Below are 62,709 nucleotides of genomic sequence, written 5' to 3'. Positions count from 1 at the left end.
GATCAAAAAGAGCAAAAACAGATAAAAATCTTAAAGCATTTTCTAGTCTGAAGTGAAAACCAATTTGTTTCTTCAAACATTTCCTCTTTCTATGTTCTTGGTTTGATTGTGGACAGATTTACTAAGAACTCATTTTAGAAAACTGCTTTCCAGATAAAGTCTACTAGTAGTTGAAAGCATCGATCAAACTAATGTTACCTTCTGATCTCCACAGACTTTACTGTTCAGTGAAGAGAATCAAAGTTTGTTCAGGATTTCTAAAGAACCCACAGGTGAAGGTCTGAGAAGAACTCAGATGGATGGACTAAATGTGAAATCAAGACTCATGGTCACAATTTTAAGGCTTCTGTTAACCACAAAGTTCAAACTAACAGTGAACTATTCAAGAACTTTTAGGTTTTCAGTCCTCAGACTGTTGAAAGGTTCAAACTAACAGGGATCTACTCAGGAACTTCTTAAATTTCAGCCTGAGACTGTCGAAAGGTTCAAACCAACAGAGATCTACTGTGGGACTTAGAAAATTTCAGCTCTCAGACTGTGTGAAAGCTCAGGTCCTGAGGACTCGGGAGGTCTGGAGGCTTTGGAAAGTCTTGGAACTGAGGTTTCAACCCTCCAGCACAAAGGCTGAAGTCCAACCTCCTGAGAAAAACGGTTGAGTCGAGACTCGAGTTAAAAAAAAAAAACCTCGAAAACGGCAAAAAATAGATGATAAATGCGCAAAAAAAAAGAAGAATTAGTATCTGGGTGAGTAGCTCAGGGGGTGAGAAGAGAGACTACCAAGTGGAAGGTAGTAGGATCAAGACCTACCACTGGCATTTTTCTTTGGTTATTTTCATCAGGATTTTCAAAAAATTTAAGAAGGGTCTGCTCTTGAACCAGCAACCTGCAGCGCCATAGGCATATCCTTAACTCCCTGAGCTACAGATCAGATGATAAAAATACAATTTCATCGTCCCTTTGACATCGTAGTTTCCAAGTGACCACATGGGTGGAGCCAAGGCAGAGTCAGGGTGGAGTCAGGGCGGAGAGTAGGAGTGGAGGTGGGTGGCGGCTTCCCCCCGCTACTCCCCCACCTCCCTCCACTGCCCCCCTCTACTCCCCCACCACCCACCGCACCTTTCCCCGCCCGACAAGTTTTTAAAATCCGAGTCTCGATGGGTTTTCCCGAGTTTCTCGAGTTTCCACCAGGTCGGAGGCAGAAGAACTTGTCATGAAGAGGTGTTGAAATCGGTGAGGATGGCGTGACTTTTTACAGCGACGAGAAGAGCAGGTCTTTAACCAGCATCCCTAAAATCCATGGAGTCGGCTCCAGAGAAATGAAGGGAGATCAACTTTTATCAACCTCCATCCAGATGTTCAACTTGATATCTTTAATATCTTTACTTTGAGATTTTTAGCACCATAAACCTTTAATATCACATTTTATCATTTATTAGGACTTTAATGGAATCCACCAGCAGATTCAGTTTTTGTTGACAAAATTTATTTTTGTCATCGTGGGACTGCAGGATTTAAAACTGTTCCTTCTATTTGACCTCATGTTTATTAGTTTTAGTGGAGAAAGTTATTTTGTGGATTAGTCTCTTAAAAACCAAATAATAAAATGGATTAGTCAAGAGGTTTAAATTTCTTGCTTTGTCATATTTTAAATGACAAAAAATATAAAAAATAAAGGTTCTTGAAACAATTTGACCTGTGATTGGCGTTTTATAAATAAAATTGAATTAAAATTGTATGTATCTCGTAATGTTGGAGTAATTCAGCCATATATGTTGGAAAACACATTTTCTTTGTCCATTAATCTGTTGTTTTCTCCAGTAATTCATTTCTTGTTTTGGTTTATAAAATGTCAAACCCAAATATATTCAGTTTACTGTCATAAAAACCAAAAAGATTTACCTTTATGATGCAGGAATCAGACAGTTTTTCACTTTTTTTCTCAGTTTAGTCAGAAAGAGACTTGATAATGTGTGAATTGTTGCAGCTTGTGAGCCGTAAAAGGTTATAATCTTTGGGGCCGAGTGTCAACAAACATTTAGAAACCAACATCAACAAAACACTCAAAGATTTAAACATCATTAAAAGGAAATCCAACTTTTACATGTCAATGTCTAATTAAAGGACATTTATTTCCAACATAAAAGTGTGATATTCATCCTCTGGAGCTTTCTCTTCGCATTGTCTTCCACCTGGACTGGTTTGGTCGGGAGCATGTGCAACAAACATCTGAAAAACTGCACTTTAACATCAATAAATGACACTGAAGTTTAATCTCTACATATATGAGACTGAGTCTGGATGTGCTGCTCTGGCATTAACTCCCAAGTTTAGGGAAAGTTCAAACTAAAGAGGACAGTTCAGATAAGACTCGAGAATGAACTTATTTTGAACAAACATCTCAGACTTTGAGCTTCAGCACCTCTAGCAAGATATTTTAAGAATAAGCAACTCCAGGGATCCAGAAGTTGGAGAGGGTTAGCTTTAGCTGAGCCAAAGAACATGTGGGACGCTAACCTAGCAAACATTTCAGACTTTTCTCTGTGAATTCCGAGAAATAATTTCCTATTTAATGGCAGAGTTACACATCTGAACTCAGTCTCATTAAAACGTGCTCTAATTCAGTGTCATCCATCCATATTAAAGTGCAGTTACCCAAAATGTTTGCTGCATGAGCTCCGACAAAACCTGCCCAGGTAGAAGGCCACTTTGACAAACAGGAAGTGGAAGATTCCAAGCAGATTTATACAAGGGGGAACCGGACTGTACTAAGTGTGGTCGACTATAGAGGGGTGTTTTGTGGGTTTTTAAGGCTGATAATGATTATTTGTGAGACATTTGGAGGAGATATTCATTTGCAGTAAATGAAAGTATTTAAAATCTTGGAGATAAACTGATAAGAACACAAACTCTAACAGAAAATTTTGTTGATATATTTTGTTTTGTTTACAGATGTTAAGTTAAAGGAGTTTTATTCGTAACGTATAACCAATCAAATCACTCCAGAAGACAGAGCAACCACAGGTAGATAAAGGTTCAGAGCCAAAGTAGCATCATTTTTGAATTGATTTATTCCCGTAAATCAGTAAAAACTAAAATACTGATAATCAGTAAATCAGTCAGCCCACAATTACTACAATACTACAATGTAAGATTTAACTGATTTTAACTTGAAGTAGAAAATCACAAACAAAGACGGAAAGAAAGTCACCTTTATTTGATGGATATAAACAAGCTGGCCAACACTCAATAGTAATATTCTGATACAGCACATACAATAGCAAACAGGGGCACTGAGGACAGCCTCCTATTGTTTAAAAAACAAAAAACATTACAGAGTATCCATGCTTCATTCAAAATGTACTCAACCTCACTGTTTTTTCTCTCGGGACTCTCTGATAAAGTTTTTTTAAATAGATTTTTCTCTTGTGCATTCATAACACACAGATACACACAAACATACGCACACTCGCACACACTCGTTAAACAATAAATGCAGTTATGCACACACACTCTCATATCTCTCTTTTCTGAATACATTTACACCAGCAACCCCAAAAACATGCTGCACTCTCACAAAACTGCACAGGCTGTCTACTAAGGGGACACAGTAAGTGAGACACACATCACTCTCAAACACAACATCACACCGTCACAATGCACGATGCAGATGCAATTAATGAATGAGGAATGGTGCTTCATGGGAGATTAGCTCACGTTCACACAAATAATCATTCAGCATGCTGGACACACATTTAATTTGATCCTAGTTCTTTACTGTACAGCTCAAAACATTTACTTATACAAATAGTACAGTCTCAAACTGGCATATTCCATAAGCTGAAACAATAGAAAAAATAAAGCTAACTTAAATACAAAAATGAATAATAAAAAAGTAAATGCAGTATTTGCTCTGTCAAACAAAAAGGTTTCTGGCATTGGTCACAGTGATTTGTTTGATCCAAAGTTTTCAGCGACATACAGTAAAAGAAAAACAACCTGGTTACAACAATAAAGTGAAAATGTATGTTAGGCGTCTCATACTTTTTTCTGAAGGCCTTTTGAAAATCACTGGTGAATCTACAGGCTTTTCAAGTCTTTCTACACAGCTGCTTCTAGGCACAGATGAAGCCTCGCCTTCTGGACTCACAGCTCACCGTGTGCGATGCCAGTTGTTCACAACCAGGATTAGTCTTTAGTCTAAGCCCAGGAAACCAGCCCCAGCCTCTAAGCCTTGATGTCTCCAAAACCTTATTTTGACACAACGGTAGAGAAATCGCTCTGCATAGAGAACAGGAGATTATCCTTACAATATCACTTTCAGTTGGCACATTATGTAAAAATCAGCATGCATGGGCACAATTAAAATGTTCCATGTTGTCTACCATGTAAATCATACGCGCTATTTCATGGTAGGAGACCCTACTTCAAGTATTCAGTAGATAAGGACCTGAAAATGGAGGATTCATACTCCATCCCCCCTGATGGTGAAGTGACAGGATTTTTGATCCTCTGTCTGTTTGCATTGTCTTCCCTTTTTGAAAAAAAAAAAAAAGAATCCAAATCAGGACCTCTATCTGAACAATTGTAAACACAAACAGCAAAGTTTCACACAATCTCTTAATTCTTGGTCAGTGACAGGAGCTGTGAAGGTTCACGTGGGAAGCAGACGCATAAAAGATGATGCACGGATCACCTCGGTTTGTGGAAGATGGGCGTATGGAAAGACGTTTATATACAACAACCAACACTTGGCCATACAAGGGAGAGACACACAGGCACCATGATGGGAGGGAGAGGAAGTGGGAATAGTAACAGTCTACTTCATTTTTCCACTATACTGTAACAATGTGTGTTGTTTTTTTCTACTTAGTTAGCTGTCACGGTCACATACATCACCACTTCTGTTCACGAGACGACGACGACGACAAACACACCAAAGAAATGCATCCAGACAGAGTCACTCAAACCTCCACTCGGATGTTAATCGTGATAGTCCTCACTCACAAGTGCAAGCTTCTGACTGCTGAGTGCAGCAGACATAATCTCATTGCTACCTGTGTGAGCTGCAAAATTTAAAAAAAAAAGTTATTTAAAGTTGTTACCACAGGCCAAGTGGTCTTCAACTGAGTTGTTTTCACATTAAGGAATGTAATAACGTCATCTGTTTCTAGACTTCTATATAGATTTGGATACACTTCACTTTATTTCCCATAAACTGCTCTAAAGCTCTTGTTTGTTTTTTGGGCTGTCCTGTAATTTCAGACAGGGAATGTTAATTCTGCTGCGGTTTATTTTTTTTCTCACCAAGTACAAATCAGAGGAAAACCACACCACTCAACGCTTTGAATAAGACATCTCTCTGACCTCCAGCCAGTTAGAAAAATAACCATGAAGAAAAAACATATAGCATCTTGTCAGTTTGAAACGATTTTCTGACCACGTATAGACACACTCTATAGATTTCTCTCTATATGTATAATATATGCATATCTATCATATGTGTACAGTTTTTACGAGGCACAGGCCACCTTGTTGAGAAGGAGAAAACAAGTCACTATGTTCGGGGAGGTCACACAGACTACTGCTGGAAGAGTACAAGGAAGAGGGGAGCAGGATCATACTGTAGGTCAGAGACTGGGGGTGTCAGTGGTACAAATAGACCTGCAAGGAGAACATCTATTGGACACTGTCTTCACTTTGTAGTCTATAACGATGCTCATAGAAGCAGTATTTCTGTGTGTGAGGGACTTGAAGTGACCGCCGCTCACAAAAAGCCCCCATGTTTTTAAATTGTATGTACAAAGGAGTCTTTCACTGTTGTTTATGAAGCCCATAGTGGGATCAAGTACCCTCTACTGTAAAAGGACTAAAAGATGCTCTTGACCAGGTCTTCTGACACCATTTAGTTTGAGCACCAGCAGAAGCACCATTAGTAAAAATTCCTGCAACACAGAGGAGGTGCATAGGTGCATAGTCTCGGAAAATGAAAATAATCTGATGAATATTCTCTGACCACTCTCTTGGCCGCTCTGATTGGATGGTTAATTACAGTTTGATTTGATTGAGGTGATGATGGGAAATAAACATGTACTCACTCTATGTTGACATCTGCATAGATTAATTCTTTTTTTTTGACTACTTCTGATTAAAATGAGGTAACATGAGGAGATGACAGCCACAGCCTGAAGGCTCACACAAGCCCAAGAACTGGAGGGCCCTGCTCATGCAGCCAAGGAAGCCCTTAATGCTGCAGGCAAGGCTCAAGGCGTACTATCAGTCAACTCAAAGCTCTTCCTTTTGCCGACAAGAAATGACAATAGGAAAACCTAAACTCGCTCGAATCTGGTGTGTGTGTGTGTGTGTGTGGAACATGCTAGTAAAGGTACGCAACATCACACTTAGAAATGCTGAACACTCTAGTGGGTGAGGCATGTACAAAGGTAAAAAAAGAGGTCACTGTGTGCCACAAAGAGTAAATCTAGCTCATCGACACAATCAGATGGTTCTAACAACAGAAGAGGCTCTTCACACTGAAGGATGGGGGGGGGGTCATGATAGCCAGGTAGAGGGGTCAGATGTCACCAGATGGGTCAGAAGGGCAGTGAGGATCGATCAATCATGAGCATGAGTCAGGCGGAGGAGCCAACCAGAGCCAGAGGAGTCAGTCAGGCAGGGGAAACAGTCAGCGAGACAACCATGATCTTGAAAAGGAAGAGGGATGAAGTACAAAATACTGGGCTGGCAGACGAGGATCTTCTGCTGGGAGGATCAAGAGGGCGTCGTTGGCCTGTATGGGCGGATCGCTCGGCAGGTGATGGACAGGTGAGTTGACCTCTGTGAGACCTCCAATGCGGATTGGCTGCCATGATGATTACACACCTGTCCAAGCCACAATTTGACACACAAAACATCTGTCTCTCCATCGACATCAATCCATCTCTTTCCTTCCACTTGGCTGTGTAGCTGTAATTGTGCGTGAAGGTAGTGGAGCGTTCACAGAAAGAAGAAGGTCCCACATCACCTGGAGCAGAACAGGAGACGGTCTAAGTTGCAGATTGGAAACGTAGTAACTTCTTATTTTCTCTTTGCGTGACATTACACACTGCAGCATGTGTCCAGGTAAATGCCTGAAAGTACCTGCACAACTTTCGGTCTCCATGCGTGACCTGCACACCTGAGTGCCCCCTTCTCTTCCCCGGAAGAAACAAACAAAAAAAAAAACAAAAAAAAACAAAGGTCCCATTGCTGAGTATTGACTGAGTAGAGATAATAAATGTTTTGTCGGGTAGTGTTGCAACATCATGGCATGGCTGTGCTCCTCCAGTAGTGACTGAATCATCTGAATGGCAGAAAGGACAAAATATGTTCAGTTTGTAGCAAAACACAAGACAGAAAATTAAGAATTAAGAAAACTAAAATGGGAAAGTTAAATGTACCTCACCCCTCAAATCAACATTAGAGCTTTGGTTGTCACAGCAAGGATTATGCCCAGATGCCCTCCTCATCATCCTGTTTAAGGAATAGTTGTGCATGCAGAGAAGAAAGCAGACAGAAACCAGAGTAAGTGCTATTCAGGCAGTCTGACAGAAATATAACCAATTTTAAAAGTTGTGAAAACTGTTTCACTCACATTTTATTTTCCAGCAATGTTTTTTTTATTATGTGACTTTTTATCAGAGCATTACTGCGCTCTGGAAAAACTGGAGAAATGAGGGTGTTGTGATATACCAGCAATCACAATAAAATTATATTTAAAAAATTTAATCTTGATATCATGTTAATAAATACACGATTATAAGAACTATCTGGTTATGGACTCTGTCCACGTCCCTGAACTCGTACTGTGAGTGCATTTCATTTGCCAAAAAAGACACAATAAACAAAATTAAAGATAAATTTGAATTCTAATTTTATAATTTTTTCAAATGTTCTGTGGATATTGTGATAACGTTATCGTGAATTTTTATGACCACAATATTTGTGTATATTGTGACAGCCCTCATTAGAAAGAGGCCTCAAATCTCAAAACAAATATGTGGCCGCATCTGACAATGATTCTGCCTTCAATTATTCTCCTCATTATTTTTTTTGATTGATCATTTTGTTTTCACATTGCCTGCTTCATTTGACCGTTCAGAACCACAATATTCTGTTTTTTAATCATAGAAAACAAGGAAAATCGCATTTGAGAAGCACAGTTAAAAAAAGACATACTTTTCAATCAACTGACATATTGATTATTCAACTAACACCTTCTGCTCGACTGGAAATACACCACTACGTGACTGTCTATTGGCTTGTTTGAAAGCCATTTGTTTACAACTTGTTAACTCCAGCTGACACACAGTATGACTGATATTATCTGCCAACTTTAGTTGTTTATAGAAGTCTGTATCTGCATCTATTTCAGCCTGTAAATAGCAAAAAAGTACAACTCACAAATGGCTGAGACAGAATGATTTGAATAGAGATTTTAAGTATCACTGTTATATCGTTCCAGTTAAAATTTCTCAGTACATTTCTTCATTGCAATGCTTTTACAACCTAATTTTATTCCATGTGTTATATCATTAAATAAATATTGGCAAATTTCATGGTCAGACTTTTTTTTTTTCAAACAATTACTTGATTAAGTAGTCAACGGGAAAAAAAATATTGGTCATCTGTTTTGATAATTGACTAATTTCTTTGTGATCTATTTGGCCGTTAGGGTCATTTACATTTTTTTGTCTCTTTGTCGTTGCATTCTGTCTTTTACTTGAGCTTTGTGACTTTTACCAAGAAATTATAAGCAACTTCAAACAGGAGTTTTTACATCAAAATTTGTTTTCACAATATATTGGCAACATCTGTTTAGTTGTGACCTTTGAGAGAAGATACTAAATGGTATTGAAAACATATGAAAAACACTGGCGATATCTAACCTGGTCTGGGGAGGGGCGGTGACCAGCATGTGGGGGTCCTCGGGCCGAGCCTCCGCGATGGTGGGGCGATGGGTGGCGTAGATGCTGGGCGTGGTGCGGGTGCTGAGGGTGCTGAGGGTGCTGCGGATGCGGATGTTGGGGGTGCTGCCCTTGCTGGGGGGGGCCGTGTGGGTGCTGAGGGTGGGGGTGAGGGTGCTGTGGCGGGGCGTGTCCGTGCGGAGGATGCTGGGGGTGCTGTTGGTGGGGGTGCTGGGGCTGTTGAGGGCGTGGGTGCTGTGGGTGCTGTTGGTGCTGTGGAGGCGGTTGGGGGTGCTGGGGGTGCTGAGGGTGGGGGTACTGGGGCTGAGGCTGCTGTGGATGTGGGTGCTGTTGAGGGGCCTGTGGATGCTGTGGGTGCTGGGGGTGTTGCATGTGCTGCGGGTGCTGGGGATGCTGCGGATGTTGCGGGTGTTGCGGGTGCGGGCCGTGTGGATACGGAGACTGCTGGCCGTGGGCAGGGTGGGGGTACTGGGGCTGGGGCTGGGGCTGAGCGTGAGGGGGCTGCGGCTGGGGGTGGTGAGGAGCATGTGGGTGATATTGCTCATCTTCATAGTTGTCAGCAATCAGCTTCATTCTGCTCTGTGTCTGTAAGAAGAAGAAGAAGCAGCCAGTTAGTGAGTGACGCTCTGCAGCTGGTAAAAAACAACATTGTTCTTTCACAGTGAGAGGAGGACACGCAACAGAGACCCAGCACAACAACATGAAACTAACACTGAGGCTCATAATGTTCAGTATTGAGGCTGTCTCCTCTGTGGCTTTTATCTCTGTGGTCATGTTTATGGACAGTGTGGTTGTGTTTCGCAGAGACAACATTAAAGGAAACAGCCTGGCTCTGTAACTTCATCCACCTCCAGCACCTTTAAAGTTAAATTAAAACCCAATACCCATAAATTAACAACTTGCAGTTTAAGGCAAGTTGCAGAATCGCTGGATGCTCTGCATTTATTGATTGATCAGCTACACCATGTTGGGAATGTACAGCCAAGTGGTACATTCATATCAGTATTCTCATGTAGCTCTTGGTTAAAAAAAAAAGTGAACGCCAATGTTGAACTGTTTCTGTAAGTCAGTCAGAAACTGTGGGTTCAATCATCACCACTGTTGATCTTCACTGATAGATGCTTTCCTGCATGTACATAATGTTTGACTTTGTACTTTTGTTATTGAGTAAGTACGGAGTTTCAGACATTGGATAAATGAAAACTGCTGCTTTATCAGCCCCTTAAACTGCATTCAGTCAGAAGTAAGTCACTTTTCATGCTCCTCAGAGGTTCATTACGACATAACATGTATAACAAATAAGTGTATAACACACAATATTGCAATAACTAACAAAATATTAAATCTTATTCAATTGTCCAAGTATGTAGCCTAGTTAGTCTCCAATTTCCAAAACACTGAAAAGTCTGTCCATATGTGATGATAATCTAAGTACGACTTCACAAACAGTAAAATAAAAATATCCCAACAGCTGTGATGGAGCTCAAGAGGAACTTAAAGATGACACTGTGTAACAAATGAATCAACTAATAAAGTGTGACAGCTCACCTGCCTGAGGTGAAGCAAAGTTCACAGTGTGACTTGCCATTAGATCCTAACTGATCTACCGGGACCAGTTTGGGATGAACTGAGATTTTAATTTCCCCAAAAGATGAGAAACCAGCTCTGACTCAAGCAGCAAATCAAGACGTAACATTTTGGAAAAGTGCCAAAACTGAAGTTGCAAAGTGGCCATGCATGTCCTTGACAACCCCACAGATGAAATGAAAAACTTGGTTTGCTGCCATGTGCAGCTATATTTCTCATTTTGATTAACATTGCCTGGCAACCAGCAGCAGTGCAGAGAGAAGTTTCCTTGATGCTGTGCAGCAGTACTAACGTGTTGTTTGAGCTGAAGCATCAGTTTGTCACGGTCCCTCTTGAGGCCTAGCACCTCCTCCTGGGTCTTCTTTTTATTGGAGGCAGACAGTTCCAGCAGTGCAATATTAGCATCTTTCTCACTGATGGCTGCCAGCAGAGCTTGTTGCCTGGAAAAGAACAACATTATAACATCAGCACGAAAAGAGAAAAAAAAATCCAACCAATTCATGAGGCTCTTTTAACTAAAGAACCGTTTGAATCCATCTGATCAACTCTATTTCTACTTCGTACCGTCTATGTGCAATTGAAACTACTCATGGCCAGAATCCAGTTAAAGGAGGCCAATGATGATCACTAAGAAATCAGACTGCTTTGTTCTTCTCTCAAAGGACATCATAAAAGCACACTCAAAGCTCGGACTACATATCTCAGTCTAAGAACATTTTAGGAAACCGAGTTATTTGCCTTGTTGCTGAGATGAGAAAACTGACACCACTCTCATATTTTTACACAGCAGCAGGTTAGTTCAGCATAAAGGCTCGAAACAACGGAACACAACCATTTGGTTTAATCCATTTAAACTGTAAAACCAGCATAATGGTTATGTTTATGTGCACATCTATTTCTTGGCAGGGTGCAGAGACTTTGTGGGGTTTTAGCTGGTTGCCTGGCAACCTCACCGTGAGGACAAGCCTTTAGGATGTCACAAAAAAAACGTATTTCTCAATAATGCTTCTCAGAAAGAAACTGTAAAAATATCCTCTGAGAATTTAAACTATGTATTTTGGTATAAAATGACTCACGAACTGCACATCCTAGTTCTCAGCTCAAACGTATTTAGTTATTTTTGTGGGTAGAACAAGGAGAAACTGGATTACACTTTCAGACTAGAAATGAATCTGTGGCGTAATTAGAGATGCATTAAAAGAAGTAAACTTGTAAGCATCAAATCACATAACAAGACCTACTTCATATCAAGGATCTCCTCCAGTTGTTTCCTGCGCTCTTGTCTCATGTTGGTGAGGTGTGTGTCCCTCTCCTGCAGAGACTGCTGTGTGGAGGACAGACGCTGCTTGGTGGCATCCAGCTCCTGCCTCGTCCTTTCCAGCGTGTTCATCAGCTCCTCCAACTGACAGACAGCCAGGATTATGTTGGCGCACACAAAGGAAACACACATTGCAGACACAGATTTCATTAGCCAACTACTAAACAACGTGCCATCAATAAATATTTCTCAGGAGGAAATCCTTACCTTCAAGTGGTGACCACCATCTATGGAACCGTCCTTACGAAGGTCCTGTCCTAAGCCTTTCTTGTCCCCTTGTGGTCCTAATTTGATGTTTGGACCCTTCTTAGTCTGATCTTTGCCTCCCTGTCTGTAAAATACACAAAAATTTAGGAACTCCCACGCCAGAAGACTGTGAAGTCTGTAATTATAGTGCAATTTGTACAATACAAATGCAATCAGGAGGATATAGAGTTATATGACAAGTAAGTAGACATGTGAGTTAGGTATGTTATAGACCCATAAACCACATCAAACACATGAAATACAAACAAGCAACAGCACCGTAATGGGTAATCATGTCAAGTGCATTTTGAATGAGTCTTGTTTCAAAATAGTACCAGTCATGAGATCACCAGGACAGCAACAAGTCATGAGCATCACAGATGAACTGATATCTTCATGTTAACATGAGATTCTGGAGAAAACTCACAGGTTTAAGCACCAGAGTAAGGACGGATACAGGTAGAGGTGGGGGTTGCCATGGGAGCAGGGTCATTACTTACCTGGGAGCTAGACTGCAGACGGGGAGAGGAAAAGGTAGAAGAGAAGGGGATGATGGGACAAGTGAAGAACACATTGGAAGCAGGAGACAAGAGCACACACAGGAAAAAGGAAATAAAAACAACGAGACATTAGAACCAGAACTTAAAGAAACAACAACAAGAAAACAATCCAGTGAACCCAGAGGAGATCACGCTGTGTTCATTGTCAAACAACATGGGAGATTACAGACACGGCTGTGACAGTCACTGCTCTGCAGCTTGACACAGCTAATGCAGGATGCACCTTCTCTGAAAACATGGAACCATGTGCATCTGCTGCCAAGCCTGGGAGAGGCAGACATGCAGTCAGACAGGCAAAAATTAGCCGGGCAAAAAAGAAGTGGGGAGGAGGAGAAGGTCTGAGTGCCGAGCAAAAAGGAGGGGAAGCCAACAGTGGTTTGATCAAGTGGGTAAGAAGGAGTGATTCTGTGAGAGAGACAGTTATGGATGCAGGGTTGTTTAGACAGAAGAGACCCGACTGAAGTGACACACTTCAGGACCGAGAGTTCAGTCCAGACCCTACCTACTACAGCACCTCACACTGAGCGCGTGTAGACCTGGAGCACAGCAGCTCTATTCATGCAGGCCACTAGGCTGTTCATTTCCCTTAGTGTCTGGTAGAGCAAGCTAGGCAGGGCAGGTTGGGAGGGAGAGCAGGAAGGTGGGCACTGGGGGAAGACCACTTGAGAAGAGGGGAGCTGTCAAATGATGTTACTGGGAAAAAAAGGAGGATCTGAAGGTGCAAAGGTGACTGAGAGTTAAAGAGGGTGAACAGGGTGAGGCGGGCAGATGGGTGGCTGGAATGAGAAGGGGAAGCGTGCTCATGGCAGGAGAAGGCCTCAGCTCCAAGGACAGACACCTCCTACAATAAGCTACGACAAACAGCCAAACACCACAAAAAGACACAAACATTGTGTGTGTGTGTGTGTGTGTGTGTGTGTGTGTGTGTGTGTGTGTGTGTGTGTGTGTGTGTGTGTGTGTGTGTGTGTGTGTGTGTATCAGTGTACAAGCTATTTCAACAAAGGACACACAAAGTTACAGCAAATACATTGACCTCAAATAAAACAGAAAAAAAAATAAAGAAGCGAGGGCAGTTGGGCAAATCACACCAAGCTCTACATAAAACAGTTGCTAATAATACAGGAAATAGTGTAGTATTATCTGTATTATTAGTATTTGTAAATATTTACAATATATACAGAAGTGAAATGTCTGATAAGGGCTTTGAATTATAGCTGCAGTAGAAGCTGTGAAATTTGGTTGCTGAATCCTTGGTGTGACTGAATCGTCTATGTGACTTCATGCATCATTACAGAAACAAACCACAACATGATCAAAAGCAACATATGCTGAGAGAATCAAATATATGTCTGCTTGGACATATATTTCAAACATTATGACCTGATGTGCATATGCATGTGTTGGAGTACAAATCTTGAATTCTAAGATCTGAACTTCATATTGAATTTGAAGATATATTTTGGTCATATCTGTACAATTAGTTACAGGCTACATGGTCATTTAATAGGCTGATTTGGAAAGTGATGTGACATGTGGGAAAATCTTTGTTAATATTTCCTCATTCTGTCATCAGTGCACAGATAAATGGCTGAACATAAGCATGCAGCGCACACTCACCCTCACACTCACACACACAGAATTCATGGACAGATGCAAACAGTTAACCACAAAGCAGACACATGCAAAAGACACGAAAGCAGACATGAATCCAGGGATCTTTGTATTATGTGCAAGAGTACAGTAAAGAGACCAAGGACTAAAAACAGAGTCTGACACAAAGATACAAAGATCTGTGAATCCTTCAGACAGCAGGTAGACCCAGGCACACAGGTGAAACCGGATGCAGTTGCAGCAGTCGCAGTCGGAGACTTAAACCACGCAGCCGAGCTGAAGTGCCAGGGCAGAGCACTCACTTTCCCAGGAAATCCCACACCATGCCCCCTATCTGCTGGGGAGCAGCGGACACAGAAGGGAGCGGGTCAGGGGGAGCTCTGCCACCGGGACGAGGGGTGGGGCGAGGGGCGGAGGGTGGGGGGCTGGTGGTGTCGGAGGGGGTCACAACAGAGAGAGAGTGGCAAGGGAGATGGGGAAGAAAAGTCAATCAGATTTGGAAAACATAAAAAGGAATAAAAGGGGGTTCAGGGCCCAGGTTGAAAGAGATCAATGGCAGAGGGTAAATCAAGGGACCGATGGGCAAGAAACAGAAGATAGAAAAGGGAAACAGGATGGAAAAAGTGGGTAAAGATGGCAAAAAAGGACAAGAACACTCAGTTAATCAAACACTACTAACAAATTAACATGACACTCACCAAATGGCCTCCTATCACTAGCAGGGAAGGGAATATGTCATTACTTTTAACACTACGCGGTGGGTAAGTGACAGGGAAAAGGGCTGTCATTGGCAGACGGTGCTCATATGCGGTTCTCATGCAGTCCAACTGGTCTTTATATCAGTTTGAATCCTGTCCAAGTAAATGATCTCCTCCATCAGCCGAACCAAAACGCAGAGCTGGTTCCAGGATGGAGACTCGTAACGCATTAAGCAGTGAGCCAAGAGCTGAAGAGGCCACGCGTTTTATTTATGTGGTCCATTAACTGAGATTAGTTTGACCTCATTCATAAGAGGGTGACTGAGTAGCTCTAATACTGCATCTAACACGCCATCACAAGTTGTACAAAGAGCCTTCCGGTGAATCTCAGCACGCAACTGCCACTACTAGCCATTCAAAAGATGTACGTCTGAATGTATTATCCAACCATGACTCGATCTGAAACAGGACAGTGTGCTGACACCCTCATGACATCAAACTTGTACAGAACATGAAAATGAGAGTACATGTAAACAAAGGCACAGAAAAGTTCACTTGAAATATGAAGATCGCAGCACGGGGGACTTTAAAGTTGACAAACACATCCATCAAGAATGAGAATAAACAGCTCGGAGCTGCTCAGCACAAACAGGAACATCCCGTACTGCTTAGGATAACGACATTAGAGGGTTAGTCCACCCAAATTACTAAATAATCTATTTTGTCTGAAGATGAATGGGGTTTTGTTTGTGATGCTCACAGAATTTAGAGGCAGAAGAGAGAGACTAGTGTTTCAAAACTTTAGCAGAAAAAACAAAACCGTCTGCGGCAACCTGCAGGTCTAAAAAATGAAACCAACGCTGAAATACTAAGAAACGTCCACTTGAGGCTGGCTCTAAAAGTGAATCAATCCCAGTAGGCTTCTATGTAAAATGCCCAACTTTATGGCAAAAAAAAGACATGTTTACAGTCTGGGCCAAAAACGCTTTGCTACCTAAAGCTAATTTCCACATTCAGGATAACTGCACAGAGAGTGAATTTTTATATAAACTACCTATTTAAATTGTTTTAACACTTGAAGTTACGCAAAATTGAGTGCATGAGCACACTATAGTATGACACATTTGCATGAGCCACCTCAGCTGTGGCATCTGTTCAACCATTTGTGACCAACCTCTCCCACCTCCTCCATGATGTTCTACGTCCATCCAATCACCTGATTTCCACCAACAAGCCCCATAGTGCAGAGTGGTTTGGCTTTCCAGTGTTCAGGTTTTCTCCTAATTTCATCTCGTTTCTTTTTAGCCTTGCCTGTACTTTGGATTGTGCTTCAGCCTGCTCCCTGTGCTTTATTTATCTGCCTGGTTATTGTAATTGTGAACCTGTGTAACTGTGCATTCGTTAAGCTTTTTGCTTTTACAATCTGACTCTTGTGTTGTGCTCTCGGGTGCTCTGAACAGAACCCTGTCTGGGCAAAAGTTCTATTTGGAAGCTGTTGTGACCTAACCCTTCGAAAACTAATGACATGTTTGATAATGTGTCGCTTAGTTAAAAGTTTTGCTTTCCTCGTTCTCATTTAGTTTTACATTTTAAGTGTGTTATTGAATCTTTTGGTCCACAGCTTAGAGGAGACGTTGTATATTTGCAGCATCAAACAACAGATGGAGAATGCAATTATTGTGAGCTGCTTCGGACAACTAAATATTACAATTTTGGTGATTCAGCCCCTGTAACAATAGTAGACAATGCACACTATACGACAAAGAGGAATAAAATCAGTGCAGGCTAAACTGTAGGTTAACCGGTCTGTAAATGTTTTAGCTAAATTCCCAAAACACTTGATTTATTACCTCTCCAATTCAGCGATCTTCTTGTCCTTGTCATTCTTTTCTGTTTCCACCTCTCTCAGGATGTCGAGGAGTCTCTCGACCTCCGTCTGAGCCTTGCTGGCTTCGTCCTTGTAGTAGTTCACTTCCTTTTCCAGCAGCTTCACTCGGTCCACGTACTCCGGGTTTCCTCTTGGGCCCGACTGATGCTCCACCTCGTGGGCCTTCTGCATCGACACCCCAAAGAATGACACACACCAACATGCACACACCCGACGACGCACTCAGTTAAGATCACAGTGTCGGCGCAAACATTTAGTGCAGCTCAGAGTGTTTTACTGGCAATGAAACAGAAATACATCCAGCACACTGCAGTCCATCAGTGTGCTATATTATAATACTTCCTCTGCTCTCTGTCTGTCTTAAGAGTAAAATGTGGTGGACGAAGGCATCATTACTGGTGCTTGTTCATTAGCTTTAACAGAACTATTATTTAGCTGTATTTAAATGGCCATCTGAGGCTCCCAGTCACTTGGTGAGTATGCAGAATACAGGACTGTGTATGGGTGTCTGGTGTTTCCACAGCACTTTAAAAGGGAAAATAGTAACAAATCGGGGCAGGTAAATGCTAGGTCATGCTTCTGTCTCACTGGCTGTCTGTCAAAAACTATCAAAAGCAGAGATCTCGTCATTATTGCAACAGGTTTTAACCCTCCACTGAAATACATGACAGCGGTACACATCAACCCCGAGACAAAACACAGCCACACATGTCAACACGTGTCGCAAAAGGTGTACAGAGCCATCCACCAAGACACTGCAGTGATCTCCAACCACGGCTGATACCTCAGCTAACCGCACCACATCGAGACAGAGGAGAAGCGTGGCAACACTGACACTGACAACATGCAACAAGGTCGACCAAGTCATGCAAACCCAACGAAACTGCACAGTCTTTGCAATTGTCAGTCAAAAGGATGGAGGAAGAGAAGCGAGAGCGACCAAGTAAATGTGTTTTTTTAGGTTTCATATTTTAAGCATGAGGAACGATGTTAGAATTTACTATGTTGGACACCGTTCTGTATGATTTGATGTTATAAGATGTATAAATTCATTTTAGACCCACTAATTGTTGTAGAAGTGTATTAAAAATGAGAGAACAAAATTGCCAACAACTTGTGTATCATCAGAAATATGCCAAACACTGTAAAAAAAGTAAACTGTTCTTAACCGTGACTTTTAAGAACAATTTAGTGTTACTTTACAGATTTTTTTCCTTTTTTGTTAAACTACAAATAATTCTACTTTGTTCCTTTACAACGTTTGACTGAAAATGGCATTGTTGTATTTTACAGATATTTACTGTCATTTGAAAGAAAAAATATGTATATTAAGGAATGAACAGTAGTAACTTATTATTTAAAGAGTTTTCCTGTTTTAAGTTAAAAAAAGTAGTAATTGACATGTTGAGACAAAAACTCCAAATAACTTCCATATAAAAAATCTGTGTTTTTACAAATAGTGATTGACAACAACGTGTAACCTTAAAATTACATTACTTTACCGTGCTTAAACAGCCCAAAAAACATCATTATTTTACAGACATTTGCTTGTATTTTCACAGTTTTTACATTTTTTAGGCATCACAGTATTCCAAAAATTTTTTAGCAGGAAAGTTGCAGATTTTCACTGTTTTTATACAGTATTTTTTCCTTTCAATGCAAAAAAGAGTGCTATGCTTTGTTGTAGTCTTTAGTCTGATTTGTTGATTTTATTTACTTGACTGTTTTCAGCATTTTTCTTTTACAGTGTCTCCATTATACTTGTTCAGCACTGTACCATGTTGACCTATTTTGTCCCTGTGATGTTACTTAACTCCACACAACTGCGTTTTAGAGACTCAAATGAGAAAATGTCAAAAGTTAGAACTAATATTAAAGTATTAGCTTCATTTGGATATTGGGTATTCTGTCCTAAGATGTACAAAATTCACCGCTTGTAAAAGAAGAAATCAAATTAATTTGTTGATCATCTTCAAAAATTCAACATCAGATATATATTTGGGAAAAGAACATTTTCACACTTTGAATGTGCATCTCCTGTTTTCCATTGTGAGGTTGTATGTGTCGCAAGATAAGAGGAAGTGTAGAGTTGACAGCAGGTGATATAAAATGAATTTCACTAAAAATATCTGAGCCTTCTTTGTCAATAGGTTGACCCCAGGAAGTAGAATCTTGAACTGCATTTCCCTGTGTACTGACTTTTTACTCTTATATATTGTATAAAGCTGTATCTTCATTCAACATCAGCAAGAAGAACTTTTTCTCGGCTGAAAAATAAGAAAAACACACAGTAGATATACTAATCACAGCTACAGACAACTATAGAGGCTCAAAAACTTCACAGATCCTTCTCGCTAAAGCTAATGCAGTCTAATACAACAGTCCTGCAATTAATTCTACCTCAGTTTTTACTGAAGCTGATATATAAAGATGTTACGATCATTTCAAGGGCTTCGGTTGTACTACTGCTTCCTGTAGTGGCAGCAGGCTGCCATTACTGAGCCTGGTTTCTGCTGGAGGTTTCATCCTGTTAAAGGGAGTTTTCCTCTCCAGTGTCACCAAATTGCTGCTTATAGAAAATCATTGGATTTGTTTGGGTTTCTGAGATTTTTTTAAGGTTTTAGAGTACATCATATTGTAAGTTTCGCCCTTAAGTATGCACAGTATGGGCTGCAGAAAAATCGTTGGAGCCCCCCTGCCTTCTATCCAGGAATCAGAGACCCCACACACTCTGGACGTAAACTGTTCTCCCTCCTCCCCTCCGACAGGCACTATAGACTCCTTTGCACAAAAACCACGAGACTCAAGAACAGCTTCTTCTTCAATGCCATAACCCTACTAAACAGCTGAGCCATTCTCAGCTAAAATATTGCTGACTTTTTATTAACTTTCTGTACAATTCTGCACCTGTACTACATTTTTGCACTTTGAACAGCATTCTTTGCTTTTTGCACTATTCTCGTCTTACACTACTGTGTATACATATTCTTTTCTAGATGTGTAAATATCCAACTAATAATATTGCTGGTTCCTAACCTTAATATTAATTTTCGTCAAGTTAGCATGCATTTTAGAATATTGTGGGGTCTTAACATTAATATGTAAACCTGTTAGATAAATTTGCAACGCCAGTTTTATTTCTCTACTGGAAAACATCTAAACAAAGGGCTGCTGTTTAAAATGTTACAGGACTATAATGGTTGTATTGCTTTACTAATTTTACTTGTAATGTTGTAATGTGGGCTGCACAGTAGTTCGATGATTAGCACTGTTGCCTTGCAGCTAGAAGATCCCCAGTTTGCATCCCAGCCTTCCAGGAATCTTTCTGCATGGAGTTTGCATGTTCTCCCTGTGCATGTGTGGGTTTTCTTCGGGTTCCCCTCTTCCTCCCACAGTCAAAACTAAACTATTGTAGCTAATTGTAATATTATTATCTTTACAGTGACTGGTGTTCCTGTTATATTGCTCCTCTAATATGAGCGTAGACTAATAGACACTTCTTTGCAAAATGGAATCTAATTTAATACCGCTATGTCTTTCAAAATGATCATAATATAATTGGATGAACACCTCTGACATCCTAATGTTCATGAAAATAGAATTTAATGCACGACTGTTGTATGAGATTCCTGCACTAGTTTAAGCGAGGTACCTAATAGCGTGGCAATAGAGCGTATGTTGATCAAATTCCAGCTGACAAAATACATCTTCAGTACTTCAGTATACTCTGTATATGCAGCACCAGTGTCACCACGTGTCACAAACAGTTACAGAATGAGTACAGTGCACAGGACTCTGAGTGCAGCATAAAGCTCACTATATCAGTACAGTGCAATGAGCAACATGCATCTGGGTGGGGGGGAAGCAGAGCCTGTGCTGGGACTCGGCACGATCACCATCTAAGCATATTTCAAAGCGGCTATCAGTGTCCTCATGCTTTCAATATGTGCCTCAGAGAGCTCAGGAGAGGGACTTACAGGATTGTTCATGTGACTGAATAGCTGCTCAGCTTGCTACATTGCAAAACGGAGGAGTTTGAGGAAGGGACACGGGAGGGGGGGAGGTTGGGGGAGGAAGGGGGAGGGGTTCGTTAGGATTCGTTTTGAACCAGGGGAGAAAACAGCAGGATCAGACATGTTACAGTACATGTTTGACAGGTAAGTCACAGAGTCTGAGTACAGCACGAGTTATTACAGGTTTAACAGCGACACGACAAGGACAAACGCTGGGGAACAGATACAGGGGTGGTCTGTGGGGAAGGCGGACCAGCTATTAGATGAACTTTCTTGCAGCACATTAACAAAGCATGGCGGCCTGTTACAGGAGAGAAAGCATGATGAGCTTTATGTAAGGTCAGTTCACGTTCCTCGATGCAGTCGAGATTTGAAGAACATCATTCAAATTAGCATGATGATGTATAAGGGGTTCTCACAGTTTAAACCTGGATTTCATATTTACGCTGTATCAATTGAACAGCAAAGAGTTCTCCACAGAATAAAGCCTGACTAAAAATAATATATAAGCAGAGGAAAAAAAACACAAAACTGGTATGTAACTAAACGCTTTTAGTGTAAGAATAAAAATTAATAGTTATGATTTTTCTGAAGTCTGTCGTTGCTTAATAGTCTGCATTTGAGTGGTCCCTGGACTCACACTGAGCTAATTCATTTCTTCACAGCGGACATGCTGCTGTGGCTTCTTATCTACAGTTCGGTGCAATTAATGAGGAACATCTCTACAGTCTCCATTCAGGGCAGAGGAGCTCTTAACAGTTCAACTAAAAGAGGCATTCACATTTTCATCGACTGACTAAATGGGACGTTTTTATGCGACCACTGTTGAATTTTTTTTTCTTTTCCATTCCTGTACGACACAACTGGAACACTGCTTCAAATTTGTAGGTGAAAGAATATTCTTTGCAGTGGAAACTAACACTGACAGCAACACAATGCTGCCACGAGGTTCATGCACTTGACGCCTTTGAGCTTTCCATCAGACGAAGTTGTTGCACTGAACCTTGTGCTTCTTTAGATGCAGACTTTATATGGAGAGCATGTAATGCAAGATTTGGGAGCAACATCTGCATTAAGCTTGCTTTCCTAATATTTATATGAACATTATTTTCTATAGTGCCAGAGGTGAAGGCACTGTGGGAATTTATTGGCTCAAATTAGGACTCAGCTTTTCCATCGTCTCTCGTCTTTACCTCTGTCTGCAGCAAAACGGGGATTTCAGACCAGTAGAGCAAAAAGAAGGCATGACTGTGACAGTAGTTTAAAATGCCTGACGGTTGTGAGTGCTTCAGCTGATTGTCAGATGTGCTCTAATCTGTTTATTATTTCTTCCAAAACAGCCAGCTAAAAAAATGCTGCAGCTGAAACTAAAACTGTCTGTCTCATTAGAAAATATACGATAGTTCTATGTTTAAAACTGGTAAGTACCTGTTCTACAAAATCTAAATCAAAACTGCACATTACACAGCGTTGATCCTACACTGAGAGACGCACACCTACCTTCTGCAACTGCGTCTCCAACTTACTACATTCCTCTTTTTTCTGCTCGATGGCAATCTCCAGTGACTTGAGCTTTGAATCCTTCTTGAGGCCAGAGGATGCCAAGGATGATGCATGTTCTTTCAGATCAATGAGACTGGACTGCAGGTGGAGAGCCAGCACAGACAGTTAGCACAAGTTTAAACCAGGCAAGCGAGCACAGTGTTAGCAGGTGTTACTAGGCCACAGCGCCAGAGGTGAAGGCTTAAATGTCACCTAAAGGCCTAGTGAGGGAGGGAGCTCCAATATGTGCTGTACAGTACATACAAAGAGGAGCGGTGCAAGCTTGACAGCGCAGCAGAGTAGACAAACATAAAGGCACGGCATGTGTACAGTCATATGGACACACCCCTACAACCCTTACAAAGACAATCTCTTCGCTCACTGACCTCTTTCTCTGTTAGTTCTATCTGCAGGCTGTTGACCTTCTCCTTCAGATCCTTGTTCTCCTTCTTATATGACTCCACTTCTTCCAGACGTTCTCTGTCTTCTCTCTCCCTTTGGTCCTTTAAACGCTCTATGATCCTCTCCTAAAACACACAGCGTTAAAAGTGAATAATTACAGTCCACATTGATCAAAACATTAAAACTCTGACACCAGAGAGAACACATAAACTTTAAAGGTTCCATATGGTGAAAATATGTTTACGGTGTTTTGTATGTTTTACAGTCTTGGAGGTGTAAAATAAACACAGTTTTTTTTTTAAAAAAAGAACATGCTTTTTACTGCTCTGTGGAGATTTAAAAAAGAAAGCAACAATCTGAACACTAATCTGAGGCTGATAAACAAGGACTGGTTGAGTCACTGTGTTTTATGGAACCTGAACTCATCACTTCAAATCTATTTTCATCTCTTCTGCTCTCTGTGCTCACATACACTACTTTTTTCAATTTCCAGTGATGCTTTAATGTCTCATTTACATATTTTTCCTCTTTCTTTTGTAGGACAATGAAAGGAGTGTGAAACAGTGACAGAAACGCTCCCATTTAAGACCACGTTAACCAACAGCTGCTTAATCAAGCTGCAACTCGGCACAGATGAAAAGATACAGATCTTCTCATCGCAACGTCATCTGACAAATTCATTATACTCATGAGTTAAAAACAACATACAGTATGTGATGTGAATTTAATATTTCTTTTGTCACACACAGAGAGAGTCTTCTTCCAGAAGGGGCAGCTGCATTTAAAGCTACAGACACCGAAGCAGCCTGGGTAAAACAGGACTACAACCAGGAGTTATAAAGTGATGGTGAACTGAACCATCTTTGCAATGTTTCGAGGAGAAAAACTGTGTGATACTTTCATTAATTTGCTGAAAAGGGGCTAAATATGCAAGTGAACACATGATTAATGACACATTCAGTCAAGGACTTGCACCTCTACACTCTTTTAAGCCTGAAAACCACAAGTTAATGCAATTTGTGAAGTTCTTAATATCTCCCGTAGCAATTAAAGTGAAATTAACATTGGACTAATATAATAAGATCCAGAATATAATCATAATGATATGAAACAGCGATTAGGAAATTAGATTAAGGTAAAATGCAAAATAAATTAAGATGCCAAGCCTCACAACAGGCTGTGCTATATTGGAATTTTACTCTAAAGACATGCTGTTAGTTTTTTGCAATTTTATTTTTATCAAACTGGGATGAAATCATCAAAAACTGGATGATTGGAAATACAAGAAAACTGCACTGGAGCAGGAAAATAAGAATCAGATCAAAAGCAACCACTAAATTAAATTTACCCTTTCCTGAATTATACATATTGCTTCAGTTAATGTATTATTCATCATGACCGATATTTTGAACAATCACTCCAGGTCTTTGGTAGGTGCGTGCTCACATCTGTTTCTGTACTGCAGTCTTCTGCAGGAGGATAGAATTTTCCTTAAATTTAAATGCCTTTTTAAGCCTAAAGCTTTGACAGAAGGCTTTGACTGTTGTTTTTGAGTAAAGTAGCAGTAAAGGTTCAAAAGTTCAACATTTTAGGAACTACGTTTTCACTAAGAGTTGAGAAAGTTAAAGTCACTCAGATGTCTGTACACTAAATTTGAACCCAACATCAGCAGCCAGCTAATTTTGCTTACTAAAGAGTACAAAATCCTCCTACTAGAAGCTCTGCAGCTGCTAGAAGTGTACAACATGCTACTTTATGAAGGATTTCACTTTCCTCTTTCAAAAACTGCACTTTTGATTTGATAAATGCACCTCACATCCCAACCTGATGTCACACTCCGGTACTCTACCTTCTCTGACAGCGCCTCCTCCAGGGTGGCCAGGGCAGTGTCTGTGTTACTGGAGTCGGTCTGCAGAGACTTGACTCTGTCCTTCAGGTTTCCCAGCTGCTTGTCTTTGTCCCGCAGCTGCTCCTGCAGGTTCTCAATCTGACTCAGAGAGGAGGTGAACCGAGAGGATGGAGGGAGGGGAGGATAAAAGCAGCAGAGAGGTAAGAAGCGTGATCTCAAAACCAAAGCAGTATTTAAAGTCGGTGTAATAGTTGGACTTGGTGATTACAGAAGTCTTTGAAGATTAACACCCTCTACAGACACCGCTGTGTTTGTAGCGTGAAATGTGCTGGGGCTTTACAACAAAGCATTTCCAGTTTAAGAAATACATCAGAAACTGTCAAGCTTTTAAAGAAGAGTTTTGAGAAGCAGAACCAAGTGTAGAACAGCATATGTATCAAGCTACTGTTTGTCAGTAAATGAGAACTGAGCCTTTAATACAGCACAGAAAGGTAAAGCGTGTGCACTGATCTAATCTGATGTTTATATTAATGACAGAACAGAGAAAGAAAACCACAACAGGAGAAACAGAGGTTCACAATTCCCAAGAGATGACGAACACAGATAAAAGTGGACGGACGAAAGGGAGAAGGTGTGACTGAATAGGAGTAAAGAAAAAAAACAAAGGGAATGGGTGAGCAGGTCAGGGTGAGAGAGGGAGTAACACTGTGAGTATTTATAGCACATACACACTCTAGAGCCAGTGAGGCAGAAATATCTTCTTGCTTGTCTTTCTATGGAGACTTTCCCCCTGAGAGCAAGAGACTCTCTCACTCTTAATGGACACAGTAAGCACTCTGCTTTGTGTTTTCACAGTGTGACTGGTTTAGTCCAGGACAATGTGACGACGCAATCACTGTTCATTTGATATCTAGAGTAAAATTACATAAGCTCTCACACTACAGTTCGGCGTAGTCAATAAATAATGTAAGGACAAGTGAGAGAGTAATTTGGAGTTTTGTAAATGGTGAGGTTTTCTTCACGTCTGATCCTCACCTTCTTCTGCAGGACGTTAATCTTCCGTTCTTTGACCTCCAACATGTCCTTCATGTCCCTGATTTCTCCGGCGAGAGTACCCTTCTCTTCCGTCAGGTCCTGCAGCTGCTTGGTTTTCTTGTTCAGGAAGGATTCCTTTTCCTCCAGACGCAGACGTAAAGCATCCACCTGAAGCACGACAAAACCAACGAAACACCACAAAATAAGTCTGCTTAAAATAAAACTAGTTTGTATAATTTGGGCTTGTTCAGTTCCTCCAAATGGGGGATTCTTATCTGCTAAATCTGCAGGGAAAACATCACTATTCAGAGTGCTTTTAAGTTATCTGAACTTAATCCCCATGTAAGTGCAGAAAAAACACGCGTGCCTGGCAGTTTACTGAGGTGGTCATCTTCACTGTCACAGCTGTTTACTAATTGGTGCAGCTTTTTGATGTTTTTGAGCTCCACTAAACGCCCTGTGACAGTACACTGTCAACTGTATCTCGGGTCACCACCAAAGTCCCAAACGCAAAAACAAAGTGCTGATATGATCTGCAGTAATAAGCCTCGGTCTCGGGGCAGGCGAATTATTTGCTCAGTTTGGCGAAGGAGGATGAAAATGCTTGTGAGGCAGCGTTTTGTTAGCTTTGATATACTGTATGCGTGCAAACAAGTTAAAGGTTTTTCATTACCTCTGTTTGCAGGATGGCAGCACGTTGCTCCTTGGCAGTGAGCGACTCTTTGAGCACCTCGATATGCTGTTTGCAGTCTGAGTTCTGGTTGTTGAGAGTTTCTAGCTTTGTCTGCAGAGCCAGCAGCTCTGACTCTTTCTTCGACAACTCCTGCTTCAGCTGGTCAATCTGCACAACACAAGAAACAGATCACTTGACCAGCAGTGTTACATTAGTGATGTTTCTACCATCATGACATGCTTGTATCTGTGCGAGAATCCTCCTTTTGTCGGTGCAGCTTTTGCACTATTTTCATCAACACGTTTTTCTCTCATTAAAAATGCGTTTGGGACTGACTCCCCTGCATTCATCATATATTATACATCATCTCTATTCATGATTGATGAAAGAAGTCTAAAAATAGAATAACAAAACCGTGGCTGGTCTGCGTCTGATTCACTAATAGAGAGCGGTATTTAAAAACAGAGTCAAAGCTCTGAAGAGACACATAAGCCCCAGAGAGTCACAGACACAAGCGCCTCGATGCAGTTACAGATGTTAGGATGTTGCTGTGCCGGAGGCTTGACTATAGAACTCTAACTCTGACATGCAAAGACAAGTTGTCATCAGTGACTGGTCTGAAAACTAAAGCAGGTGAGGTCAGTTCACTGAAAACGACGCTGTCATTGACTCTGGACACTGAGATTGCCGTTTAAGCTAAATGTTAAAGCAGCTAACTTAAGGTTTACCTGCACCCAGAACAACATGTTTGTTATAGTTTTACAGTATCAGTGTTTCTACATGCACTGTACAAGCGGTCTCTACCTTAGTCTTCATAAACTTAGAGTGGTTCTTGTAGACCTCCATCTGTTTGATCTCCTCCTCTCTGTCCTCTGTGTTCAGTAAGCCGTTTGCTTTCAGCATTTGGATCTCATCCTCCAGATCTCGAATGTTGCGCTCCAGAGAGGCAATTTTGGTGTCCTGCACACAAACATGCGGAGGAGACACACCTCAAAACCCAGACTGGCATGTCCACAAGTTGCATGATGCAAAAAAAACTAACAAGAGTCCAGGAGATACAGGAAGACTAACAGGGAACAAATGAGATTTAGAGAGACATATCAGCAGAGAGAGAAAGGGAGTGAGAATAAAAGAACAGGAGAGATACAGGGAGATAGAGAGAGAATGGAAGAAGCTCTTTGGTCGAGCTCAGAGCAACTGCAGTATCTGTCGGTGAAATCAGAAGCTTTCTACCCAGCTCTTTGCAGCGGCTCAGAGGATTAATCACCATTGGGAAATATTGAGCACACATCCAGCTCGCAGAGACCAGCCAGGACCGGAGAGAAATGGGCAGAGAGAAAAGAAGAGAAAGTAACAAGCCGTAGCTTTTGCCGTAGTTGCTTGCAGATCAATGCAGAATCCAGTCTCTGGACTGCGACTGTGAGTGCAGCTTTAGCTTCACGGCTTTTTAAATAAATAATACAACGTCTTTAAGATTAGCCATGGTCCATCTCCCTCTCCAGCAGAGCATAGAGCAACCTTGTTCCTTCCTGTCTTTCTCTCTTTTTGTGTCTCTCCTTCTTCCCTCCGAGTGGCTCTGAACTTATGAACTTGTGGCCATTAGCAGGGTCAGTTGTAGCCCAATGCAGAGGAACATGGGTAATGTATCGTAATGAGGAATGATGGATCTGAGGGGTTAACTGCACTGTACATGTACATGCACTTCGCCCTTCTGCTGCATCTCACCTCGGTCTCAGTGTTACGAGACGAACATCAATGAACTAACATCGCTACAATCGACACAAGACACCGTACCTTCAAAGAGGAGTGATTTTATTCCATCCACATGTAATCACTGGTACATCGACCTGGTCTGTAAATCTTGCTCTTTATCTCTCTTTCCCTGCCTCTGCATGTCTCTCTTTCCCTCTATCTCCCTGCATACTGGCCTCTCACTGTCATAAACAACCACACCTGTTTCCATGGTAGCAGCAGCAGGCAGGCTATATGCTGTGCACTGTCTCTGGTGAGTGAGGAGGAGAGGAGGAGGGATGAAGGGGAGAGAGAGAGAGAGAGAGAGAGAGAGAGAGGAAGGATTATTCGTGCTTCCATCAGCATCAACACAGCAGAGGGAGGGAGGAGAGGGGAGGAGGGGGAGAGATGCAGGGTCTTCCTGCACAGCACAGGAGGAGGAGGAGGCGGGACTTCCCTCGCTCTGTATGAAAATCAACAGGATCCCTGAGCCCAGATGTCACATGATCGAGCAGAGAGAGGCTGGGGCCTGCACAGTGCCGATCCAGCCGAGAGAGAGGGGCTGTGTCAGCTCAGCGATGATGTCATGATTTATTTTGAGGAAGTGATGTCAGGCCTCTGCAGTGAGGCTGGTGGTGTCTACAGCGGTTCAGTAGCTGGATGGCCCTGATATCTCTGGAGCCACATCCAGCTGTCGCACAACAAGTGCTGGGACATTTTTAACCGTGAAATACGAGATAAGCATTTTAAAAATCTGTTCTGAGGAATGTGACACGGATGCATGTAAAATAAAATGTGTTTGAGACGGGTGCAGCCCCTCAAAATTGCAGTCTAAGCCTATCTTCAAGATTGTCTCATGTAATATGTATGATCGCGTCAGTATCTCAATACATTTTAATTTTCTCTACAGCTTCACAGCCACATAAAACATTACATCTTCTTCCTTTGCTTGTTGCTTGTTCCATTTCCTCACCGAGGTATTTTACGCAAATGTTTTGCGCAAATTCTTCAAATCAAAGATGCCGTTTTATGGCCAACATCAAAGAGAAAACACAGATATCACCTGATACATTTAGTTTGGAACATTTAGTAAAATTCTAAACAAAGCTCTGCAGTTCTATACAAAACTTTTGTGTGAAAAATGAAGCTGAAACAACAGCGTCTGTGTGCAGACAGTCTGCAACATTAAAGAGATAATTATTGAGAAAAATGAGACATGAAACCAGTATGTTCCAGTTTGGCACAGCAGGCTGCCTCTTCAGTGAGCCACAGTGTTGAACCGTAATATTGATTCTTGTTTATGTTTACACAACTGCTTTGTGAGGTGATACAGTGTGTCTGTATGTGAGAGGCAGATAGAGAGATGTGACAGAGAGTTGATGACTGACTCAGCTGCCAATGACAACAATAGATTCAGTAGAACACAAAAGCCTCAGTGGTTAACGGAATACAAGGCCTGAGGATATCAGTCACTTGAGTGTGTGCAAACAACACATCTGGTTTTAGACAGAGACAACGAAAAATAACTATTTAGACATGTCCTATTTGACAGGGCTGCTGTATGTGGTTGTGATCAGGCTGCATGTGAGTCGAGTTCTTACTTTCATCTCTATAATGGTCTGCAGAGCCTTGGTTTTGCTTGGATCCTGATGCAGCTGATTTCTTCTGTGCAGTTCCTTAAAAACAAGATACAGTGTTATGTTGCACTGGAGCAGCTGAATTGATTGTAATTTCCGATGAAAGCGGGATTATTTGGCTAAAATTAGACTTTAAAAAATGCACCACAGAATGGATAGAAAATGTATCTCTATGCACTGAAAATGCCTCATGCAACTGATGTGCTCTGCAGTTTTCAGTTTACACGTTGCATAATCAATATGATACAATTTAAGCAGCAGAGAGGAGCATATTGATTTTGTGATATTCAGCACTGCCATCTAGTGACAACAAACCAAAAAAACACTCAGTTTTAACTCTTACACAGTGAATGCCACATATTAATGTAACCCTGGTTATAACATACCTCTCGTAAATGGATGTTCTCCTTCTCCTTTTGGTCCAGAATGACCTCCAGGTGTCCCAGCTGGGCCTCTGCCTCAGCAATGCGTCTGGCTCTCTCCTGCTCCTCCTCCTCAGACGCCCTGCCCGGCCCCGGGGGCAGCCCTTTGCTCTGCAGCATCTCAAGCAGCTTCTTAATTGACTCGTCTCTGGCTCCCAGCGTTTGCTTCTGGGTCTCGATCCTCAGCTCCATCTCCTCCAGGGTCTTCCTCAGCAAGAAGAGCTCTTTGGCCTGTCTGTCATGTTCTGCCTGCAGCCGCCGGAAGTTCTCCTCTGTCAGCTCGATGGTGGTGAAATGCTCGGAGGCAGAGCGGTTGCCGCTCTCCTGCTGCAGCAGATGGTTGAGGTCTCGCTGTGTGCGCAGTTCATCTTGGAGAGCCTGGATGGTCATCTGGAGATGCTGATGAGCCCAAATACAAACACATAACACGTGTACACACACAGAGAGACTCAAAAATGATTGAAATACTTTTTAGGAACAACACACAATGCAACACATTTTATTTTTATGATAACACTAAACAGGGGGGTAAACACACACTACAACACACTTCTGAAATAGTCTCGTACACAGTTGTGTGGATCAACGCTATAGCGGGTCAAACATTAGGAACACGTGACTTACCTTGGGCCAAAAAAATCAACTGTTAATAACTGATGTCAAAAGATTGGCTTATTTGCAGAAACTATACAAGAAACCATAAGTCCATTGTATTTCAAACCTCAGAGGAGCCACACAGTTTTTAGAAAAAACGTGTCTTTATGATTAGTGAGTATAATGTAAGAAAAGACTAGACCTTTGATTATGTACGAGTTATCACGGGTGGACAGCTCAGAATAGCAAAAGAATACATAGAAGTTACATTTTTAATCTACCATAGGGACAAAACAGACATATTGTTGAATAACAGTGTGCATGTCTGTGTCCACAATGAAATAAAATTAAACCACACACTATTAAGTCTAGCATATTTTATAGTTTATAGGAAGGTTAGTTCTGGATTTAGAGGAACATGGTTAGGGCACAGTTTCATTCATATATGGACTCAGTCTTGGTTTGTCTGTTGAACTTTTCCTCCAGCAGAGAGAGACAAAAACACAGATCAATCTATACCCAGAAAATGGCCCCATCAGGAATTGAAGGAGTGGAAACTGCTTCTTTCATTGAAATCAAACCGACTTTACAGGCATTCTGGGGTTGTAGGGGTTTACTACAGAGGGATGGAGCACCAGACATGTTCAGACTAATGTAATTAAACAAACAAATCACTTTCTAGCTTTACAGTGTCTATGGGGAGACATATCATGGGACAAAGGGGGTAGGACTGAACTGCTGAGAATCTTCCACTTCCTTTTACAGGATTCGTAGGAGGAGACGTTGTATGGTACATAAGGATTGCCAGGTGTCTGAAAATACACGCCACACTGAAGGTGACTCTATGTTGTGCACGCAACTCGTGGTGCAAACATAGGGACAAACCTTGGTTCTCCTGGCATCCAGCAGCTGCAGATCATGGGCAGAATGAACAGAAAAACAAATGTGTGGTGAAAACAGAGCGTCAGAGCTTGATGCAACAGAGACGGATGATCAACACAAAACCAGCCAGAGTTTTCAAAGAGAGCTGCCAGTTTATCAGTCTTCAGCCATCAGTCAGCACAGCATATTCACAGGAGACCTTTTTCACAACAGGCGCTTTGGCTTGTCATAGCAGGAAAAGCACACGGGAAATTAATTATTTTAATACTGAGCTCAGTTCATTAAGACGGTCAGTTCCACAGTCCTGGTATTGTTCATGCTGACTCTGTGAGCAGGATTTACTTGGACACTCAATGGAACTGAGCCATTGTTAATAAAATTAGCTTCCTCTGTGTTTTTTCTTCTACAACAAGTCAAAATGCCTGCTATGAAAAAAGTCTATAAACCTACAGACACAATATGACTTTATCAAAATGACCTTTCTGGAAAGAGATGAAGAAAAGATTTGAAATGGCTTTAAAAATATCCTAGATGAACCCCTATGATTTTACATTAACTGATCTCAGATTAGTTCGAGCAGGAATAGTTTCAGAGTTCAAATGAAGAAGTACCATGAAAAAAATCAGTAATAGTTATTAGGATCATTACACAATGAGATGTTGATGTATAGCAGATGCTGCTGTAAGTCAGTCAATTAACTGGTTACTTAATCAGAAAATTTAACTGCATCTATGATTATCATTTAAGTAATTTTTCAAGCAAACATGTACAACATTATTTAATTCTATCATATGAAAAGTAAATCACTTTGCAGTAATCTAATAACAGCATGATCCTCACAAAATACATTTAAATGCAAAAAAAAAAGAAGCTCTTTCAGGGTAAAACTAACATGACACTGTGTGAACCATGTGCTCTTCCAACCACCAGGGGGCAGTGTTTGTGTTAGCAGTGGAAGCTGATGAATTTTCTGCCACAACGAACTACAGTTTTGGTCACACTACTTTATGTGAATCATTGCTATTTGGTTCAGCAACAAAAAACAGAAATGTCCAATTCTATTTTGCCCTCTTATTATTTTTCTTTTTTCAAAGTTCTCCAAGTCTATTGATTTGTATATTCATGCCGTCACATGCTGGAACTTCCTCTGTAATGGAAATGTTGATGTTTCAATGGAGCCCTTCATATACACCTCAAACAAATTAGATCTTCCCTCTATGCATAAAAACACTTTTAAATGCACCTTCTTCACCTTAATTTGAAACAAGCAACACTGTTCTAATCAGACTTAATGAGAAATGACTGTTTTCCTTCATGAATTGTGAAGGTGTCGAGAAAAATTCCCTGCAAATCCTGCTACCCTACTTGAACTCAACTTTTTCTCCCTCTTTATATCTTTTCTCTCTTATCCTCATTTCAGCTCTTTCCCTCTTCCCAGATCAATAACCTGCTGTCTTGGAACTAAACTGCAAGAGGCAGTCCAATGATTCCATTTGCATAATTGCACTGTGGGTTAAAAAGCCTGTACAGCCGTTCCTCCCGTATCTCCCCCGTCACCCCCAGCAGATCTGTAGCAGCTCCTGTGAGTCAGTCATGACTCAGCGGTTATAGGTGTTGTGGTCACCCTGTCTCACGAGAAGTTTCCCCTTTCACTGCAAATCCTGAAAACGAACTTCCAGAGGTTTCACCAGAGACAAGGAGAGAAATTGAGCCCCAGTGTTTCCCTCCCTGACTGACATCTGGTGCAGCCAGTTGTAACTGGCTGTCACAAATCTGGTAGTGCAGAAACACAAAATCCTTTTGAGAGCTACAATAGTCAAGGAGCCGGATTCTGTCATTTTTATGAATATCTATCTATAAATTTCTGTCTAGGAGGTTGCTGCATTTCAGTGTTAGGTGAGGATTTTACTTTGCTGGTGGAGTTAGAGAAACAATCCCTGAAATCAAAGATTTCATCCTCTGACTAGGATTGTCTGGACAATAACTCATCCAGCAGCTGGTGAGATGTGTATGTGTTGACACAGTTGGTGGAATAAACAAACAATGATATCTGTAGTTGTGTTGGTGTTACATTTTAAGGCTGAATACTAAGGGAGATGAAGTCTATTTCCCCATACCTTAACCTAAACTTAGTCTTATACCTAATCCTGCCTGGTCTCAACTAGGGCTGGCCAATGCACTGTTTCAGCATCAATATGGTGATGAGCAAATGTGTAATAGTCACTGCATGAAGCGCGATGTGAAGTAAGGTAAACTAACCTTTACATATCAAGCTACAGGCTGCACAGTGGTTAGATCCGTCACCTTGCAGGTAGAAGATCCCTGGTACTTCGACTTCTCTCCACAGTCCAAAAACAAACTGCTGTTAATTGGTGATTCAAAATTGTCCATAGGTGTGAATGTGAGTGTGATTGTTTGTCTGTATATGTAGCCCTGCGATAGACTGGTGACCTGTCCAGGGTGTCCCCTGCCTTCACCCTAAGTCAGCTGGGATAGACTCCAACCCCACCGTGACTCTAGTGAGGATGAAGCGGTGTTTAGACGATGGATGGACATCAAGCTATAACATTTGTTCCTGCTTGATACAAAAAGAAAACTTACACTGTGACTCATTTTCCACAAAAAATCTACAAGAGACGTCTGTGTGATAGAAAATAATTTACTGAGATTTAAATGTTCTTGGAAAGACTGCGTTTGTTTTTCTTTCCTTTTATTCAGAGAGAGTTTGTTGACATGTAGTCTCCACATGTACACAGAAAAATGAGTGAGGAAGAGGAGAGAAACACTGAAAAGGAAGATTTGGTTGCAAAAAGGAAATACTAAATGAGCTTCACGAAAATATATCAGCATCAGAAAAGGATGAAGTTGATCAAAAACAGACAATGTCAGCAGTGTCTTACAATTGTTGCCACTACACAACGCAACACAATTAATTTGTTTGACAATTTAAATCAGCGCTACTGAGCTCAGTGTGACGAGTGCAAAGCTAGATCTGAATGCCATCCAAAGCAAAAGCTATCTTGGATGGCTCTGCTAGTGTTACACAATATGAAAAACGTTTTAAATGGTTGTTTGTCTGAAAATACCTTTTATTTTTGAGGGAGATGCACTCCACTACAAAATTGTCCTAATTGCCTTAGAAATTATCATTCTTTCCAAATAGATTGAAATTTCCTCTATTTTGTCATATCAAAACATATGAAGAGTTCATTTGCAAAAGCAGGTAACTCTGTTCTCATTTTTTACTTGAGATAATAATAACACTGATAATTTATTTTTTCTCTATTTTGTCATGTATTTTTCTACAGAGTCAAATCCACTCAACTTCAGTTTGATTGATATTATCTCAAGTAAACAATCAAAAAAGTTTTCTAAACATTTATAAAAACGGAGTTATCCGTTTTTGCAAAGGAACTCTTCATATGACAGAAAAACTAACTAAATACTGCAGCATGATTTATTTTCCAGTGGATTGCAGTCCAAACCATTTACCGACTACACTTGCTATCTGACCCACCAGCATGATGGCGAAAAATGTGTTCTGCAATGAGCTATGAAAACTGTTAAAGCTACTCCATCCACAGACGGATACTTAAAGCTGGTGATATTCAGCCCTCTTGCCAGGTGGCACATGAGCAGGCTGCTGTATGTTTGGTGTGCTGCTATATGTGTGTGTGCATAAGAGGAGGCGGGTGTTTATATCTGACAGATGGACAGCTCCAAAGCGCTGAGTCGCAGCAGCCTACTGCTCACTACATTCCTAATCTCTGTGTTGTATGTCGTGATGGCTGACAATACACAATTACACCCACACCACGCCAGCAAACGCTGCATTTATTCATCGCCACTCAGCTACAAGAAAGTCTGAGAGTGGCATGAATGCAGAAATCTGATTCAGGACAGCACACAGGAGTGAAGTCATACAATACTGAATGCAAAAAGAAGTTTTCTTTGCTGAATTTTAAGTGTTCACTCTGTGTGGTAAAAGTTTTTTATTATCTTTTATTTAAAATTATGGTTTATCATCTGAAAAGCAAAGGACTCACGTTGGGGCAGTTTTTAGAAGCTCTCTTTGAAGCTGAGAACAACCAACTATAATCTTTATCAGCTTGATTAAACCAAAGACCAGCAGTAAGTCCTTGTTCTTTACGCTTCCTTTGATTTACTGAGTGTCAAAGTGTCACTGGGAAGGGTCAGAGGAAGTTCACACACTCAGATTTTTCATTTTTGCATTTACAGCACAAAGCCTCAAAGAGATGGCACTCTGGGCCAGGTCTGCTCACTCAGAGCATGGACGAATTATGAGACACGCCCCCAGGCACAGATTTGTAAAAGGTCCTCCACCTGTCCTTCATAGATGCACGTCACCCAGACCAAAAGAGAAAGTTGATGTGTATGGAGGTCTGTTTGCTATAGTTTTGGTGTTAATTTTGCATTCCTTTTAGTCAGTTTTCATCTCTTTCTGGTAACTGAGTCTTTCCAAATCTTTTGTGTTCATTTGCATCTCTGGTGTTTGTGATTCTTTGGGTAAGTTGGATCTCTTTTTTGGCTGTTTTGTGTCTTTTCTTTGGCTGTTTTGACTCATTTTGTGCCTTTTCAGTGATATTTTGTTTTGTTATTGTTGTAATTTGACTGATCAATGAAAAATGTTAACCATCACTTCAAAAAGAGGCTCAAGACCGAGGCCCACTGACTCTTAGGGCCCTTGCATCCATGCCTTATAAGCATTTTTAGTAATCCATGCACAATTCAAAATGAATATTGGTTTACCGCTGTATCAATTTTGCAGTCTCATCTGTGTGAATCCTGTGAGAATAAAGAAGATGATATTGATAATATTGATCAAACTACTGTAATAAGAAGACTGGTGGCATGTAAGCAGTTCTGTGAACACAGTGGTTCTCTGAGCTAACTGCTAATGTCAGAAAATTAAAATGCTCACTGTGACAATTTTAACATGTTTAGCAGATGTAACATTTACCATATTCCCCATCTCAGTTTAGGTAATTAAAACCCTAACATTCACTAATTAGTGCTTAACAAAATTACAGTCGTGCTGATGGGAATGTGACATCTGGTCAAAGTAGAAATCATCCTGAGAGGATTTTGTTGCCAGTCAATCGACAGTTGCAAAGAGATTTCGCTAAAACCCAAAACTGTCAGCCTGTTAGCTGGTTAGCTGGTGGCACCACCTGAGAAGTCAGGTGATCAGTCAAGGCATTAGAGTTTTTCCTTTATCAGTCTGCTCAAAACGTCAAGACAATCCATACTGTAGATGTTGAGTTATTTGAAATGGGACTGTGGTGAACTGACTAACCAACACTGACACTGTTTACTACAGGCCTATGTTTTATTCATTTATGCCATAAATAGTATAGCATAAAGAGGCAGGCAGCAAAGAGAGGGGAGCTGCATGGAGCAAAGGTGCCCAAATAGATGTGATCCTGTGACTCTGCAGTTCATTTGTGCCCTATTGGTCGCTTTGTTGCCTACATTTCTCTCTCAATACTTTCACTTGTTTGTAGGATATTGGCAGGATAATACTGACTGCATAAGCACTAGTACATCTATGATGCTCTGACATACAGCATGTTCGAGTGACAGCTAGTTGATTCAATACTATATGTCAAAGTCTGAATAGAAAAGCTCTATATAAATCTAATCCATTATTATTATTATTATTACTATTGATGCAAAATAATGATAGGCAGCCTCATCCGTAATTATGAAGTGAAATGTATGATTTCCCAGTGATTATTATGAAAGCCAGGAAGTCTACCAATGCAGGCAAGACATTCAAATAAATATGAAGGCTGGGATTCATTTACAGCAATGACACCAAATCACAGTTAGGATACATATATGTGATCACTCTTTGATTAGCATTACAGAATATAAGCATTACTGTATGCTGAAAAGCAGCACATTTCTGCACTGTTGTCTCTGCTCTGATCCAATGTAAACTTGTGTTATGTTGGACGAAACAGCACCAGCAGACTGTAACAAGTCTTATCCCCTTTGCTTCATTTTTCTATTCTCAACTCCCATCTTAATCGTACCAGCCTTGCGCTCTGTAAACATTTCCTTGCTTCCCCGCATTTTAATCTCATCTTGTCTAGATTAAATGAGGAGGGTGTCTCCTCATTTCAACACCTTCCTGTCGTCTGGATGAAGCAGAAGCCATCTTATGCGCTCCGATGGGGGTGTTTGCCACAGGAAGGATCCCCGGGTACTTCAAGCAAAGTGGCTACTCACATGATACTTCCTGTGTCCACATGAGCTCAACATGTCATAACATCGGTAAAAACATCAATACTTTTGCTCATCATGTATGTACAGCTGCTGCAAGCTTGTTTGCCACTGAATGAAGGAGCTAAATATCAAAGCAGCACATGGCATTAATGCACACTATATTCACCTGATCCACTAATCATGTGTGCAAACGAATAATCGTGACTACACACAATGTAGACTGTTGGTAATGATTAAAGCTCTGCACAACTACAAAGAGAAATAACCTCTAATCTAAAATCCAAACACCTCCATCTGCACGCTCTCAGTGACTGCATTAGACACAAATGCATACAAATGCTTATTCACAGTTTGCTCAGAATAGACCCGACCCCCAGCACTTTCACGACACACCACTGTGCTTCTCGCCCTCACGTGTTCACACTCTGAATGCTAAGCAGCATGTAACAATGGCAGCTTACAGTAAAGAACTGCATCCATGCGCAGACAGAGCGAAGTAACACAGGAAGCTCAGCCTCCATTTTTGTGGGATGCGTTGATGAGTGCTGACTGGGTGGCTGAGCAGCAGTGGTCATGACTCAGTCAGATATGGTACGCTCGAGCTCACACACTCGCCTCCAGCAGCTCTTGTCCAGCTTCAGCATGACAAAAAATTCGGCTGAATTCAACTCAAACAGATCGGCGTTACAACAGCCTGAGCCAGTTGCACGGTAGATTAAAAATGTGCCACGCAAAACAGTTCCGGGCTAATCGTGACCGCCAGTCATGACCATCGACTGTCTTGATTAAAGCTCTTTAGGCTACGGTTGGTATTTCACTCACCGTGAAGTCTGTGCTTTACAAAACAGATGAAAGACAAACTTTATAATGTCTAGATTGTTCCCCTCTCATCTGAAGGTGCTGTAAAAAGAAGCACATATTCCCAGATCTTAATTTTCACAAGATAAATAATGCATGGCATTTGCTCAAGCTAATAGAAGCCCGAGGCACCTGATGCAATTGTAAAGGGTGCTACAAGACAGATGTAATGATTGGCCTGAAATTACTCCATTATTAATGAGGCAATTTGCTCCTCAGTCAGCCTCTCAACAAGCCCAGTGGGTGTGACCAAACCACCGCACCGTAACTATACACTTATGTAAGGACGCCTCGCAGCCCAGAAATCAAGTCAGAAAAAGACCAATTACAGTAACAAGGCACATCTGCCTTTTATTAGCTGACATACTTCATTAATGAACCCTACCAGGAGGGATATAAATATCATTCAGCGCAGAGGCAGAGTGAACACTGGACAAGGCTGGGGATAATAAAAAAAAAATCTTCTCTTTGTATCAGGTACAAAGGCATAAAAGCCCACACTGTGGAGCTTTCAATTCCGCTGGACACATTCAGCTACAATGGATGAAGCCAAGCTAAAAATATATAAAAGGATTCACGCTGAGTGTTTAATGGCACCGAACGTAAAGAATAAATGCGATGATGAATCACTTTGACCCTGTCAGTGGCTCCGACAGCCACATCCTCCTCCCAAACGCTGTCCCTACGCTATTTTATGAATCATAAGGATATAAAAGAAGCTACATTTGGTCACCAGCAGATAAAGTCGTCCTTTAGAAGCACGACAAAGCTGCAGTGATGAGCTAGAAATGTGTAGCTACTGTGAAATCAGGTAAGCCAAAAAAACCATCAGGAGTGTTCTCATCCACAAATCCAAGCAGGCGCACAGACAGAGAGGTCTCATGTGACGGTCCCACTAATGGTATCCTGCGATGACCTTGAGGAGTGGAGCGACAGCGTCTGCCACTCTGAGTAATGACCGGCCTACTGGCTGCTCAGTGTCTGAAAACATCACGCGACCAGACAGACAAACTGGTGCAAAGACCACAACCAGCTGGCAAAATTCAGCCTTTACATTGCTGGAGGCGTTGTTCAATTTGCTGCATCATGCCACAGCCCGCCTTAAAAAGGAACACCAAACCAAACACTGTAGAGTTCAGTCTAGCCAGTCAAGCAATACACTGACCTATTCCACAGTCTACCTTAGTGTGTCATGCATTTTTTTTTCTTGCAGCTGACATATCCAGCGAAACCAAAGCCTTTATATCCAAATGCTCCGTCTGCACCAACCATTTGCAATCCTGCTACTGAGGTTTGACATGAAAATCGTTAAAATCACACTGACACAGAGTGCATTTTTCATACTGAATACAAGCGAGGCGAGCGATGTTCAGCTGTTTTTTATACCCACATTATTTCCAGTTGAATTTTGTACACGGGAGAAGTGGGTTAATTAAAAAGAAGACTACAGCTGCCAATTGGCATTTTTCTTCAGAAATACAAACAGAGGACTACTGCATGTAGTGAAGGCGGGATGAACAGAAGTAAACAGTGAGAGATGATCAAAGCCAGAGCATATAAAGGAAAGACAGTGGGAAAGGAGAGAGACGGCGAGAGAGTAAGACATACAGAGAGTGTTTAAGTGTCCTTGACATTTGTCTGTGGGCCTTGCGTCTACTCTTGTCAGTAACTGATTTAACTGGGACATGACTACACCCCCACACTGAGGCAAGCAAAAAAAAAAACCTTTTGACGTCTCCCCCTCCAGGGCCAATCTGCTGAACCTTTAAAAATAAGCTAGAATTAAGCAATGCTGCAGCCATCCTGTGCACAGCAAAGTTCATTTCACCTCTTGGCAGTGTCATCATGCTTTCCACTTAATCACAAACAAGTGGAAGCTCAGATTTCAACCATATTGTAGAAAACTAAACTGAAGGGGTTTTGTGTTTCCTGTGGCTGAAATGACATTGATTCTGCACCAGAGTACTAGGCGAGGAGATTGTGTTTTAAATATTTATGTACACAAAGAACTCTTTCCAAAAAGGTTTCCACAAGTATTGAAAAACATGACTGACTGCAATAATTCTGTGTTCTTGGACTGAGGATGATTGTGGTCTTTTGCCAAAAAGAGCATGGTATGAGCAGAGATCAGAGAGGACAGTACTTGAAAAAACAGAAAGACAACAGACAAGCAGCAACTGAAGTTCTCTGCAGTAATGAGTGGATGACGGCATGTTAGAGTATTGGTCTCACCTGGTTCTCCTCATGAGTGACTCTCATCTGTTCTTTCAGGATTGATGTGCGAGCCGCCTCCTCTTTCCTCATTATTCTCTCCTTCTTCAGCTCAGGACTCCAGAAACTCTTGATGCTGTTGGTGGAAGATCCCAACTTACTGTCTTTCAGGTCAAGCTCTCGTCGCAGCATCTCATTCTCCCTCTGCATCTCCCTGAACTGGGCCTGCATCTCCAGCAGCTCCCCACCACTGCCCCGCACAGCCTGCCTGAGCAGAGCGGAGGGCACCCCCTGGTGGTGGTGGGGGTGCAGCATGGAGAGGGAGCCCAGGTCACTGTAAGACAGAAGGTCAGCATGAGGCAGCCCCACTGAAGCGATATTGGGACTGCTGCCCATGGCTGTGACGCGGCCCCCATACATGGCCCGGCTGGTGGCGCGACCCAGAGTCATGGTGCCTTTTGGGTATGTGGCAGTGGAGCCCACGCCCTCGTGGTCGCTCAGGTACATGGGCCCCGAAGTAGCATAGGCAGCGTTGAGGGATTGGATGTTCTCCATGGAGAGCGTCTTGCCCCCCGCACCACCCCCGCTCCCGCTGTTCGCCCTTCTATGGCCCAATCTGGGGGACCTCGGCAGGCGCGGGGACCGTACGGGGCTGCTCTCTACATGGCCTACAGCTCTGGCACTGCCGTACATGACCTGTGATTCGGCGGTGTGGCCACCAGAGGGTCCTTAACGGGGGCGTGCTGCAATGAGACTGCTCTGACTCTTAGAACCGCACATGGGTGACTTATATCATGTCTGAATAGGTGGAGCACATCAATGTCAGATCTGAGGAAACAGGAGAGAAGCATCCGTTAGGCGAATACCAACTATTTGTACTTGTCAGATGAAAGAAACAGGAAGGCAATGCATACACCTTGAAATAAATAAACCGTGTATTCCACGCACGAATTAAGCCAAACAGATCTGGCATGGAAAACACCACAATGCAGGAAGAAAAAGACATTATTCTGTTCACTTTAAGACTGTATTAGTCAACGTCAGCAGCAGACTGCCCCAATTTATGTGACTCCAATCTCAAATGGCCCACAGGAATTTCCCAGCATCATCCTGGATTTCCCACTGGCCAACACTTACTACTGGAAGCAGAGACAGCTTTATAGCTTCACAATATATCAGCTAACTAACAGACTAATTAAAACACAGGAGTGATCGCATCGTACATCACATTTGTCTGTTCTAACCACAGATGGCTGGTTGGTTTCTACCAGAATGAATGATATCCATGGATAATGTATTAGATTGTAAATTTTTCCTCTGAAAAAAACATACATGCTGAGATTTAATCATTCAGATGCCGATGTTCTTTAATTTGTTTTTTTCTAAGCACTGATTCTGTACATCGAGCAGTGATGTGCAGTACAGAGTCAATTAACAGTTTATGCGAGTGTGATCCCAGCTGATGAGCTCTTCTGCGGGGGAGAAACAAAAAGCGTTGTTTGGAAAGCGGGTTTACTAATTAATTAGCCCATAGCATATCTTGTGTACACACAGACACAGGGTGATGTTAAAAGGAGCACGAGAGTACATCGATACAGAGCATCATGTTGCAGCAAGCAATACAATCAGCATCTGCAACTCACAGAAATAAAAATCAATCATGAAAGACAGATCGTATATTGAGAAATAAAGTGAATCTCTGCATCACTGGATTGTCTCAAACACACAATTTAACAACTGCCACTGTGGAATTGACATGAGGTCTGGACTGACTGTTCTGATAATACTGGTTATATTTTTTTGAGCACTTAAAAGAACAAAGTAAATTTCCTAAAGTTTTAAAATACATATATATATATATATATATATATATATATATATATATATATATATATATATATATATATATATATATATATATTGATTGCTTAAAAGTGATAATCCCACCAGACGTGTCATACTGTAAGATATAATAAAAACCCATCAGTTCTGGCTGCAATTTTAATTAAAATGGCAAGAAGTCCTAGATTTTTAAATAAAGCAAATCACATTGGCTAACGAGGAGAAAAGGATACAGGAGACTAAATTTTTAATGATCTAATAATGGTCATGCCATTTCATCTGTAGCTTAAATATATCACAAGACCGTATATCACGGTGTATGATTATTTAAAACTTGTGGTGGATCTCTTCAGGCCAAATTCCGAAAGCTGTTTAACAACAAAAGTTGAAGACAATGACGCTAACTGAAGGCGTTAATGTCACCGGCTGTGTGGTGATGAATAATACTGCTCCGTCTACGAGTGAACAAAGAAAAAAAAAATTACACTCTTCCATCAAAGTGAACTGAGGTACTTTCTCTCCTCTGGTGTCACTTGCTCCTCAGACACTGTTGCCATGGTGACTGCGCTGGGGCCAACACACAAAAAGCACCTCAGTCGCCTGATATGACAGTGGCATAAGTTTCCAAAAGGTGTGTCAAAGAGCTGTGGCCAAATGCAGACGGTGTGTGCTGCAGCAGTGCAGAGGGGAATTCAGCGACCTCATCTCCTCACTTACTACAAATCTTCAGCTTCACGCAGATTGTTTTCTTTTACTTTGACACACAGATAAAATGAAAATTCATGGCACAGGGAAATGTACATCAACAGGTCTACACGGTGTGTGAAATCCAGAGAGATTTTGGATGACAGGCTCCCTCAGCTGCACCCACTGAAGCATCATCTGTGAGGAAACACTTGGCCGAGGGCAAACACTGCAGCCCAGCAGAGGAGGTCAGACAGGACAGTGACATTTCTCCGACTTATATTAAGGAACAGGTGTCTAGAAATGCTATGGGAGTGTGAAAATAACATAAAATGACAGAACAAATCAAACAGAATGTGTCTAAAAGCTGGGATAGAGAAAGGACATTTCATTTGTTGCTGTTTTTTTGTATTTCTTCTAAAAGATGATGGCAAATGAAATTTAAATTCTAAATATGCAGACATAAGCAACAACAAATCCTGCTGCTGTTATCGTCAGTGGTCAGCTTGCTACAGCATGTCTGTGAAGAATCACTGGCAAATGTTTTAGAAGGAAAAAAAAACAGCATTCAGCAATGGGCTGTGAAGACAGCTGAGACATCTTTTAGTAAATTAAAATTGTCCTGCTAGACACAGACTGATGAGGCTCATAATGTTTGGTTTTTGGTGACGTTAGCATTGATAAATCAAGTCAGTGGTCGGGACGGAGGCTGTTCTGTGCTTTGCAGTGTCAAGCAAAATATCAGTGTTTTTTAGGATCTACTAATAATGATGGTTTCTTTATTCTCAGGTTTTTTGTAACTTGACATATGTTGTCATAATTTTTTAGACTTTTTCTGTACTGATGCAGCAGTGATTCAGGCAGTGACTCTTATCCATATTTGTGTCCTATAAAGTTGCCTTTTTCTTACCTTGAAAATGTAGGTATGAAAATGTGTCTGCCTGCCCTCTTTCCCTGCTGACACATCCTGTGCTATTCAACGTCAGCTATGATTCAGCTATGCAACCTGTGTAATTACAGGAAAGCTGTGCAGTGTCACCTCAGAAAAAGTTAGAAAAATTACGCCTGCTGTGCTACAGTGCAAAACCCCCACTTTTATTTCAAGCTACGCATTTTAGGCTTAGTCCACATGTACATGGATATTTTTGGGGTTACCTGGGGTTCTCAGAAATAAATCTTGTACACACAAGCTCTGGTTTAAAAAATATTAGAAGAAATCTTCCATGTGAAAATGCAAATACAGTTCAAAATGCTGCCAAGAGCACAACAACCTAACTAACCCTAAAGGATGTTGGCAAATTAAAAAAACAGTTCTAGTAACCTACCAACAATGGCACATTAATGAATCATAAGAGTGGTCTGATTGCAAAGTGGAGTTAATCTTTCAGACAATTTATGTGTAAACAGCCGTGTTAACAAGGTTAGTAGCAGCACTATTTTGGCCATGACCAATCAAGATAATGGCAAAAACTCTGACATCACCAACAAAAAGCTCAGTTTCTCTTGTCTACACATGAACATTGACAACACAGTGTCTGAATATCTTCACTCTGGAATGAGTTTTCCAAAAGACCAGTTTTACAGGACTTAGGACTGGGTTTGCTTGTGGACAAAAGGCCACAACACAAAGAAAACATATGTATGGGCAAGGTCTTCATCGCTTTCCTTTGCTCAACTTCTCATTTTTTTTCTACCAACTAATGCTGTGAGCAAAGTAACAAAAGGTACATATTGTCCAAATATTTGATGCAAACACTGTGTGACGACCTTTCTTTGAGTCTGTCTTTGTATGACACCCATGGGTGGAGCTCGGAAGAATCCTCCATCTGTAGATTGTTATCTGGGGTTGATTTTCCTCGAGGATAAAAGCAGCAAACCTGGTCAGTCTCTCTTCCTTTTTATTTCCTCTACATGACTGGTACCTAAACCGCTTGAAGACACTCATGCACCCAAGCAGACACCAGAATACTGACTTGCAAATTTCTTTGGTGTCGATTAAACCAGCTGAACCATGCTAAATTTGTGTGGAATCCCTCCTACTTTATTAAAGCCTGAACCAGTTGCAACTAGCGGGCCCTCCAGATTCAGGGATCTGAGCTCAAATCTTTTTGGATTAGCTGAAGGTGATGTCGGCCATCTGAACACATTTTCTCATTGTTTCAGCATGAATGACCCATATTCGATTACTGTTCTCCACTTTGGCCTTAAAAATTCTCCTTTGAATATTTTACTGCCACCATAGTCTGCGCTCAAAGGCGGCTCCACCCTCAGCTCGTGCCCCAGGCGCAGTTGCAGGGCCTCACGCTCCAACACCATTCATTTTTCAGGGCTAGTTGATTGCGAGAGGGTCCATGTTCTAAAGCCAGATAAGCCCCTGTTTGTCACAAGTGGCTCATACTTGTAACAAAAAGAGGGAATCCACACAAATCAGTTTATTTTGTATAAAAAATGTGCAAATCAGTCGGTCAGCAGCAGTGTGGTTTGAGCTTGGGTGACTGAGGTATAATCTCACTTTATAGTCTGTACTGATCACAACCGGATCACAATCAATTGATCGTGTTAATTTTACCATCTTTTCATTAGCGTAGCATTTTCTTTTTATTTGACAACTTTGTAAGGATTATTAAGGATGTTTTTACCTTTACATGTTTCAACTGTGTCTGCATTCTTCCTCAGAAGCGTCATCCAACGTTTTAATGACACGTCTTTTAAACATCATTAATAATCCTTACAAAATTGTTGGATAAAAAGAAAACGCTAACCTAAGATCACAATCAGCCGAAGGAGGACCATGCCCAGTTCCACCCATGGGTGTCCCACAAAGATAAACTCAGAGGAAGAACATTACAACAGTTTGAAGGAAACACTCAATGCTTCAACCTGAACCTGTGTCTTACTGTCTTGATGAGAATCTGGTGTCGGCGTTTCTGTTTTTCCTCTCAGAGTCACGTATGAAGCAGTCACATTTTACAGTCAGATTGGAGCATTATGATGTAAATACTGAATTCCAAGCTTCCATTACCTGGGGATCAATATTCAGTTATTTAATTAGGCATTCAATCCATGAAATGCAGGAAGATGGTGAAAAGTGTCTGTTAGATCACTTGTCCGTAGCTGTTCGACATACAGTTTTCAGGTACATTGATAAGCATTTAAAACAGCCAATACCATCATCTTCAAACAATCAAACAAGATTCTGTGATTTTCTTTTTTGATAAATGACTGCACTACTGTCAGACTGTCTAATCCTCTCAGCCCTGGCAAAGTTGACATCTCTAACAAATGCTCAATATACCGTCATGTTCTACACTAGATATGGTCTCATAGTAAGAGGGTTTTATTTTGCCACTAACCCTGTTCCAAAGCGAAACTTCATATCTACATTAAAGGATTTTATTCCTGCATCAGCTGCATCCAAAGCACACTGCTGCGAGTGCCAGGCTCAGGGAAATGACCAAAGTGCAATAAGAGGGTATCATATTATTGCAGAAACAGTGGCAATACTGGAGTAGCATAACAGATGCCAGCTACAAATAAATAGCCTTCCATATTACCCCGACTTTATGGTCAACTTTGGAAAAGATTCTTTAACAAGCAGATGGAAAATCACTGCTAATTTGAATGACACTGAACAGGTTTGTACTAAATTTACAACAATGCCCACAGGGGTTGCTGCAGCTTTAAATTAGGCATTTTTGCAGCTATTTGTAACACATCTTATACTGCTCAGGTGACATCAAGCAATTACAGCTACCAGGACCAGAAAACCACGAAAGGCCAGTGAAGAAATTATCTCTGGCGATTCACAGAGCAGTGGTGCGGAAACAGTGGAGAGGATACAGATGTTCTGAAACAAAGATTCACCACAGGCGATGCTCAGGCTGTCTGTGGACTGAGGGAGCCTGTTTTCTATAAGGCAAGCGTGGCATTTGGAAAGGCAGCATGCGGGTCTGATGCTCTCCACTAAAGCCCAGTTAAAACTAAGCAGATCTTTGAGTGTGCTTATGCGCTTTTGAGGTCAGAGCGCGTGTCAGTGGCACACAAAAGACATTTTCTATAAATAGCTCGTTATATGGGCTGGTAATAGTTGATAAATGGTGTGAAAGGAGCCTACCAACCGGTTCAGGTCGGTGCAGAGCCACTTGAGCAACACATGCAGCCTCCTCATCAGGTATTCTACTACAGAGCCTTGACGCCCCCATGCCTCCCACTGATGGCTCCATGATTGAATGAGAAAATGTGAATGTGCTACTCCAAATGGCCCGTCCACCACATTCCAGCTTTAAATGATGCCTATGTGCCCACTGAATGGAAGACATCTCAGAAAACGTGAGAACCAACGCAGGATTCATGGCTACTGGCATCTAGGATGTCAGTGTCCAGCTCACATATCTGCCTCCATGTCTCCTGACTCATGTGTAGGATGAATTAGCCTACATCTGATGCAGCACAGGAAGGCACGACCGAGCAACTGACAGCTCTCTGGGCCTACATTTTCGACGGCTCCGGCGTGTGTGCGTCGAGCACCTGAACGCACCAGTGAAATACAAGTGTAAAGGAGCCGAGGGAAGCCTTTATTTTTTGAAATATCGCCTCAACGCGGCTTTAAAATGTAAATTCTCGGGTGTCAAGTGAGCGCTGACTGGCCGTGTCTATGCAATCAACGACCACGGAATCAGGAGGATTTTTTTTAAACGCGCATAGCCTACGCTTTCTCCGGCAAGCCGCTCGCAAAAAAAGAGGAAAAAACCTCTCCGGAAGGACACTTTTACGCATTTGGAGTGGCATCACCTTCACAATGTACAGCAGGACAGAGTGTACGCTAAAAAGGAAACAAGCAAATATACCTTTATCGATGTTAATTCCTCTCCTTCGCCGCTCTAGACGGCATCTTGTCGCCTCCATTCACCCCAGCAGCCTCTCTCAGCATCCTGCGCTGTCATTGGGCAGCGGACGCGCTCTCTCTCCTCCTCTACACACCAGGGAGCAGCATCACCACTACTGCAAGTGGCAGCTGGCAGGAGGGGATGGGCGGATGAGATGCGGAGAGCGGCCTGCGCTGGATTTCACATCGTCTTGGTGCTGAATGGGAATCATTGACCGCGTCCACTCACATTAGACCAGTTATTTTTGTTGTCCCTCCGACTGATCACAGCGACTTTCACAGGTGCCTCCATGATGCGCAGACGGTCATCCAATCCTCTGCTTTCAGGAAAAGTAGAGGATTGGATGAGTAGTCAAATCTGTGTGTAAAATCATCAGCACTTTATGCTCAGGTCATTTTTTCCCCTCCCATAAAATGTGATTTTCAAGCAATCCTTCCTCCCACGCTGTGTAGAACATATAATTCTCTTCCTGACCACCACACTGTAAAAAATTAAGATTGTTAAAAACTGTTTTAAATGTATTTCTTCAGCCAATTTACTTTGTGAAACTACAAATTAAAACGAGTAAAATCGCAGAAAAAAGTTTACATAATCAAAACTGTAAATAATAGCCACAACCCAAATATGTCTTTTTACAAACAGTAAATTGTTCTTTTACAGTGTTTCACCATAAAGTTATGCAATTTATTTTAATTTTTTTTGCACTAAATCTGTAAAAAAGTACATTATTTTTCTGCATTGTGAGTTTTTTTTACGTTATCGTAAAAAAGGTAAACAATCTTTTCAACTGTTTCAATTTGCAGTCCCTGTATTTTCACAAATGTTTTTTTGCAACATCTGACCATAAATTTATAGAATTTTTCCGGTATTTGAATCTTCTAAAAACATCACATTGTTATTATTATCATCATCATTAATATTAGTATTAATATTAGTAGTATTTGCAGTTTTTAAACATCATTCATTACAACACACTCATTTCTGAACCTTTTTTTAAAAATCTGGCTGTCAGATTTTCAGTTTCTTTGATAGAAGATTTTTAACAAGATTTTTAAGAAAGTTAATTTGGGGTTCAGGTATTTTTTTTCAATATAGTGACATTGCTAATCTTTAAACTATTCTAATCAATCAATCAATCAATCAATCATGAATCATATCAAATCAGAAAGTCAATTAATTCATTTTAGGAGGAAATCAAAAGAAATGGCTTTGAGGTATGTTGCCGTAACATTTAGACGGTACAAAAAAAATGCCTTTTTTCAGTCAGGGTAGGGAAAAGCAAACTCGTTTACTATTTATATGAGAGTCATCTTGAGGCCAGTCTACTAGCTTGAGCATTTTTATTTTATTTATTTTGTAATTTGTGAAAGTGTAAGAGCAGGGGTTAAAATAAGACGATGAAGTATTTCACCTTACCTGAGAATCACCACTCTGCTCTGCATAGCCTGTCATCCTGCTGGACACATCCAGGTTACATAACTTCACCCTTTTTCTGCAAAGGCCTTTCCCTATAAAACTATTGCACCCACAACAAAGAAAGAACCACTGTGAGTTAAAGGGGAACTTCGTTTTTTTTCAACCTGGGGTCTGTTTTCATATGTCATTTCATACATGTGAGTGATGGAGAAATTAATTTTCGACATAGCTCCAGTATTTAGCCAGGCAGGCAGCTTAGCAGCTCAGCTAGCTGCTCAGCTAGCGAAAAGTATGGGGCAAGTGGCCCCCCGCGTCAAAGTCCACCCTAACGTGCTTTTTTTCTCCATACTGACCGGCTCGGATAGTCTCAACGAGTGTCCCACAACATACTAGAGATGAGAAGTGAACGAAAACCTCCACATTACCTGGGGATCGCTCTTTGTTGTGGTCTGTATCCAAAGCTCAGGACGCTAGAAAGCAAATCTCGTTCCGGCGATAGCTCGTGCCAAAACACTGGTTTTGGCGTGAGCTATCGCGCAATTTCGGAACGAGATTTGCTTTCTATCACTGAATTCACGGAATATCACTGAATATCACTGAATTATAGTCAGTGATGCACCAATGTGTCCTTCATTTTAATAGCATAGTTTGTAAAGTTGTGGCTAATTCTAAATACTCTGCATGATAAGATGCTATTGGATAAAAGTAGTGGAGTGATATAGACTGTAGAAATTCTTCTGTAAGAAATAAAGTACCTCAGGGTACACATATGTGCAGTGCTTGGGTAAATGTACTACTTTCTCTCGTGCCAATCCTACTGAATGAGGAAGGAGGCTGACAGGCTCAGCTCTGGATAATAAACTCTCAAAATCTGCCGTCTGTCCTGTAATTCCTTGCTTCACTACTTGCACATCTGATCCAGTTAATTCTCACTGGTTGAGCAGAAGATACAGAATCATCTGGGTCTGCTTCCATGAAAGTGGAACAAGTGTGCAGACGTAGAGGAAATAAAGGCTTGTACTGCATGGAGAGACAAAGACGGGATATTACACATTTGGTCTGTTGTCGTGAGAGAAGGCTGTGTACTTTTCAGGTTTGGCTAATGTGAACTATGGATTGTTATTAGAAAATCCATGATTAAAAGACCAAAATATAGGACTAGCTGGATGGTCTGTTTAATACACATATATGCTGTCTTGCTTAGAGTTAGGTGAAATTAGATTTCCATTAGAGGAGGTTAAATTGTACTTTACATTCATTTCATGAAGTACTGAGACAAGGTAATGCAATGGAGCATCTATATAGACTTTCAAAACAGAGCAAAAATGCACCTTTACAAACAATAAAATGAAGTGATATAAATATAGTGATATAATATAAAGATACAGTAAGGCAGTTTGCTTAAATGTTTCATAAAGTATGGAAACAACAAGAGGCTCAAAATTGACTGTTTTGCACCCCTTAACCCCACTAAATGAAAGAGAAACTCCTTTCAGGACAACAATGTTCGCAGTCTGGACAGAGAAGATGGATGTTTTAAGAAAGGACTGAAGGAGGCAATCTACGTACAGTGAACCAACAACCATCTCTCCACAGAGGAGGGGGTCTACAACAACGCTTATCAGGTACTTATAATGCAGTCTGGAGACTTCTACCCAGAAAGTTTCATCATCATTCACACCTCAAAGCCCGTGAGTCTTATCTTGCTAATGGGCCTTTAGCCATTTGATTTAAGGGTGGTAATATTCATCTGTCTTACTACCATCAGTAAGTTAGAACTGGAGAAACCTCCTGAGGGAAGCATGTCATTTGTTTGACCAAAGTGTTAAAATGACACATTATGGTTTTACATAGACTTAAGTACCTGACTATTTCTAGACAACAAGCAATAATTTTGTGCCATCTGGTGGCCTGATAACTAGATTTCCTTCAGTAGCTTTGTTTACAGACATGAGAGCAACATTAATCTTCTCTTCTAGCTCAGCACTAAAGGGAGGACGAATTTCCAAAAGAGTTCAACTGTCCCTTCAAAATTTAAAAGCAATTCAGAACTGGGACAGGGAGCCTTTGTTTTCTAAATCAAACAGAAGAATTACACAACCAATAAAGCACTGACATATCACGGGGTCTTTTATGAAACAATGAACCAGCTCCTCTCCAGTATTCCACCTGACAGCATTATAAATCATTTTGCCTGAGGGTAACCACAAGTCCTGTGAGCGACTCTGACAGAAGAACTTCTGCTGCAGCATAAATCAATCTCAACTCATGACATCATACACTGTGATTTCACCATGAGGTGAGTATGTCCTTCACAAGTGTTTGAACAGAGAACCCTGCAGGCATGTCCAAAACAGAATAATGCCCCCCCTGGCTCCTGTCTTCCTCCTCCTCTCACCTGCCTTCGGGCCTCCTGGAATTACAGGGACTTTCTCCCATTTTGCATTGTAAACTCTGATGCTAAGTGTGCTTGACAAGGCCCAAAGGAGAGGCATCAGCATTTCTGTGTCCTGAACACACAAACACACAGAGTCTCTCTATACACAATTATATTTCTTTCTTTTATGTGCACATACAGGATTGTTTGAACAATGAACAGGGACTGTAAGACACTCCTTGTGCTCAGGTTGATTGAATACCTATTCCCTCTGTGTTCCACTTACATTTCCACTATAATATTCCAATAGCATGCAGAGTTTGGAGTGGAGTCTGCTGATTTACCTGTCCCATGCACAGGCTTGGTGTCTTTTCTTCTCACCATGTCATCCACAGTGTGCTCCTGTGTGCCTGAGCAGACATGTGCTGCCAGAACTCTCCGTTTTCTCTCCCGATTTGCCTCCAGTTCACCACTGTCAGTGTTTAAATAAATACAAATTATTCTTCATGTGCATGTAACACCGTGTGCCCAGAGAAAGAATAAACTGTCCACCACATGGGGCTCGGACTGCATTGGTTGACTGCATAAAAATAATGTTGCACATTTCCACAAATAAAAGGAAAAGCATCCATTTATCACAATCTTGTTTTGTGGAGGATAGATGAAACCTGAATAAATTAGAAGAAATCAATTAATTATGTTGCAGTTGAATTGTATTTCATTATAAAAGCTAAAAAATAAAAAACTCTGGCATTTTTCCTATTTTTCTTTTATTCTATGGTAGCCTTGCCGCGCTAGACCCATGTTCTGAAGGCACAAGGGTCTAGGACCGCTCGACAGGGAGGGAAGCGGGCTAAAAGGTTGTCTTTCAAATCACTCTGCAGCAATTGGGTAGGTATACAACCAATCAGCGCAACGAATAGGCTGACGTAGTTCCTAGAGCGCTGGCGGATTGTGGCTAAGTCCCATTAGCTTCCCAACCAGCGGAGCCAACTGGTATATTAAGGATTTGCCATATCCCGTCGGCATAAGTCCAAATACGTCTTTCTTCTCAATGAAACACTTCAGTGCCGTCCTTTGTTTATCTTTCAAGTTGAATTTTATCTTCAAATCTTTAAGGGCTGTGGCCAAAGTCGAGTCGAAAGATAACTGTTTATTGTGAGCCGGTTGTTTCTGTCAGAATCGTCGCGCCTCTGTCATCACTTAGTTACGCCCGCCTTCTGACTCTACACTTCATGGTGGTTGGTCCGGCCAGTTTTAGGAGCATCCAACCTCAAGCCTTATGGAGGGTAACTAGAATCACCCTGGCAGAGAATTAAATTCTTTGCCGTGGGTTATCTAGCGCGGCTAGGCTAATTCTATGGCACATTTAATTCATATTGAGTGTGATGCCCTCATCCATTCACATGCAGCCTTTGTCTGGTAAGCCTTGAAGCTCATCAACAGCTGACACATTTATCCAGTTAACTTGTGTTAGTTGAACAACAACAAACATCATTGGAGTTGCAGCATTAAATCAAACATTATGTACCAGTGGCTGAATGCTGGATCCTCACTGAAACTTAAAGACAAAGGACTATAATTTTTCCACTTTTTAGGAGCTGCAGGCGAACTTACCAACATAAATGTGTCTTACGTTTAACAGTGTGTTTATTTAGTTTAATGTGTAAGTCTCCTCAGGCATGAGGCCTGGTCCATAAAAATGGTGGTAGATGCTCTGTCAGATAAACTTGACCCACCAGTCAGTTTTCATATCTTTCGTTCTTGTGAAACAAGGCAAACACACGATAAATGATTTAACATTACATCACAAATATACAAATTTACAGTGGGACAGGCACTGAACTAAATGGAAACCTCAGTAGGTGGATGGATAAGTGTGGAGGATGGACTGATGTGGTGCAGGGATATACAGGAAAGAAGGAACAAAAGACAAACAAAGCAACAAATACTGCAGTTGGATGTTAGGCAGAGGTGGATTTAAATGGGGGCAGACAGAAAGAAAGTACGTGGGATGGACATTGTTCACTAGTGGAACAAGGTGCTTGGTCTTTTTCTGAGATGCAACTGATATTTCATGCACTTACCATCTTGACCTGCATCTAATCATGACCTCAATCTATCCAACACCTTTGGGATGAACTAGAAGAACATCTGGGAATTATTGGCCAAACATCAGCAGGTAACATCATTATACGCTTGTAAGCAAATTCCTGCAACCAGCTTCCAAAACCTGCAAGTGTTTGTTACACATCTAATCCCAGAATGGATCGTGGATATTGTTTTATGTTAATATTTTGTAAATAATTTCTGACAGCTTGTCGGACAAAACGAGACATTTGAAAATGTTAAGCTGGGCTTCAGGGAATAATGATGAGCACGTTGCAGTGTTTTGTGGCATTTAATACACTGAACAAGGAGATTATTGAAGCAAAGAATGATCATATGCACTTGCAGTAGTACCGCGATAGAATAACTTGTCTTTACGTCTACTGTATCTGGTCGCTGAGCTCGTCTGCCTGTGAGTAGAAGCCTGGAGACGTGATTTGCTGAAAGGTGAGGAGTCGTGACAACAGCACTGTGGTCCAGAGTGACGTGAGAGTAAACATCAACAATGTCAAGGCTTTCTTAATGGTGTATTTTGAAAGCGAAATGTCAATCATTAAATGAAAATAAAGCCGATAGATATTTTAATTATATTAAGATAAACTATGAAACAAAATCTTACTATGATCACTTTGATTGCCTTCATTATTTCACAATTGAATGTTTATTGTTCATGCACAGTTTGTTTATATAGTGTGTTTTTGTCTTAATATATTATTTATTTATTTTATACTGAACACACACAAATTGTTTTTGCATTGCCTAAACTTACTGGTTATTAATCTGCATTTTTTCCCCTCTAACATAATGCAAATAAAATCTAACTTTCTAAGTGGATCAAGGACGAAACTTTCTTCTCTGAAGCCTCCGAGTCTCTCAGGTTATTTTTCTCTTCCTGCGACATGATAGTAATTTCAGGCTATTGATATTTTTTGAGGTGAGGCACCAACAGAAACCCTCTCGAGTTATTAAAGGGTTGTGTATTGATAATTCAGTCGAGGACTTGCAAGCAGCCAGAGTGCGAGTGTGAGTGACAGGTGAGGGAGGAAAACCTGAGCTGCTATTTCTGCCTCAGCTCCACTGATTTGTCATTTTGCTGAACAGCCTGATGGATTTCGACATATTCAGGGCTGATGAGGTTATGGATCTGCATTCTGCCGGCTTCTTGTGACACGGTTAACACATCAAAGTCTTGTTAAGTGGCTCCTCAATCATTTGTTGTTATTTTCATGCATCTGAAAAGTGTTTGTTTTGTATTTGGAAGATGTACATGTGCTGTATTCACCTGCAGGCTTTGGGAAATGTTAATCACGTCATTGCTCGTAAGACAGTGAATCAGTTTAATGTTAAGGCTTGCTTCCAGTAATCTGTGGGTGCGCTCTGATTGTCACAGTGACAAAACAGTAATTGGCAGGATGAGTAGTCCTTGTTTCTGGTCATTTCAGCCTCTTCTTCTTCTTCCTGTCACTTCAGGATGAGTCATAAAGTGCTCCTCTGAGGTCACTGCTGATGTTAATAATGGGGTAATCCTCTGAGGCAGGAGCTTCCGTCACGGCTTTCAGGAAATGGATGAAAGCGAGCATCCCAATTATAGTTTAATGACTTACCATTTATGCCCTTAATACAAGGACATCTAGGTCAAGTGACCTATGACTGAGGACAATAATAACAAACCATTAATCAAAACGTGGTATACAAGCTACACATTGACCTGCTCTGCACTGGGAGGCAGAACAGAAAAATCTGAGAAACCTGCTGTCTGCAGTTCCTGTAAAAAGTATTTACCACTACTGGATGTTTTCCCCTTTAATTGCCTTTTAACATTAAATCATGGACAATTTAATTTGACTTTTTTTTTTTTTTACAATAATTTACAAAAACTTATGAAGTCATGATAAAATGAAACCAAAAATCTACTAAATAATTTCAGTTAACCAAAAATATAAAATTATATCATCATGATCCTCCATTAAGACAAGTCATTGGTGTCTTCGATGTAGTGAGACTCCCTTTTTTTGCACAGTTTTTGGGGACATCTGCTCTCAGCAGATTTATACATGTGCCATATTCCTTCCATTGTTTCATGATAGACTGAACTATTATCTAAGGATAGATTTTATTTGTGTCCAGCCACAGAGTTGTGCTTTTCAATAACCTTTTAATGGAGTTGCTTGGATTTTTTTTTCTCTTTATGGTGTAGTTGTAGCCAGCAGTAGTGATTCACCACTGGCTGGACCTTCCAGATACAGGAGTCTTTATACTATTATCATTTGAGACACATTCACTGCACTCAGATGATCTATATTTGAAGAGTTCATTTGCAAAAACAGGTAACGCTGTTTTCAGAAAACTCATTTTTTAATTGTTTACTTAAGATAATAATAATAATAACACTAATAATTTATTTTTTCTATATTTTGTCATATACTTTCTACTGAGTCAAATCCACTCAACTTCAGTTTGATTGATGCTATCTCAAGTAAACAATAAAAAAAAAAGTTTTCTGAAAATTTATCAAAATGGAGTTATCTGTTTTTGCAAATGAACTCTTCATTTTTTTAATTGTGTGACTTTTAGCACCGATTTGCTGCACCTGTGTTAAATTAACTGAGTCATTTTAAAGGTGGCGACTACTTATGCAATCACTTTATTTACAGTTCAAATTTTTAATTAGTTGACATTATTTTGTACAAATCTGTTTCCACTTTGACATGAAAGAGTCTTTCTTGTAAATTGCTGCATAAAAGAACCAAATTAAATTTACCATGATTCAAAGTTAAAAAGCAATAAAATGGGGAAACTTTCAAGGGGGTGAATACTTTTTATAGGCGCTGAATATATCTATATTTAGTAAATGACCTTCAATAAAGTATGAGGAGGGGGGTGCAGCAGTGTTATATAATATAATGATGATGTTAAATATGCTCCAATTGAGAGACCTAAAAGAAAGAAAGGCTGGACATCAGTGCTGTGGATATGGCTGCTGGGCACAGTAATAAATCTTTCTCAGAGCTCAGATTTAGCAGTTAAAGCTTTACGACACTCTCACTGATGGGTCGTATCAGTTAATAGCTAAATTTTAGTGGTGTTTTAACCTTTGTGGTCCCAATGTCTCCATCATGGTTGTCAAAAAGTGTCTCTTGTATGAAGTCCACTATTTGCTTCCTTGGACAAATGCTAATAGGTCTTTTGGTGCAGCTGATTGTGGCATAGTGCAGTGGGGTCTATAGCTGCTACTACTATACTTGCGTTTTGTTTCAAGCACTTTTACCATTATATTTTTTAAAAAAATCTTATACATTATAACCAGCTCCCCTCTAACATTCTGCTCACATCTTAACCTTTGGAGAAAATATGATAGCAATGGAAAAACTGTTTCAAGCTATCATGAATCAAAAGATCATTTATTGTTTCATTTGCAGGTCAGCACAGAGGCTGACCTCATTAAAGAAATCTGAGGTTATCTTTTAGCTGTAAGGTTGAGTGGAAGTTCAGTTTAATCCTTTCAAATGTTTGTCCAGGCAATTATAAGTGACCACCACACAGTCTGGATTGGTATCAAGGACTCAGAGGGTCAGCTTAAAGGCTTCTTCCTCATTTGCATTCACATCATTTTCTTGAATAGCTATTCTGATAATTTGCTCATACATGTATTATGGACCCCCTAAAACAAAATGACTCAAACAGCTTGAGTGCATTGACATATTCTTTTCTCAGTATTTTTTCCATCTACTTTTCCCAAGGCAGCACTTTGAATAATTTTATAATGAATCTGAGAGTTTGACTTGTGTGATTTCAGCTGTGACTTTGATAAGAGGCCTAAAAAATGTTCATCTTCTTCAAATATGAGTTGTTCTGTTAATTTAACAATCTGAAGAAAAAAAACAGAGAGAGAATTTTCATCTCTTTGACAATTAAAACTACACTACTACAGTAACAGCATTATATATGAGTGGAAATTAGGGATAATCCACTTTTTGTAGATATGCGTATATTTGATTTCTTAAGTTTTTAAGGGAGTTGAAAAGGTAGCACACACACGTATTGACAGTAAAGTTGGACAACAAAAACTGATGCAGGAAGTTTCTTTGTTATTTGGTGTTTTATTATGAGAAGACCTTTGCTGACTGCTTTCTCTTCAAGGTCCACTTCAGAGGTGTGTTTTCATGGAGTGCACTCATGAGGAGGCGGCTACAGGACTCCAGCAGTTACCAGTTATCTGGTCAGGCTGAGTTCAGGGATCAGAGAAAGAGGGGAGAGGGGGATTTTTGCTAAGTTCGATCTCTGTCTGGCATTTCTTCAGTTTGTTATGTGTTTCTTTATTCTGCATCATGCTGTAGTCATTTGTATTCTGTATGTTAAGTGTATATAATGTTAAACTGTATATGTTTTAAATGTAAGTGTGAGCAGGTCACAGTAATTTCACTGGGAGGGGAAGAGACTCCAGGTACAAAGGCCAGATGAGGGATTGAGGCTCTCTATCCAAAGCTCTGGAACATTATTGCTAAATTTTATACTGTGTTAATATGAAGTTAAAATTTTAGCTCATTGACCAGCCTGGCCTCCAATTCTGTACTAAACCAGCTGAGGGCAGTGAAGATCTGCAGATGTGACTGGTGGCGACTTACTGTGTGAAAGCAGGGAGCTGTGGAAAGATTTGTGATTTCAGAGTTACGATGGACAGTACGAGTGTGTTACTGTAGAGTAGTCCACTACAGTAACACAGTACAGGAGCATGTTCAGCATGAATGCACTATAAGTTTAGAGCTTCTGCACAGACTAAGTCAAATAGTCCCGGTGATGCTGGTTATAGGTGGGGACAGACTATACTTCATACTGCAATAGCAATTAAATGAAAAAAATGATTTCAAATTGCATGAACTCTCAATAATTGCATGATTTCAAATTGACAAGTGGAGCATGTCCACTTATGAACAATGAAAAGATAAATATGCTTAAAAGACTACACTGAAAATTCTCTAAAGTAGAAACTCAGTGCAACAAAAGTAAATCCAACTGTGATAACTGACACACAGCCTTGAAATATCTGTGAGCACGAAAACAAAATTAAGCACACCCTTGATTTCCAATTAGTCTAATGCAAAAACATTGTTTATATAATGACCAGTGAACACCAGAACTTTCTCAGTTTTAGCTCAGTCGGCTTGTGTTTGTCAGGATGTCTCCATTATGACTCTAGATGTTAAAGAACTGCCAGAGGATTATTGAGAACGCATATTTGGTCACATGACTCCAAGATACTAGGGATCCAGCATGTTTGGCATGTGATCAAGACTACCACAGTGAATGTATAGCCGAGTAAATAAAGACCAGAGGTGGGAATATGCTGCATGAGGACTGCATGAGTGAAAAAGGTGTTGGAGGAATAGCATTTATGAACAGCACCATGAACGCCTGTGAATTTACCAAAATACTAACTGACAAGATGATTCCCAGTCTGTAAAAGAGAATTATTCCAGCAATGTAACAATCTAAAACACACTGCTAAAATCACACAGCTAAAACCTTTGACTTGGCCATGTTACCTAACTTGAATCCAACAAAGACATTTGAGTATTTTAAAACAAAGGTAGAACAGAACATCCCCTCCAGCAAAGAGCTGCTGAAAAAAAATAGTCTATGAGGAGTGGCTCAACAACACTGCTGCCCTCTACGCAGAAAAGGATTGAATCTGTCATCAAAAATAAAGGTGGATATAAAAATGATGAATAAAGAAAAGATTTGAATCTCAGTACTGGCTTTTGCTGCACTGAGTTCCTACTGTGGGGCCTGTGGTTTTTGTTTTTGTTTTTTGTTTTACTTTTGTTCTATTAGAAGCAATACAATTACTAAAATGTGATCCAGTTTTTCAGCTCTGTTGTATATGCTGCCCACTGAAGTAAACACTGTATGAAGACAGCTGAATGACAGCTGATGAGAAACAATGATTTGACGTAGGAGGGCAAACTCTCAGCTCTCAGAATGGCTGCTTTAAAGAAAACATGGGAAAAAAAACACTTTTCAGAGGTCTTTATGTACATGGTGACACAAAAAAACGGGAACTTTTTAACAATCCAATTAAACCAAGAGTGATGGAAGAAAAATATTTTATTCATAGTAATTGAAACCTTAAAACATGCCATTTAAGAAACAATGATGGAATTTTCATTTTTCAAATATTACTTCCTATAGATGGCGTCCTCCTGTACGAATAAGGTTTCAATTACTATGAATAAAATATTTTTCTTCCATCACTCTTGGTTTTATTGGATTGTTAAAAAGTTCCCGTTTTTTTGTGTCACCATGTGGACTACACCATTACTACTAACCTACTAAAGAAATGAGCAGCTGAGATACACTGGAATCTAAACACAGCTGCAGATGCATGCAGATGATCAGAAACATGGGCACATCGCATTCATCAATATTTCATATCGGGATAAGACTCAAAACTGTGATACTAATGTGCATGTGAAACATACTCATAGACAGTCTTTGAATACTTTCTGGAGCACATTCATCCTTTATATCCAGTTCTAAATGTGATTCCAGTTCCACTTTCAGCTCTATTTGTTGCAATGCTTACAAAGACTACTAATATTGTTATAAACCACTTTTTTTTTTTACATCTTTACACAGAAGAAGCATGAGAGCATTACATTTCATCAATGCATTTTTTTTTGAGGATGCATGGATAATACAAAACGAAATATAACTGAGAAAGAGCAGGAACAGTTTTCTCTTTCTTGTTCTGCTATCCACTTGCAGGCTCAGTCACGCATACTCACACTCACACCTCCGTCTCTCCCTATGCATTGGCTAACACCTCTCCTCACACCGCTCCTGCCTCTCTACCACCCACACTGGGATAAGTCATCACTGCCTCAGCGTGTAAAGCTCGCTCTTATCTGCACAGTCTCATTGCCTTCGAGGTCTGTTTCTTGATCTCTCCTCTGTCAGCAGCAAGCCTACTACACAACTTACCTACAACTAAGTGTCTTTATCAGTGCAAGAAGAAAGCCGGTGACACACACATTCACACAGGGACCGCAGACAATAATCACAATATATTCCTTTTCTTTTTATTCTTTTCTCTGTTTGGAAATTGCAGGGTCAATATTTTCATTAATCACATTACTTGACATGATGCACCAAAATTTTTACTCTATCTGTTTACAGGAATACACTGAATAGAACACAAGGTTTCACAATGGATACACGACTGACATTTTGCCCATTGCACTTACAACAGTGAATGACATTTTCCAGATTTTTAGCTGATTTTTTTTAAAACGCCGGTTCCCTTCATCACCTTGCAGATCGTATCCATCAAACTGAAGACCTCCTGATAGTCTGACAAAAGCATGCTGCTCTGCAATTGCCCGGGAGGTTTTGTTTTTTTCGATCTTGTTTTACAAATACAATATGTATAGAAACTCTACACAGACTGGATATGTTTCTGAATACAAGTTTTGATCCACTGTTGTAAACAGTCAATACAAGTCAGCCACATACACTATGCTTATGCAATAATCATCATCATCATCATTAGTTTCATCATCATCCTCATTATCGTGATAATAAATATTCTTTTTATACACAAAAGTTGGCAGCAAATACGGCATGGGGATGCACATGACAGCCGTACTCAAAACTCAAAAAGCTGTACAGAAGAATGAAGTTGTATTTACAGTAAGAATGTGAGAATGTGTCTCTCTGCCTCTCTGTTGATCTGGATGGCTGCACTGAAGGCTGTTTTGTCTCATGAGCCTCAGACCAGATCGCATCTCCACCTTGTTGTGATCTTACACCACTCGGTTAGAGGCACTGTTACGCAACCTCCACAGTTCTGCGTTTTCATCCAGCGGCAAGTGCTACCAGTCAGGCTTGTGCTTTCAAAATGACATGCCCTGATTTGTGAATGACTGGCTGAACATTTTACTCATTAATATTCTCTACGTTGGCCAGTGAAAGTCAAGGTTCGTTAGGCAAACCTTGGTGAGATCATGCCTTACCTTTTTTAAATTCAGGTACAACTTTCAAGAATATAAGATCTAATCATGCACCTTTTCAATGGCTTGGCTGCTGAGTGGGTTAATCAACGATGAAATATCCGATAGAAGCATTCCATTCACCCCACAGGTTATACTGACACCCAATATGTACAATGACACGTATTAATGAGAAGTGCTGACCATCTGTATCACATGTTTATAGCAGCACAGACAGTCACTGCAAGCCAAACACTGAGGAGCCCAGGTCAGTCAAAACGCACAAAAACTGAATGAGGGCTTACAAACAGCCAGACAAAGCCAGGCAAACCCATGCGTCAAAGCAACATGATGGTGGACATTCAAAACCGACAGTCTACACAGTTTACCCTTTGGCAACAAGTCCCCCGTGCGGGGAGTGAGGGGTCAAAACAT

At 40.8% G+C, this 62,709-nt stretch overlaps 2 protein-coding genes across 12 annotated transcripts in view; both read right to left on the bottom strand.

Annotated features, from left to right (window-relative positions):
• Positions 1 to 3,195: 3,195 nt before the first annotated feature.
• On the bottom strand, positions 3,196 to 48,753 carry erc2 (ELKS/RAB6-interacting/CAST family member 2). 7 transcript variants are annotated; one of them, XR_007941793.1, is made up of 21 exons: positions 48,346 to 48,752; positions 40,994 to 41,800; positions 31,655 to 31,678; positions 30,140 to 30,574; positions 29,718 to 29,792; positions 27,190 to 27,345; positions 26,386 to 26,553; positions 25,713 to 25,880; positions 24,678 to 24,815; positions 22,813 to 22,953; positions 22,385 to 22,525; positions 20,849 to 20,884; positions 16,834 to 17,036; positions 14,588 to 14,710; positions 12,076 to 12,199; positions 11,792 to 11,952; positions 10,843 to 10,990; positions 8,925 to 9,548; positions 7,442 to 7,509; positions 7,138 to 7,339; positions 3,196 to 7,021 (listed from the first exon to the last, which is right to left on the bottom strand). XR_007941793.1 is itself a non-coding variant. In XM_051947867.1 (20 exons), the coding sequence occupies exons 2-19, from the start codon at positions 41,663 to 41,665 to the stop codon at positions 7,483 to 7,485; spliced, it is 3,564 nt and encodes a 1,187-aa protein (XP_051803827.1). In that variant the 5' UTR covers positions 41,666 to 41,800; positions 48,346 to 48,753; the 3' UTR covers positions 3,196 to 7,339; positions 7,437 to 7,482. The 7 variants fall into 7 exon arrangements, 6 of the variants coding, with proteins under 6 accessions (XP_051803827.1, XP_051803826.1, XP_051803830.1 ...); XM_051947867.1 differs by having other exon boundaries at positions 3,196 to 7,339; positions 7,437 to 7,509; positions 48,346 to 48,753; XM_051947866.1 differs by having other exon boundaries at positions 3,196 to 7,339.
• Positions 48,754 to 61,343: 12,590 nt separating this feature from the next.
• bsnb (bassoon (presynaptic cytomatrix protein) b) overlaps positions 61,344 to 62,709 on the bottom strand; it is a 67,077-nt gene continuing 65,711 nt past the window's right edge. For all 5 annotated transcript variants that reach the window (XM_022200181.2, XM_022200182.2, XM_022200183.2 and 2 more), the window contains one exon: positions 61,344 to 62,709. This exon is cut by the window's right edge and continues 1,911 nt beyond it. The gene's annotated coding sequence lies outside the window, so the exon portion shown is untranslated.

Source organism: Acanthochromis polyacanthus, chromosome 5, assembly GCF_021347895.1.
Source record: "Acanthochromis polyacanthus isolate Apoly-LR-REF ecotype Palm Island chromosome 5, KAUST_Apoly_ChrSc, whole genome shotgun sequence".
Taxonomy (NCBI): Eukaryota; Metazoa; Chordata; class Actinopteri; family Pomacentridae; genus Acanthochromis; species Acanthochromis polyacanthus.
This window is presented reverse-complemented; position numbering and strand designations above follow the sequence as displayed.

Bases quoted from the DNA above. Each gene is read 5' to 3' on its own strand.
- erc2 (XM_051947867.1), bottom strand. From the start codon at position 41,665: ATGTACGGCAGTGCCAGAGCTGTAGGCCATGTAGAGAGCAGCCCCGTA. The intron at 29,793-30,139 runs GTATGTTATAAC...CTTGTTTTTAAG, and splicing joins AGAACATCCATTTACGAGAG to GAACTGCACAGAAGAAATCA. The intron at 24,816-25,712 runs GTGAGGATCAGA...TCTCTGAGTCAG, and splicing joins TTAACGTCCTGCAGAAGAAG to ATTGAGAACCTGCAGGAGCA.